The sequence below is a fragment of the Ranitomeya variabilis genome, chromosome 6 (genome assembly GCF_051348905.1).
Source record: "Ranitomeya variabilis isolate aRanVar5 chromosome 6, aRanVar5.hap1, whole genome shotgun sequence".
NCBI lineage: Eukaryota > Metazoa > Chordata > Amphibia > Anura > Dendrobatidae > Ranitomeya > Ranitomeya variabilis.
In genome coordinates, this window is record NC_135237.1 from 22,888,343 (window position 1) to 22,960,431 (window position 72,089).

The window sequence follows — 72,089 nt, forward strand, 5'->3', positions numbered from 1 at the left end:
CCCACCATCTCCTCCTCCCTCGGCGCCCCAGCCAACCATCACCTCCTCCCTCGGCCCCACCACTTCCTCCCCTCTGCGCGCCGCCCCACCAGCACCTCGTCAATCTAAGCACCGCCCCACCAGCACCTTCTCACTCTGCGCGACACCCCACCAGCACCTTCTTATTCTGAGCGCCGCCCCGCCAGCACCTTTTCCCTCTGCGCACCACTCGCGCCTCTTTCCTATCCGCATCTTCTCAGGTTCTTAGTTTTCCGCTGGCGACCATGGACGGCACAGAGCAGTGAGCATTGTACACGGTTTAATGACAGACTGGGAATGCGGTGCCGGTCAGGGCGCGCCCCGGAAGCAGCGGACGTCGCCCGTTCCCTTAAGTGTCAATTAGATAAAAGGCAGAATATTAACAGTGTAAAGCGGCTGCGCCCGTCACTCTTCGGTCGTCTCCTTCTTTCCGGTCTCCTGTCCTTCGAACACGGGATATTTATTCTCCACCTCCGTCCAAGTGAGGAAGCCGTTGGCCAAGTCTCGGACGATCACCGGGAGCTCAGAGATCTGGAATAAGATGGAGAACAATGATAAAATCACCAAGATCCCAATAATTAGTCACCCCTCTGCCCCCGCAGCGCGTTATCGTGCAGGTGGGGGCTTTGGATGCCCCTTCGTCTTAATTACAACCCTTTACCTCGGCCCTGATCTGCCGCATGGTGTCGCGGTCTCGGAGCGTGGCCGTGTGTGGGGTGCGGTTCACTGTGTCAAAGTCTATTGTGATACCGAAGGCAACACCGATTTCATCCGTCCGGGCGTAGCGCCTCCCGATGGATCCAGACGAGTCGTCCACTTTGTGCGACACCCCGTTTCTGGTTAAAGCTTCGGCTGCAGAAAAAGAAAATATCATTGCGCATCTGGAATCCAGAGATGCATTTGCAATTCTTCTTGTTTACAGATCAGAGGCCAATCAGGACGGCACGTCTGCTGAAAAACATTTTCGCATTACAGCAGGGACCTCATGAAGATATTAAAAAAAAAAGTGCAGAAAAGCATCATTACATCTGACATGTAAAGCAATGCAGTGCTGCAATCCTGTCACATGTCCATCACTAATCCGGCTGGTCAACGTATAATTTTTTATACAAGACTGATCTTCCCCTTTAACCCCTTAATCCCATATGGCGTACTATCCTGTCAAGGTGACCTGGGACTTAATTCCCAGTGACGGGATAGTACGTCATACGCGATCAGCCGCGCTCACGCCGATCGCGGCCGGGTGTCAGCTGCCTATCGCAGCTGACATCCGGCACTATGTACCAGGAGGGGTCACGGACCGCCCCCGGCACATTATCCCCCGGCACAGCGCGATCAAACATGATCGCGGTGTACCGACGGTATAGGGAAGCATCGCGCAGGGAGGAGGCTCCCTGCGGGCTTCCCTGAGACCCCCGGAGCAACGCGATGTGATGCGAGGGTCTCCTACCTCCTTCCTCGCCGCAGGTCCCGGATCCAAGATGGCCGCGGCATCCGGGTCCTGCAGGGAGAAAGGTGGCTTACCGAGCGCCTGCTCAGAGCAGACGCTTGGTAATCCTGCAACCCTGCACAGCAGATCGCCGATCTGTCAGAGTGCTGTGCACACTGTCAGATCATCGATCTGTGATGTCCCCCCCGGGACAAAGTAAAAAAAAAAAATTTCCACATGTGTAAAAAAAAAATAAAAAAATTATTCCTAAATAAATAATAAAAAAAATATATATATTATTCCCATAAATTTCTTTATCTAAATTAAAAAAACAAAACAATAAAAGTACACATATTTAGTATCACCGCGTCCGTAACGACCCAACCTATAAAACTGCCCCACTAGTTTACCCCTTCAGTAAACACCGTAAGAAAAAAAAAAAAAAAAAAAAACGAGGCAAAAAACAACGCTTTATTACCATACCGCCGAACAAAAAGTGGAATAACACGCGATCAAAAAGACTGATATAAATATCCATGGTACCGCTGAAAACGTCATCTTGTCCCGCAAAAAACGAGCCGCCATACAGCATCATCAGCAAAAAAAAAAAAAAGTTATAGTCCTGAGAATAAAGCTATGCAAAAATAATTATTTTTTCTATAAAATAGTTTTTATCGTATAAAAGCGCCAAAACATTAAAAAATGATATAAATGAGATATCGCTGTAATCGTACTGACCCGACGAATAAAACTGCTTTATCAATTTTACCAAACGCGGAACGGTATAAACGCCTCCCCCAAAAGAAATTCATGAATAGCAGGTTTTTGGTCATTCTGCCTCACAAAAATCGGAATAAAAAGTGATCAGAAACGGTCACGTGTCCGAAAATGTTACCAATAAAAACGTCAACTCGTCCCGCAAAAAACAAGACCTCACATGACTCTGTGGAGCAAAATGTGGAACAATTATAGGTCTAAAAATGTGGAGACGCAAAAACTTTTTTGCTATAAAAAGCGTCGCTGGTTTCACACTTGCGTTTTTGTCTGCAGCGTTTTTTGCACAAAAAAACACATGCGTTTTTTCCCTATATTTAACATTGAAAACGCATGGGTTTTTTGTACGCGTTTGGTGGCGTTTTGAAACGCATGCGTTTTTTTTCTGCATGCGTTCATTTTCAGAAATACAACCTGCAGTATTTTCTTGCGTTTTTAAGCACATGCGTTTGTTTGCGTTAAAAACGCATGCGTTTTTATAGAAAAAAAACAGAAAACACACTGAAAAGCCACCCACCACCATCAAGGTGATAAAGGGATCCAAACCCTAACCCTAACTCAACCCCTAACCTCACCCCTAACCGTTTAATGAACATTTTCTGACAGTCATAGTGCCACGTATTTAAGTGCCACGTATTTAAGTGCCACGTGTTTCAGTGCCACGTATTTCAGTGCCACGTATTTCAGTCACGTTTAGGGTTAGGGTTAGGGGTAGGGTTGGGGCTAAAGTTAGGGTTAGGATTACATTTACGGTTTGGATTAGGGTTGGGATTAGAAATAGAGGTGTGTCAGGGTTAGGGGTGTGGTTAGGGTTACCGTTGGGATTAGGGTTAGGGGTGAGGTTAGGGGTAGGGTTTCAGGTAGAATTGGAGGTTTCCACTGTTCAGGCACATCAGGGGCTCTGCAAACGCGACATGGCGTCCGATCTCAATTCCAGCCAATTCTGCGTTGAAAAAGTAAAACAGTGCTCCTTCCCTTCCGAGCTCTCCCGTGCGCCCAAAAAGGGGTTTACCCCAACATATGTGTTATCAGCGTACTCGGGACAAATTGTACAACAACTTCTGGGGTCCAAGTTCTCTTGTTATCCTAGGGAAAATAAAAATTTGGGGGGCTAAAAATCATTTTTGTGGGAAAAAAAAGATGTTTTATTTTCACGGCTCTGCGTTATAAACTGTAGTGAAACACTTGGGGGTTCAAAGTTCTCACAACACATCTAGATAAGTTCCTTGGGGGGTCTAGTTTCCAATATGGGGTCACTTGTGGGGGGTTTCTACTGTTTGGGTACATCAGGTGCTCTGCAAATGCAATGTGACGCCTGCAGACCAATCCATCTAAGTCTGCATTCCAAATGGCGCTCCTTCCCTTCCGAGCTCTGTCATGCGCCCAAACGGTGGTTCCCCCCACATATGGGGTATCAGCGTACTCAGGACCAATTGGAAAACAAATTTTGGGGTCCAATTTATTCTGTTACCCTTGTAAAAATACAAAGCTGGGGGCTAAAAAATCATTTTTGAGAAAAAAAAATATATATTTTCACGGCTCTGCGTTATAATCTGTAGTGAAACACTTGGGGGTTCAAAGCTCTCAAAACACATCTAGATAAGTTCCTTAGGGGGTCTACTTTCCAAAATGGTGTCACTTGTACAGGGTTTCAATGTTTAGGCACATCAGGGGCTCTCCAAACGCAACATGGCGTCCCATCTCAATTCCAGTCAATTTTGCATTGAAAAGTCAAATGGCGCTCCTTCCCTTCCGAGCTCTGCCCTGCGCCCAAACAATGGTTTACACCCACATATGGGGTATCAGCGTACTCAGGACAAATTGCACAACATTTTTTGGGATCCAATTTCTTCTCTTACCCTTGGGAAAATAAAAAATTGGGGGCGAAAAGATCATTTTTGTGAAAAAATATGATTTTTTTATTTTTACGGCTCTGCATTATAAACTTCTGTGAAGCACTTGGTGGGTCAAAGTGCTCACCACACATCTAGATAAGTTCCTTAGGGGGTCTACTTTCCAAAATGGTGTCACTTGTAGGGGGTTTCAGTGTTTAGGCACATCAGGAGCTCTCCAAACGCAACATGGCGTCCCATCTCAATTCCAGTCAATTTTGCATTGAAAAGTCAAACGGCGCTCCTTCGCTTCCGAGCTCTGCCATGCGCCCAAACAGTGGTTTACCCCCACATTTGGGGTATCAGCGTACTCAGGACAAATTGTACAACAACTTTTGGGGTCCATTTTCTCCTGTTACCCTTGGTAAAATAAAACAAATTGGAGCTGAAATAAATTTTGTGTGAAAAAAAGTTAAATGTTCATTTTTATTTAAACATTCCAAAAATTCCTGTGAAACACCTGAAGGGTTAATAAACTTCTTGAATGTGGTTTTGAGCACCTTGAGGGGTGCAGTTTTTAGAATGGTGTCACACTTGGGTATTTTCTATCATATAGACCCCTCAAAATGACTTCAAATGAGATGTGGTCCCTAAAAAAAAATGGTGTAAAAATGAGAAATTTCTGGTCAAATTTTAACCCTTATAACTCCCTAACAAAAAAAATTTTGGTTCCAAAATTGTGCTGATGTAAAGTAGACACGTGGGAAATGTTACCTATTAAGTATTTTGTGTGACATATCTCTGTGATTTAAGGGCATAAAAATTCAAAGTTGGAAAATTGCGAAATTTTCTAAATTTTCGCCAATTTTCCGTTTTTTTCACAAATAAACGCAAGTTATATAGAATAAATTTTACCACTAACATGAAGTACAATATGTCACGAGAAAACATTGTCAGAATCGCCAAGATCTGTCAAAGCGTTCCAGAGTTATAGCCTCATAAAGGGACAGTGGTCAGAATTATAAAAATTGGCCCGGTCATTAACGTGCAAACCACCCTCGGGGCCTAAGGGGTTAAGCAGTTTCCAGTGATCCCTATCCTAAGCCATGCAGTGATCGGGGTATGCCGAGAGTCACTACAGGTTGAAGACCACTATCTTGCTCTACAATAGGAAATTCAAGTGCATAAATGTTGCTTAACAAAAACACTTTAATTACAAGTTACTCTTCAAAAAAACAAAAAAATCAAACTTCGGAAAAATCTAAATGTTCCCCATTTCCCCCACAAGAGAGCGATAAGTGTCTGCAGCTTCCATTCATATCGCCCAATAGTGGTGACAACTGTCTGCAACTCACATGCAGGCGAATGGGAGAAACGCGCACTGATCGCCCCCCGGTGGCGACTTTAATGACAGATACTTACATAATTCCTTGACGAAAGGTATAAACTCCTGATTTTGGCTTAGTGGCAGCACCGAACACTTGTACGGGGCTACAATGGGTGGAAAACTAAAATACTAAAAAAAAAAAAGAAGAGAAAATAAGATTTGGTTACTGACTGTACTGATAGTTCAAAAGCTGCCATTATAATTGCCTGGATCTCCATAAGGTTATCATAAAAAACATGGGAACAAGAAAAAGTTAGAGAAAGAGAAAAAAAAAGTTAGCAAAAGACAAAGCTAGCAACAGAGAAAGCTAGCAACAGAGAAAGCTAGCAACAGAGAAAGCTAGCAACAGAGAAAGCTAGCAACAGAGAAAGCTAGCAACAGAGAAAGCTAGCAACAGAGAAAGCTAGCAACAGAGAAAGCTAGCAAAACAGAAAGCTAGCAAAAGAGAAAGCTAGCAACAGAGAAAGCTAGCAACAGAGAAAGCTAGCAACAGAGAAAGCTAGCAACAGAGAAAGCTAGCAACAGAGAAAGCTAGCAACAGAGAAAGCTAGCAACAGAGAAAGCTAGCAACAGAGAAAGCTAGCAACAGAGAAAGCTAGCAACAGAGAAAGCTAGCAACAGAGAAAGCTAGCAACAGAGAAAGTTAGCAAAACAGAAAGCTAGCAAAAGAGAAAGCTAGCAAAAGAGAAAGCTAGCAAAAGAGAAAGTTAGCAAAAGAGAAAGTTAGCAAAAGAGAAAGTTAGCAAAAGAGAAAGTTAGCAAAAGAGAAAGTTAGCAAAAGAGAAAGTTAGCAAAAGAGAAAGTTAGCAAAAGAGAAAGTTAGCAAAAGAGAAAGTTAGCAAAAGAGAAAGTTAGCAAAAGAGAAAGTTAGCAAAAGAGAAAGCTAGCAAAAGAGAAAGCTAGCAACAGAGAAAGCTAGCAACAGAGAAAGCTAGCAAAAGAGAAAGCTAGCAACAGAGAAAGCTAGCAAAAGAGAAAGCTAGCAAAAGAGAAAGTTAGCAAAAGAGAAAGTTAGCAAAAGAGAAAGTTAGCAAAAGAGAAAGCTAGCAACAGAGAAAGCTAGCAAAAGAGAAAGCTAGCAAAAGAGAAAGTTAGCAAAAGAGAAAGCTAGCAAAAGAGAAAGCTAGCAACAGAGAAAGCTAGCAAAAGAGAAAGCTAGCAAAAGAGAAAGCTAGCAAAAGAGAAAGTTAGCAAAAGAGAAAGTTAGCAAAAGAGAAAGTTAGCAAAAGAGAAAGTTAGCAAAAGAGAAAGTTAGCAAAAGAGAAAGTTAGCAAAAGAGAAAGTTAGCAAAAGAGAAAGTTAGCAAAAGAGAAAGTTAGCAAAAGAGAAAGTTAGCAAAAGAGAAAGCTAGCAACAGAGAAAGCTAGCAACAGAGAAAGCTAGCAACAGAGAAAGCTAGCAACAGAGAAAGCTAGCAACAGAGAAAGCTAGCAACAGAGAAAGCTAGCAACAGAGAAAGCTAGCAACAGAGAAAGCTAGCAACAGAGAAAGCTAGCAACAGAGAAAGCTAGCAACAGAGAAAGTTAGCAAAAGAGAAAGTTAGCAAAAGAGAAAGTTAGCAAAAGAGAAAGTTAGCAAAAGAGAAAGTTAGCAAAAGAGAAAGTTAGCAAAAGAGAAAGTTAGCAAAAGAGAAAGCTAGCAACAGAGAAAGCTAGCAACAGAGAAAGCTAGCAACAGAGAAAGCTAGCAACAGAGAAAGCTAGCAACAGAGAAAGCTAGCAACAGAGAAAGCTAGCAACAGAGAAAGCTAGCAACAGAGAAAGCTAGCAACAGAGAAAGCTAGCAACAGAGAAAGCTAGCAACAGAGAAAGCTAGCAACAGAGAAAGCTAGCAACAGAGAAAGCTAGCAACAGAGAAAGTTAGCAAAACAGAAAGCTAGCAAAAGAGAAAGCTAGCAAAAGAGAAAGCTAGCAAAAGAGAAAGTTAGCAAAAGAGAAAGTTAGCAAAAGAGAAAGTTAGCAAAAGAGAAAGTTAGCAAAAGAGAAAGTTAGCAAAAGAGAAAGTTAGCAAAAGAGAAAGTTAGCAAAAGAGAAAGTTAGCAAAAGAGAAAGTTAGCAAAAGAGAAAGTTAGCAAAAGAGAAAGTTAGCAAAAGAGAAAGCTAGCAAAAGAGAAAGCTAGCAACAGAGAAAGCTAGCAAAAGAGAAAGCTAGCAAAAGAGAAAGTTAGCAAAAGAGAAAGTTAGCAAAAGAGAAAGTTAGCAAAAGAGAAAGTTAGCAAAAGAGAAAGCTAGCAACAGAGAAAGCTAGCAAAAGAGAAAGCTAGCAAAAGAGAAAGTTAGCAAAAGAGAAAGCTAGCAAAAGAGAAAGCTAGCAACAGAGAAAGCTAGCAAAAGAGAAAGCTAGCAAAAGAGAAAGTTAGCAAAAGAGAAAGTTAGCAAAAGAGAAAGTTAGCAAAAGAGAAAGCTAGCAACAGAGAAAGCTAGCAACAGAGAAAGCTAGCAACAGAGAAAGCTAGCAACAGAGAAAGCTAGCAACAGAGAAAGCTAGCAACAGAGAAAGCTAGCAACAGAGAAAGCTAGCAACAGAGAAAGCTAGCAACAGAGAAAGTTAGCAAAACAGAAAGCTAGCAAAAGAGAAAGCTAGCAAAAGAGAAAGCTAGCAAAAGAGAAAGCTAGCAAAAGAGAAAGTTAGCAAAAGAGAAAGTTAGCAAAAGAGAAAGTTAGCAAAAGAGAAAGTTAGCAAAAGAGAAAGTTAGCAAAAGAGAAAGTTAGCAAAAGAGAAAGTTAGCAAAAGAGAAAGTTAGCAAAAGAGAAAGTTAGCAAAAGAGAAAGCTAGCAACAGAGAAAGCTAGCAACAGAGAAAGCTAGCAACAGAGAAAGCTAGCAACAGAGAAAGCTAGCAACAGAGAAAGCTAGCAAAAGAGAAAGCTAGCAAATAAGAAAGTTAGCCAAACACCCCAGGGTTAAGCAGGAATGGCTACAAGGCTACAGTCCCGTGTGTTGAGTCCTTACCGTCCTCTGCTCGTCCCCTTGTCGAATCTGGAATGTGTGCTCGAAAACGGTGTACATGATCCTCCCCAGACCAAATGAGGGCTCAATTACATTTGGTACAATTTCCTCCACTGAAAACAAAAATCTAAATATTAATTATCATTGAGAGTTAACGAAGCTGCACAAGACGCTATCGCACACGTGAGACGCTAGTAAGAGAGGGGTCAGAGGCAATCGCAGGCCTCTTCTTCTCGCCATCAGGCACTCAATGCCAGGAGCCCTGGGACCCCGGGGGGACACGAGGACGGCCAGGGCCCGCCTGTGTGAGGAGAGCGGGGGTTAACCACTTGGTGACAACTGTAGACTCAGGAAGGGATCGTCTTGTGTTTTCCCTACTGAATACAGGAGAAATGCTAAAACGAGGGGTCCGAATGCTGGGACCCCCAGTGACATGGACCGATGGACCGCAGTGTTTTCATCGTTGCACATTCTTGATACCTACGTCCTTTACTGTACAGGTTTGGTAAAACTTTTTCCTTATTATTAAAGCTCATGTATTTTAGGCTCTACTTTTTTGTAATGTGGTTTCCATTAAACATTTTCGCTTTTACAGCCTTTTCTTTCTAGGACTGCAAACGCAAAACAGAGTTAACTGGGAATCCATCAGTGAGCTCGGAGCCGTTCTTATTGCTTGTATCAAAAGTGATCAGCACCTGAGGAGCAGTAACCACAAACCGCTGATCTGCAGGAAGGTCACGGGCAGAGTTACAAGTAGGGAAAATGATGGCGGCCCAGCAGCACAGAGTATTTCAGCACAGTGGGGGGTCCATTACTCTACCATGTATCGTCTTCTGAAACTTCTTCACGCTGACCATGTCCTTCGTCAGCTGAAACGTCTTCCCTTCTGTTTCAATAGTGAATTCCCTGAAAAAAAAAAAAAAAAAAGATTAAAGTCACGGCACGAAGAAAGCGACAACCTGACTCACAGTCCCCTAATCCAGCAAAAGACCCCTTTATCCAGCATCTGATGGTCTGGAAGCAGAATCGCCTCTCACCAGAATACCGGGGTCCTACGTGTCGCCCCCTCCCCCGCCGGACACACTCACCCTTTTTCTTCCAGAAGCTTCTCCATTTCGGAGACGTAGCAGGCGTCACAGATGGCGAGGTATTCCATGGCCAGCTTGGCGTCCTTCTTGTACGTCTTACCGATCGCTCCCTTATTGGCCTCAAACTGGACGACGTTTATGGTTTTGTGCAACGGAGTTAAGAAAACAGAAAAAAGGCAGCAAAAAGGATCAAAGACAAATCATAGGAGCAGAAGGGACGCCAGGAAGGCAAAGATAATGGTGGTAGAGCGCCACCAGCAGGAAAAACATGGCATTAATACCGTGCAGTGACCAATGCAGTCACTGAACATACACTACTGACCCTGAGTTACATCCTGTATTATACTCCAGAGCTGCACTCACTATTCTGCTGGTGCAGTCACTGTGTACATACATTACATTACTGATCCTGAGTTACATCCTGTATTATACCCCAGAGCTGCACTCACTATTCTGCTGGTGCAGTCACTGTGTACATGCATTACATTACTGATCCTGAGTTACATCCTGTATTATACCCCAGAGCTGCACTCACTATTCTGCTGGTGCAGTCACTGTGTGCATACATTACATTACTGACCCTGAGTTACCTCCTGTATTATACCCCAGAGCTGCACTCACTATTCTGCTGGTGCAGTCACTGTGTACATACATTACATTACTGACCCTGAGTTACCTCCTGTATTATACCCCAGAGCTGCACTCACTATTCTGCTGGTGCAGTCACTGTGTACATACATTACACTACTGATCCTGAGTTACATCCTGTATTATACCCCAGAGCTGCACTCACTATTCTGCTGGTGCAGTCACTGTGTACATACATTACATTACTGACCCTGAGTTACCTCCTGTATTATACCCCAGAGCTGCACTCACTATTCTGCTGGTGCAGTCACTGTGTACATACATTACATTACTGATCCTGAGTTACATCCTGTATTATACCCCAGAGCTGCACTCACTATTCTGCTGGTGCAGTCACTGTGTGCATACATTACATTACTGACCCTGAGTTACCTCCTGTATTATACCCCAGAGCTGCACTCACTATTCTGCTGGTGCAGTCACTGTGTACATACATTACATTACTGATCCTGAGTTACATCCTGTATTATACCCCAGAGCTGCACTCACTATTCTGCTGATGCAGTCACTGTGTACATACATTACTGATCCTGAGTTACATCCTGTATTATACCGCAGAGCTGCACTCACTATTCTGCTGGTCCAGTCACTGTGTACATACATTACTGATCCTGAGTTACCTCCTGTATTATACTCCAGAGCTGCACTCACTATTCTGCTGGTGCAGTCACTGTGTACATACATTACATTACTGATCCTGAGTTACCTCCTGTATTATACCCCAGAGCTGCACTCACTATTCTGCTGGTGCAGTCACTGTGTACATACATTACATTACTGATCCTGAGTTACCTCCTGTATTATACCCCAGAGCTGCACTCACTATTCTGCTGGTGCAGTCACTGTGTACATACATTACATTACTGATCCTGAGTTACATCCTGTATTATACCGCAGAGCTGCACTCACTATTCTGCTGGTCCAGTCACTGTGTACATACATTACATTACTGATCCCGAGTTACATCCTGTATTATACCCCAGAGCTGCACTCACTATTCTGCTGGTGCAGTCACTGTGTACATACATTACATTACTGATCCTGAGTTACCTCCTGTATTATACTCCAGAGCTGCACTCACTATTCTGCTGGTCCAGTCACTGTGTACATACATTACATTACTGATCCTGAGTTACATTCTGTATTATACTCCAGAGCTGCACTCACTATTCTGCTGGTGCAGTCACTGTGTACATACATTACATTACTGATCCTGAGTTACCTCCGGTATTATACCCCAGAGCTACACTCACTATTCTGCTGGTGCAGTCACTGTGTACATACATTACATTACTGATCCTGAGTTACATCCTGTATTATACCCCAGAGCTGCACTCACTATTCTGCTGGTGCAGTCACTGTGTACATACATTACATTACTGATCCTGAGTTACCTCCTGTATTATACTCCAGAGCTGCACTCACTATTCTGCTGGTGCAGTCACTGTGTACATACATTACATTACTGATCCTGAGTTACCTCCTGTATTATACTCCAGAGCTGCACTCACTATTCTGCTGGTGCAGTCACTGTGTACATACATTACATTACTGATCCTGAGTTACCTCCTGTATTATACTCCAGAGCTGCACTCACTATTCTACTGTTTACAGACATTATATTCACCAAAACTAACGCCCATAACGCTGGTCTCTTCCTGTACTTGATTCTTTTTTATTCGTTTGTGTTTTTATTATACTGTCATATATTTGATAATAAAATTTATATTATCTAAACCAGCGTTATGGGCGTTAGTTGTGGTGAATATTTGTAGATTTTTGCCTTATGTTGAAATTTATTATTAAGTTCACTTATTGGTGTTGATGTTTACAGACATTGTTTAAAAAATTGTATACAGCTTAATAAGGATATTGGTTCCTTAAGAGGTTTCTCAGCCACAAGTGGCACTTTTGTAGCTCTGGCGTGGCAAGAAAGATCATAACATGAACGATCGGCACAGCCAACGATTTCTATCCATCCCTAAGATAACAAAAAAAGGAGACAGTCAGTAAGATGGCACAGTGGAAAAAAAAAAAAAGAAAAAAAAAGTAAATTAAATGTACAGTGCAGTTCAAAGCTCTGGCCACTAGATGGCGCCAATGCCAAAGAAAACTGTAAAGATTACTACTGGGACAACTCAGGAGGCCAGGGGACGGGAGGACGGGGACAGTGGGGACGGGGTTGTGGGGACGGGGACAGTGGGGACGGGGACAGTGGGGACGGGAGGACGGGGTTGTGGGGATGGGGTTGTGGGACTGGGACAGTGGGGACGGGAGGACGGGGACGGGAGGACGGGTACAGTGGGGACGGGAGGACGGGTACAGTGGGGACGGGAGGACGGGTACAGTGGGGACGGGAGGACGGGTACAGTGGGGACGGGAGGACGGGTACAGTGGGGACGGGAGGACGGGTACAGTGGGGACGGGAGGACGGGTACAGTGGGGACGGGAGGACGGGTACAGTGGGGACGGGAGGACGGGTACAGTGGGGACGGGAGGACGGGTACAGTGGGGACGGGAGGACGGGTACAGTGGGGACGGGAGGACGGGTACAGTGGGGACGGGAGGACGGGTACAGTGGGGACGGGAGGACGGGTACAGTGGGGACGGGAGGACGGGTACAGTGGGGACGGGAGGACGGGTACAGTGGGGACGGGAGGACGGGTACAGTGGGGATGGGGTTGTGGGACGGGGACAGTGGGGACGGGAGGCCGGGTACAGTGGGGATGGGGTTGTGGAACGGGGACAGTGGGGACGGGGACAGGGCCAGGCGCTCACTTTCCTAGTCCTCTGTGGGTCCAGTTGGTTTTTCGGCTACTCACATAGGAGGTTTTGGACTCGGCGTCCCAGCAGTCGCAGGCGTAGTGCGCCATCTCGTTCTCCATGTGCTGCCGGAATCGCAGCTTCTCCGGAGAGATCCCGACTTTAGTGAGGTACAGATAGATCCTTCCGATGAAGTATCCCAGGACCGAGTTATTGATGACGCCCTGCGGTCACAGCACAGTCCGCATTACAGGGGGCAGCGCACAGAAGACGGCGGTAATAAAGGGGGGCCGACCACTCACCTGCTCCACGGCGTCCCCCAGCCTCATCTTCTTCGCCGACTCCCCGCTGAGTTGGGCTTTGGATGAATACAGCAGAATATTCAGGTCGGCCACGTTCTCGAATCTGGGGTGAACCTTCTCGCTGGGGTCCACGAAGTGCTCGATTTCTGCCATTGTGAATTCCCTGCGGAAAAAAAAAAAGACAGAAAAATGAGAAACTATCGCTATTCAGAAATGGGATGCAGCTTTGGATGTGACCATAGAGGGGTGCTCCTCGTAGCCGGAGCGAGCAGAGCTTGGGGTCACATCTCAAAACGGGGGGGGGGGGAAGAAGTCGCTTAGTGTCACGTGAAGCCGAAATCTACCCTCTGCAGGGTGAAGAACAGGAAGGGTTAACCGCAGATCAACCTGATCATAAAACACTGATTATAATCACATACACCCCAGAGAGTCGGCCAGATGTAATCACATACACCCCGGAGAGTCGGCCAGATGTAATCACATACACCCCGGAGAGTGGCCCAGATATAATCACATACACCCCGGAGAGTGGCCCAGATGTAATCACATACACCCCAGAGAGTCGGCCAGATGTAATCACATACACCCTGGAGAGTGGCCCAGGTGTAATCACATACACCCCGGAGAGTGGCCCAGATGTAATCACATACACCCCGGAGAGTGGCCCAGATGTAATCACATACACCCCGGAGTGGCCCAGATGTAATCACATACACCCCGGAGAGTGGCCCAGATGTATATCACATACACCCCGGAGAGTCGCCCAGATGTATATCACATACACCCCGGAGAGTCGGCCAGATGTAATCACATACACCCCGGAGAGTCGGCCAGATGTAATCACATACACCCCGGAGAGTGGCCCAGATATAATCACATACACCCCGGAGAGTGGCCCAGATATAATCACATACACCCCGGAGAGTCGCCCAGATGTAATCACATACACCCCGAAGAATGGCCCAGATATAATCACATACACCCCGGAGAGTGGCCCAGATATAATCACATACACCCCAGAGAGTCGGCCAGATGTAATCACATACACCCCGGAGAGTCGGCCAGATGTAATCACATACACCCCGGAGAGTGGCCCAGATATAATCACATACACCCCGGAGAGTGGCCCAGATGTAATCACATACACCCCAGAGAGTCGGCCAGATGTAATCACATACACCCTGGAGAGTGGCCCAGGTGTAATCACATACACCCCGGAGAGTGGCCCAGATGTAATCACATACACCCCGGAGAGTGGCCCAGATGTAATCACATACACCCCGGAGTGGCCCAGATGTAATCACATACACCCCGGAGAGTGGCCCAGATGTATATCACATACACCCCGGAGAGTCGCCCAGATGTATATCACATACACCCCGGAGAGTCGGCCAGATGTAATCACATACACCCCGGAGAGTCGGCCAGATGTAATCACATACACCCCGGAGAGTGGCCCAGATATAATCACATACACCCCGGAGAGTGGCCCAGATATAATCACATACACCCCGGAGAGTCGCCCAGATGTAATCACATACACCCCGAAGAATGGCCCAGATATAATCACATACACCCCGGAGAGTGGCCCAGATATAATCACATACACCCCAGAGAGTCGGCCAGATGTAATCACATACACCCCGGAGAGTCGGCCAGATGTAATCACATACACCCCGGAGAGTCGGCCAGATGTAATCACATACACCCCAGAGAGTCGGCCAGATGTAATCACATACACCCCGGAGGAACGCCCAGATGTAATCACATACACCCCGGAGGAACGCCCAGATGTAATCACATACACCCCGGAGAGTGCCCAGATATAATCACATACACCCCGGAGAGTCGCCCAGATATAAATCACATACACCCCGGAGAGTCAACCAGATATAAATCACACACACCCCGGAGGAACGCCCAGATATTATCACATACACCCCAGATGGTCGGCCAGATAGCTTTCCAGTCTAACCAGTCAGACCAATTGAAAGTGCAATTCTACATACAGACACCAGAGGGTGCAGCATTTCTTATGTCCAATGTCACCTTTGCTTTGTATAGTTTTATTTTACATTACTGAATGCGTTTTTGGCTTAAGAATTTTTGCAATAGTTTCATGTAAAATGTTGCACCCTTTAGCTCCTACAGCCTCTATGTACCACCACACATATCAAGCTGCAGAATAAGTTACTGGTGAGTCCCTAAGTGATGCTTGCCCGATAGCTGAAGGTGTCCACATCCTTCACTCCAGATGAAACCTACGTTTTACACCAATTTCTGTAATATTGTTTAGTTCTTACTAACACAGAGCTCCAGATCTTCTGCTTAGATGAGCTAAAAAATTGTCTTCCTGCAGCCGCCACTAGGGGGAGCTTTCTGTACTATGGAGTGCAATGTATGCAGAGCAGAGCTCCCTCTAGTGGTGGCTGCAGGTAGTGAGAATTCTGGCATTTAACCAGTTATGTTCATGCAGGGAATCTGATATTAGTAGACGGCCCCCCACGTGGACGTACCGCACTCGAATGAGACCGGAGCGGGGGGAGATCTCGTTTCTGAACGAGTTCCCTATCTGAGCAGCAGCAAATGGCAGCTTTCCCTGATTAAATTCCAGGAGGCGCTTGAAGTTGAGGAAGATTCCTTGTGCAGTTTCCGGTCTCAGGTACCTGTAATGGGAGAAGGAAAAAAATTAATTTTGATATTAAACATTCCCTGACGCGTCTCAGATCATAGGTACAATCATTTCTATAGGAGACGTCGTCTCGTTCCTCCATAGTCACAACCTTGTTATCCTCTAGATACTAATACTCCATGGCGCACGCATCTATACAGGCGATTGGCTGCCAGGAAGAGCTAAGGGAGGGACGGGAGCAGGCACACGAGACGCAGTGAGGATGACGAGGGTAGGCGGCTGCTTCCACGTACCCCGTCATGTTGCCCCCAGGACCGATGGACGTCTGGAACATCAGATTGAATGACACCGGAGGGGAGAGGTCATTTTGGGTGATGGGAGATTTCACGTTGTACTTGATGAAGAGCTCCGCCAGTTCTTGCTGACCGTAATTGTCCATCTGTGCAACCAGAAAAATGCTGATTATCCAGAAACCTGGACATGTATACATACGCCGGCGAGCAGGGGGTCCGAGAACGAGTATCTGCCCCACCTGTGTCAGCACACTCTCCATCTCCGCCTTCTTCTCCGCCGTACACTTCTTGTCCGACATCAGCTTCTGAAGATGAGCTGCAGGGACAAGAAAATGCCGCCATATAGTGAGATCCTCAAGGGCCGCCACATCTGCAGAATGCACCGCCGTATCCCGGCACTAGGTGGCGCTAGGTGCAGACGCGTGGACCGACGGACGGGGAAGGATCACTTGCCTTTTAGAAGATGGTCGGCTCGGAAGCATTCTCCGTTCTTAACGTCTTTAACCATGAAATCTGCAAACTTGTCCACGTGTCCGGACGTCCTGAGGAAGATGAGAGTGTGAGGACTTATTCAACAAACATGGAAGGAATCGGAAACCCGCCCGAATCTTATGAAAAAGATGAAGGTAGGGCTGAAAATCAGAACACGGCGAGAATAAAAAAGGCTTCACAGACACTGGGAGTCGTGCACGGGTTCTTACTTGAGGACGGGCTCGGGGGTGAGCATGGTGCAGTCGATCTCCAGGATCTGCTCCTCTTGGATGAAGTGCTGTCTCCACGTCTGGATGATGTTGTTCTTTAAAGCGCAGCCGACGGGTCCGAAGTCGTAGAGTCCGCTGACGCCTGCAGCCAGAGCGGAGGACACGGGGCGATTACAGGCTGCAGCCGACCCAAGAACGGGGTCCTGGTGGTAATACACAACGTGGACTCCGCGTGGCGCTATCCTACATCCTGACCGTCTTGTATTTCCTCCCACTTCCCCCTGTACTGTATATCTGGCCTACAGCCTCCGACTACACTGGGCTTCATTTGTAGTCTGTTCCCACGGTGACACATTCCATACCGGAGCTGTATACACCAAACGATACGAATTTAAAGGCGCTTCATTCTATTTTAATATTCCGCAGCTTGATGGCGGCCCCGGCCTGGGTGCAAACATTGTTTTTTTACGACCCTTTGGATGCAGACTCGTACATTGTAAAGCTTCCATCCCCGAGGAGTATTCGAACTGGATGCAATTGCAGCAAATCCTCAGCTATGAGGAATAACTACAATTACCAGCATGCCTTGGCAGCTAGGAGACATATTCAGCCGTCTCCAGGGCGGACACATTTTTCCGGCACAGTCCATTTATCTTTTTTTAATTAAACTTTACAACTAGAAAACTAATTAAAGAAAATAAAAGTCTGGGCGTCGGGAAGAAGAATGTGGCGTAATCGGGGTTTATGGATGTAAATGAAGCTGCGGCAGAGGCCAAGAAACTGCATAAAAAGCTAATTATAGAGGGATCACACCCAGGGAGGGCCCGGCCTCCACAGCCTGATCATAAGCTGCAGTTACTGCTGGCGGACACTAGAGGGCGAGAGGTGCAATTAAAGGGACGTCGCTACTGATCATAAGCTGCAGTTACGGATGGCAGACACTAGAGGGCGAGAGGTGCAATTAAAGGAACCTTGCTAATCTACACCATCTGCGGGGGTCCGACCCATCTGGAGACCAAAGAGGCTGCAGTGCTATTTCTAACGCTGCGTCCCCCTTTACTATTTTTTCCCTGCAAGTAAACGGAGCTGTGCTGCAAATCCTCTGTGCTGCAGATGGGCAGGGAATATTCAGAGGCGGACGCAATGTCAGAAGTTTACAGTTACAAACCTAAAGCTTCGCACAGCTGAGGGTTTGTTACACTTGAATCCAGTCCAGACGAGCCTTCAGGCTGAAGGATTCAGATTCTCCTGTGCTGATACATTGTAACAAACGCACAGCTTGATAGAAGATCTGTGCTTCTTCGCTCACAGAGGACTATCTAGACTAGACGCAAAAGTAACAAACCCTCAGCTGTAAGAAGTTATTAGGCAAGTACAGGGAGTTTCATCCCCTATTCAGTGACAGCAAGCAGAGCTAGGCCTCCCTGGCAGCACGCACCTCCGTATATAGCGAAGGCCTGGTCGTAAAAGAAGCGTCTTTTCAGGGTGTCCTCCATCTTGGTCCGGTCCACGATGTCGTCCTTGGGCTGCAGAGACAGTTCCTACAGACACGACACAAGGTTACAGTCTGCACTTACAGCCTCAGGAGCTGCACTCACAATTCTGCTGGGTTTAAGTAGAAACAGTCAGCAAGCTTGTCAGACAGACAGACAATAGAACACCAGATATGGACACTGAACAAGCAGGGAATGCTGGGAGATTTCAGCTCCTAGCAGAATTATCATCTAGTGATGATCCATCCAGAGCAGCGTTCATAATTCTGCCAGGTGAATAGTGACTCAAATCTGTGAACGCGACTCACTGCCCCGACCTGCTGCTGAGCTGTGAAGGATCCTTCTCCGGGGAAGCAGTGCTGCAGTGTAAAGCATGCTTGCGAGGAGCCAGACATGTCCTGGAAGGGTGACTCTTACCCGGGCTTCCAGGGTTCTTTTTCGGGCCTTCAGTTCTGCCACCGCCCGGTCCACATCCACCTGAGGAGCCTTCTCCTCCTTCAGCTTCCGGACGACATCCCCCTGCGGAGCGAGAAGAGAAGGTCTGAGGCTCGCTCCCTCATTGAAATGATTCTTAAAGGCAATGTCTGCAGTTATATGAATGCAGCCTGCAGTGTAAAGCATGGAGGATTGTGCCTTCTTTATAAACATGCACATAGCACATGTCTGGGGCTCAGAGGTTTTATATCACAGCTCTCTACACACAGTCCTGAACTTCGCCAGGACGAGCAGAATTATAACCGCCATGCTTTGCACTGCAGGCTGCACTCACAAAATTATGCAAAATAGGAAACGTTTTGTTACAAAGTGTCAGTCCGACAGCTCAACCTTGTTGTTTAGTTTCCTAATCCACCCGTGACGACCCCCCCGCTGGGTGACCTGTCCCGGGATCGGGGCCCCTGGTAACGTACAGCGGCCCCAGATCTATAAATCCAGAGATTTTACATCCTAATCCGATGGTATTACACAAACAAAGCAATGCAGCCCTGCTGGCCACAGCTGAAGGTTTGTTACAATGTATCCGTGGAAGGAAGAGAAACAAGTCTCCTGCCCAATACCATAAGGATGTGTAATTCTGCACTGATACATTGCAACAAACGCTCAGCTGTGTGAGCAGAACCGGGAACCTCCAGGCTTTCATCTTGTGGGTGTGAAAAAGAAAACTGAAACTTACTGACAGCAACAAAGATCTCTAAAATGGCGACAAGCAACGTAGATCAGAAAATAAAAGGGGTTTTATGTTCCTTTAAATCGGCATTAATGGGGCAAAGAAACGTCGGATCATCAGATATTCTGGATTAATGGATGTTTGTAGAAATGCATAAAAAAACAAAAATACAAATACAAATTGTGCGGCTGCTGACACTAAACTTCTCATTATTATGTTATGAAACGGGTGTCGGATTGCCAGACTTTCTGGATTAGCAGATTCCAGATTGAAAATATTTTCACGGAAAAGTAATTAAACTTTTATTTTTCATAAAAATGAGAAATGCCTCTTAAAAGAAAAACTTTTAGAAAAACATGGCTGCTTTCTTCCCAAAATAGCGCCACACCTGAACGCAGGCGGCATGTGGTATTGCACCTCAGACCCGTTCACGCTAATGGAACCGAGCTGCAATGCCGGTCACGACCACGTGCACAGGTGAGGAGCTGCTGAGCTGCAATGCCGGTCACGACCACGTGCACAGGTGAGGAGCTGCTATACCGGTCACGACCACGTGCACAGGTGAGGAGCTGCTGAGCTGCGATACCGGTCACGACCACGTGCACAGGTGAGGAGCTGCTGAGCTGCAATGCCGGTCACGACCACGTGCACAGGTGAGGAGCTGCGATACCGGTCACAACCACGTGCACAGGTGAGGAGCTGCTATACCGGTCACGACCACGTGCACAGGTGAGGAGCTGCTGAGCTGCAATGCCGGTCACGACCACGTGCACAGGTGAGGAGCTGCTATACCGGTCACGACCACGTGCACAGGTGAGGAGCTGCTGAGCTGCGATACCGGTCACGGCCACGTGCACAGGTGAGGAGCTGCGATACCGGTCACAACCAGGTGCACAGGTGAGGAGCTGCTATACCGGTCACGACCACGTGCACAGGTGAGGAGCTGCTATACCGGTCACGACCACGTGCACAGGTGAGGAGCTGCTATACCGGTCACGACCACGTGCACAGGTGAGGAGCTGCTGAGCTGCGATACCGGTCACGACCACGTGCACAGGTGAGGAGCTGCTGAGCTGCAATGCCGGTCACGACCACGTGCACAGGTGAGGAGCTGCGATACCGGTCACAACCACGTGCACAGGTGAGGAGCTGCTATACTGGTCACGACCACGTGCACAGGTGAGGAGCTGCTGAGCTGCAATGCCGGTCACGACCACGTGCACAGGTGAGGAGCTGCGATACCGGTCACGACCACGTGCACAGGTGAGGAGCTGCTGAGCTGCGATACCGGTCACGACCACGTGCACAGGTGAGGAGCTGCGATACCGGTCACAACCACGTGCACAGGTGAGGAGCTGCTGAGCTGCGATGCCGGTCACGACCACGTGCACAGGTGAGGAGCTGCTGAGCTGCAATGCCGGTCACGACCACGTGCACAGGTGAGGTGCTGCTGAGCTGCAATACCAGTAACGACCACGCAGCCATGTTATTCCAATGCTGGACAATCCCTTTAAAATGGATATTTCTAAAATGTAAAGTTATGCAGAGAATAGCTCACTAATCGCTGGGCTGGGGGTCCAATTGCTGGGAACCCCTCTGCAGAGGCATGCTCGACCTCCGTCCCCTTCATTTTCTCCAGGGGTCCCATAGGTCTGATCATCGGTGAGGGGGTCCTGCCCCAGTGGCGGTCACAAATGTGCGCTGACACTCCATTAAAGCCTATGCGAGTGCCGACAATAGCTGAGCGCTGGACTTATTAGTGGGGGGTCCCAGCAGTCAGACCCTCGCTGATCTAGCCTTGTCAAAGGCGAGAAAAAAAAAAAAAAAAAAGATTTGTAGGAGCCTGGATTTGTGGCCCTGTCGGTAGTCAGGGGCCACCAGACCTGAGACCAGTGAACCTCCTCCTACCTGCCGGGTGATGAGAGGAGATGGCAGCAGGTGGGAGGAGGGGGGCCGCTGGTCTCAGGTCTGGGGGCCACAAATCCAGGGTGCTGTGAACCTTCGGGGCCATCTCTAGTGGTAACGTGAGGGTTAATGGTCCTCTATGAGCGCATCCCCCTCTATTTGATAAAGACCACTTGGAGTAGCTCCAGGATCCAAAAATGGCCCCCTTAAAAAAATAAAATAAAAGGAAGAAGAAACAGCTAAAAAAACACAACTAAAGAAAATAAGAGATAAAAAAAAAGAAAAAGAAAAACAAAGATTAAATAATGAAAAATGAAAAAACCTAAGGAAAATAAAAAAAAACCTTTAGAAACTAAAATAAAGGAGCAAAAAAAAACAATAACTTTCATTCCCAGACTCGTCATCCAAGATGTGGGAATGTCAGGCGACGGCTTTAAAGGGCTCAAAGACAGGTAAAAAATAAGGATCAGTCAAAAATAATGTAAACAAAAAAAATAAAAATACACAGGAGAGGACAACGTGGGGGATTATTTTGACTGGGATCTTCCATTTAAAGGGCCAGTGTCCTATAAATGTAATTTCCCTCATCTCCCAGCACAGACACTTTGGATTCTCTTCTTTCTTTGCTTTTTTCTTGGAGAAACGTGGCAGGAGGAGGCGCCTGGGGGAAACCCTCATCCTCCGCGCTCTGCAGCAACATATGGAAATCCTAGAAGTGGACACGTCTTCAGTCTGCACCAAATTCTCTGCAAATCATGACCCCCATCGTGTTCTGTACGATATCCAGCCAAGAATGGGGGTGCTCTGCCGGGGGCGCAGAAATCAGCCCGAATATAGTGCTTGTATGTGCCGTCTACTCGGGCAGAGCCGCTGCGCTCTGTAATTGGCTGCAGCGCTGGAGACCTGAGGTCACCGCTGCAGACAATAACAGACATCAGGAGAGGTGGGGAAAAAATCTCAGCGCTGGACCTGGGGAGGGTGAGTAAAGCACTATTTGTGCCTGTTGGCTTAGAATAAACTGCAGCCGGGAACAAGAGATTTCCAAAACCAGAAAACCCCCTTTTCTTATGATCCATTCAGAAGTCGGACCCCGGCGAGTGACGATCAATAGTTGTTATTATTAGTTCTCCCCGCCGACCCCACAGGTCAGTAAGTTCTGGAATATCCCAGAAATCAAAATCATTAAAAGTTATCCTCCATCTGGACCACAGAGACCCCCTCTGACCGCCAGAATGGGGCCCCATAACTGCCCCGTAAGAATGCAGCAGAGCGCGGGCTCGACCACCGCTGCATTCATTCCCTAAGGGGGGCGAGTCCGGGCCCCTCCTGTCCGGAGGTGGTCTGATCTCCAGATCTCAACCATCACTGTAGATGTAGAGGAAGGATTGCCCCTTTAAACGGGACATCCCAGCTGTGGGACCCCAGAGGTCAGTAAGTTACAGCATGTTCCCCCATAAACCCCGTTCAGGTGCATCTGCGGGCGACTGTATTCAGCCACTGAGGACACCACAATGGCCCCGGGTGTCTGTCTGACCTCCGGGCTCACCAGTCTGTGCGGAGCTGCAGGACTGGAAGGGTTAATGCCACTCACACTGCAAAGGTCAACAGGTCAGGTCAAGAGGTCAGGCGAGGTTACCTAACAGTAAAGAGCCAACATGAGGCATCCTGCACCTGGACGGCAGGTAGATGGGGCTCCGCCCACTGAGGATACATTGTAGCTGCTTTGTCTCCGCCCCCTGGACCCAAACTGCAGTCACTCAGCAAAAGTCCAAGGGCTTCCACATCGCGAAATATTGCTTTCTGTTATCAGCCACCGAGGGGTGAAGTGGAGATCCATGTTACAGCACAGGAGTCACAATATGTAAAGTGCACCCCCAGATTATACAGGACCGGATCCCACTATACAGTGCACCCCCAGATTATACAGGACCGGATCCCACTATACAGTGCACCCCCAGATTATACAGGACCGGATCCCACTATACAGTGCACCCCCAGATTATACAGGACCGGATCCCACTATACAGTGCACCCCCAGATTATACAGGACCAGATCCCAGTATACAGTGCACCCCCAGATTATCCAGGATCGGCTCCCAGTATACAGCACACCCCCAGATTATACAGGATCGGCTCCCACTATACAGTGCACCCCCAGATTATACAGGACTGGATCCCAGTATACAGTGCACCCCCAGATTATACAGGACCGGATCCCAGTATACAGTGCACCCCCAGATTATACAGGACTGGATCCCAGTATACAGCGCACCCCCAGATTACACAGGACCGGATCCCACTATACAGCGCACCCCCAGATTATACAGGACCGGATCCCACTATACAGGACCGGATCCCATTATACAGCACACCCCCAGATTATACAGGACCGGATCCCATTATACAGTGCATCCCCAGATTATACAGGACCGGATCCCATTATACAGCGCACCCCCAGATTATACAGGACTGGATCCTTTATATACAGCGCACCCCCAGATTATACAGGACCGGATCCCATTATACAGTGCATCCCCAGGTTATACAGGAATGGATCCCATTATACAGTGCATCCCCAGATTATACAGGACTGGATCCCTTATATACAGCGCACCCCCAGATTAGGCTACGTTCACATTTGCGTTGTGTGCCGCAGCGTCGGCGACGCAACGCACAACGCAAACAAAAACGCAGCAAAACGCATGCACAACGCTGCGTTTTGCGCCGCATGCGTCCTTTTTTTGGTTGATTTTGGACGCAGCAAAAATGCAACTTGCTGCGTTCTCTGCGCCTGGACGCGTGCCCCGCAGTGACGCATGCGGCGCAAAACGCAAGTGCAACGCATGTCCATGCGCCCCCATGTTAAATATAGGGGCGCATGACGCATGCGGCGACGCTGCGGCGCAGACCGCAAATGTGAACGTAGACTTATACAGGACCGGATCCCATTATACAGTGCATCCCCAGATTATACAGGACCGGATCCCATTATACAGCGCACCCCCAGATTATACAGGACTGGATCCCTTATATACAGCGCACCCCCAGATTATACAGGACCGGACCCCATTATACAGCGCACCCCCAGATTATACAGGACCGGATCCCATTATACAGGACCGGATCCCATTATACAGTGCACCCCCAGATTATAGAGGACCGGATCCCATTATACAGCGCACCCCCAGATTATACAGGACCGGATCCCATTATACAGCGCACCCCCAGATTATACAGGACCGGATCCCATTATACAGCGCACCCCCAGATTATACAGGACCGGATCCCATTATACAGGACCGGATCCCATTATACAGTGCACCCCCAGATTATACAGGACCGGATCCCATTATACAGCGCACCCCCAGATTATACAGGACCGGATCCCATTATACAGCGCACCCCCAGATTATACAGGACCGGATCCCATTATACAGCGCACCCCCAGATTATACAGGACCGGATCCCATTATACAGCGCACCCCCAGATTATACAGGACCGGATCCCATTATACAGGACCGGATCCCATTATACAGCGCACCCCCAGATTATACAGGACCGGATCCCATTATACAGCGCACCCCCAGATTATACAGGACCGGATCCCATTATACAGCGCACCCCCAGATTATACAGGACCGGATCCCATTATACAGCGCACCCCCAGATTATACAGGACCGGATCCCATTATACAGCGCACCCCCAGATTATACAGGACCGGATCCCATTATACAGCGCACCCCCAGATTATACAGGACCGGATCCCATTATACAGCGCACCCCCAGATTATACAGGACCGGATCCCATTATACAGCGCACCCCCAGATTATACAGGACCGGATCCCATTATACAGCGCACCCCCAGATTATACAGGACCGGATCCCATTATACAGCGCACCCCCAGATTATACAGGACCGGATCCCATTATACAGCGCACCCCCAGATTATACAGGACCGGATCCCATTATACAGCGCACCCCCAGATTATACAGGACCGGATCCCACTATACAGCGCACCCCCAGATTATACAGGACCGGATCCCATTATACAGCGCACCCCCAGATTATACAGGACCGGATCCCATTATACAGCGCACCCCCAGATTATACAGGACCGGATCCCATTATACAGCGCACCCCCAGATTATACAGGACCGGATCCCATTATACAGCGCACCCCCAGATTATACAGGACCGGATCCCATTATACAGCGCACCCCCAGATTATACAGGACCGGATCCCATTATACAGCGCACCCCCAGATTATACAGGACCGGATCCCATTATACAGCGCACCCCCAGATTATACAGGACCGGATCCCATTATACAGCGCACCCCCAGATTACACAGGACTGGATCCCACTATACAGCACACCCCCAGATTATACAGGACTGGATCCCTTATATACAGCGCACCCCCACATTACTGCTCTCTTCCCTGCTCACCTGCTCTCTCACCGCCAGCCTCAGCGGCGCCAGCAGCTCCTCCACATTCACCTCCTCCACATTCACCTCCATGGCTGGGGGCACTTTGGGGGGCGCCGGGGGTCGGTACTTGGAGACTGGAGCTCGGGCGTGCCGGGTGTGCGGGGACAGGGAGCCGGGCAGACGGCGCAGCAGCAGCAGCAGAGCGGGGAGGGACCTCAGCACGAGCATCACCCCCTCACTGCATGATGAAATCTCTGCCGCAACCACCGCCGGAAAGCGACACCGCCGGCCACCCGCCGCGCTCTACGGCCCGGAAGTGCGCAGTCAGCCATCTTGGCTGTGGGCATAATACCCTGACCTTCTGCAGCCTAGTGGGGGTATGCTGGGGGTTGTAGTGCTCATTGACCATGAGGAAGCGTGGGCTCATTGTAATGTTAGCTTTCAGGAAACTATATCTTCACATAATCTCTCATTATAAAGTACCTCCGAACTTTTGAAGAGCAGAAAGAGGAACTAAGTATACATGTGCTGCTAAGCAGACCACCCCAAATTCTGGCCACTCCCATAGCCACACCCATTTGCCACTTGTTTCTCCCCTGGCAGCAGGAGTTGTCAGAGGAGCAGTGGTAGTGAGGGACAGCAGACACCGGCGACTACAGTGCGTAGACCCAAATCCGGGTACTGTCCGCTGTATCCGGGTACTGTCCGCTGTATCCGATGGCTATCTGCTGTATGCGGGGACTGTCCGCCATATCCGGGAGCTGTCTGCTGTATCCGATGGCTATCTGCTGTATCCAGGGGCTGTCTGCCGTATCCAGGGGCTGTCTGCTGTATCCAGGGGCTGTCTGCCGTATCCGGGGGCTGTTTGCTGTATCCGATGGCTATCTGCTGTATCTGGGGACTGTCCGCTGTATCCGGGGGCAGTCCGCTGTATCCGATGGCTATCCGCTGTACCCGGGGACTGTCCGTTGTACCCGGGGACTGTCCGCTGTACCTGGGGGCTGTCTGCTGTATCCGGAGGCTGTCCGCTGTACTCTATGACTGTCCACTGTACCCGGGGCTGTCCGTTGTATCCGGGGGCTGTCCGCTGTACTCGGGGACTGTGCGCTGTATCCGGGGACTGTCCACTGTATCCGAGGGCTGTCCGCTGTACTCAAGGACTGTCCGCTGTACTCAAGGACTGTCCGCTGTATCTGGGGGTTGTTCGCTATATCTGGGGGCTGTCCGCTGTATCCGAGGGCTGTCCGCTGTATCCAGGGAGCTGTCAGCTGTATCCAGGGAGCTGTCAGCTGTATCCAGGGAGCTGTCAGCTGTATCCGGAGGCTGTCCGCTGTATCCAGGGGCTCTCCGCTGTATTCGTGACTGTCCGCAGTATCCGGGAGCTGTCTGCTGTATCCATTGGCTGTCCGCTGTATCCGGGGGCTGTCCGCTGTATCCGGGGGCTGTTTGCTGTATCCGGGGGCTGTTTGCTGTACCGGGAGGCTGTTTGCTGTACCCGGGGGCTGTTTGCTGTACCCGGGGGCTGTTCGCTGTATCCCGAGGCTGTCCGCTGTACCCGGGGACTGTCCGTTGTACCCGGGGACTGTCCGCTGTACCTGGGGGCTGTCTGCTGTATCCGGAGGCTGTCCGCTGTACTCTGTGACTGTCCACTGTACCCGGGGCTGTCCGTTGTATCCGGGGGCTGTCCGCTGTACTTGGGGACTGTCCGCTGTATCCGGGGACTGTCCGCTGTATCCGAGGGCTGTCCGCTGTACTCAAGGACTGTCCGTTGTATCCGGGGGCTGTCCGCTGTATCTGGGGGCTGTCTGCTGTATCCTGGACTGTCCGCTGTATCCAGGGTCTGTCCGCTGTATCCTGGACTCTCCGCTGTATCTGGGGGCTTAAACATACTGATCAGCAATTCAGTTATTAAACTGTGCTTAATCAAAGAAGTGCTATTTCTTTTAATTAAAAAGTTATAACTTTATTAACACAAACACAATATATATAATTAAAATAGTGCCTCAAAACCGAAAAAAATACATTTTTTGGGGGGGCCCCCCAAGAGGAAGCTGTCGCGAAACGCGCGTCGGGGTCTAGCAAGGTGTAGCGTGCCACGAGGCCATATACAGATAGCACCACGCATTAAAGGTAATATGTATTTACAAAGTTTCCACAATTTCTAGTGTATGCATGTCGGCAGTTTTGTTCATTATTAGCAATACGGGTACAGCTGATGCCATTGACTGGGCTGTACGGCTGGGGTCTGTTGGCTTATTTGGTTGAAGTACCTACAGTATATGGTGTGAGCCTTTGTAGAGTCTGTTTGTGGCTACTAAAATATGCATGTTTCAATGCCGGTTCAAGTGTATATGCATTCATTTCTATTTAACACACAAAAAGTGGTCAGCATCAATTGGTGGTGATTGGAGTGAGAAAGCACCATTGCTAAAACTTACATATTTGGTGTGGTTTTTTATAAAGCTAGCAAAGGTGCTGCCGTTTTGACACTGCGCTGGATAAATATATTCTCTGATAGTAATTTAAAAAATAATTTTTTTGAATGAAACCTTAAAATTAATAATATGACATTTGTGTTCCATAGTTTATCCACATAGTGTTTAAGAATTGCCTTGCATAGGGACATTTATATTTAATAATTAGCATAATTATTAAGGTTTTTCTTAGCATATTTTATGAACCAGTAGTGTAACAGTGTCCTTTATTCATTTTTTTCAACAGTACAATAGTATTTTTTCATCTTGAGTACCCCAACCAATGAACTAAAATTATTTGCTGCTATATGAAAATTGACAAAATTGAATTTGTTCTAGATTTGCGTACTTGCTAGCGCTCACCTGCTATAAATGTTTTTTTTTTTGGTTTTGAGGCACTATTTTAATTATATATATTGTGTTTGTGTTAATAAAGTTATAACTTTTTAATTAAAAGAAATAGCACTTCTTTGATTAAGCACAGTTTAATAACTGAATTGCTGATCAGTATGTTTAAGTATTTAATAGAGTGTTACCCATCCCCGATGTGAGGAAATGGGTTTGGGTTATATGTTTACATTTATGTATCTGGGGGCTGTCTGCTGTACCCGGGGTCTGTTCGCTGTATCCTGGACTGTCCACTGTATCCTGGACTGTCCGCTGTATTTGGGACAGCTGGGGCTAGAGATGAGTGGATGTATTCCCGAGTCTCTGGTTCAGATCACTGCTACCTGGCGGCTGGACGGGAAGCCGTGAATCTCTAACCTTCCGCCACAGGGGGCGCAGTTTTCATGGATTCACATCCACTTTGCTTGGACAGTTACACATAACAATTTCTGGTGCAGAGAATACGCAGCATTTCTGCTACATGTGAACACGGCCTAAATGTCCAAGCAAAGTGGATGTGATTCCATAAAATCTCTGCCCTCGGTGATTCTAAAGACGCTGCTGGACTCTGCGGTTTTGGTGTTTTTTTCTCTCAGATTCAACAGGGTAGAAGTGCTAAAATATAACTTTGAATATATTAGGATAATATAGCTACAGGTGAATTTACAAACAATACATAAAGAAACAACCGACCTCATAAATAATTATCACCTAACCAAAATAGATTGCACTAATCAGTCCTCATGTGCAGTGAGTGACCTATCGAGGTGATATATAAAAACTGCAAATTGTAAAAAGTGGAGATGGGTGAAGCCGAACAGCAAAGTTCAGGGTCCATACCGAACACCTAGTGTCCATGCACGGACCCCGAAGACGGACTTCTCCAGGAAGTCCGTGTTACTGTTCGGGTTCGGCACCCCGAACCACCGGGTGTTTCCCATGCTGTCATCTATATGACAGCACGAGAAACATTGGCGGCTTTGATTGGCGGTAAAATCATTACCACTGGTCAGACAGCTGCGATTCCCATGCGATTCCATAGGTGTGGAGCCGCATATTCATCACGGTAATGAGCGGTACCACGTGACTGCTCACACAGGATAGGCTGCCGGCGCTTAGAGGAGGCATCGCGGGAGCTGGGTGAGTATTTCTCTGCAAGTGGGCGGGTGCGCGGGAAGCGGGAGGTGACCCCAAACTTTATTTTAAACAAAAAAAAATAAAAAAACCTTAATTTTTCATTCCTTCTCTCCAGCGAATGCTGCTGGGGAGAAGGAATGAATGCCGGCTTCAGCACCAAAAGCAGGGGACAGCGCTTAACTGTAGCGCTGTCTCCTGCATGGTCCGTGTGGTCCTCAGTCGGCACACGGGCGGCACATGGCTGCCGCACGTGTGCCACACTGATGTACCACGTGAGCACACGGACACGGATAACTCTGGTACCGATTTCTCCGGTACCGGAATTATCTGGACGTGTGAGACTGGCCTTAGGCTGTGCTCACACGCTGCGTTTTCACCTTTTTTTTTCCCAGGCAAAACCTGCACTCTTGACAGTAAAGAAGCTGCTTACAAAAGTAGGTTTTGCTGCATTTTTGTTATCTCTTATGCATGCTGATAAAGTTTAGTGCCCCCCAAAACCAAATTGCAACTTCCTTAAGGATTTTACACCAAAAACGCAGCAAAACCTGATACCTGTGTTTTTGGATTTTCTTTTTGTGGGTGAAACAATGCTGCAAAAAAGCTGAAAGAAGTGACATGCTGAAGTTTAAAAAAATGCAGCAGTTTTCCAAATCAGTTAGGAAAAAAAAACGTTTGTGGAGGAGATTTCTGAAATCTAGACTTTGCTGGTGCTGTAAAACGCAGCTTAAAATTTGCATAAAAAAAACTCCAGCAAAAACGCAAGAACCTGTGAACATAGCCTTCCATTCGCACATTGCAGAAACACTATATTTTTTGTTTTGTGCAGGTGTGCGCACCAAACTACGCAGTGACAATCTTCTCTGGTTGTTGCATTTACTGCTGCATTTTTTTAGGCTTTTTCCCCCTTATTTGATGCCTTTTTGGTACAGATGTGAAGTCATGATTCTAATGTGCATTTTTTAGGACAGGAAAGCTTTGATTCTGCACTTAAAAAAACGCAACTGCAGTATTTAACATGCGGTTTTTTTTCAGGCTCCACATAGAAGCCTCCAGAGGGACTAAAAAAAACACCAAAACCGCACAGTGCAATTTTCAGGAAATCACATCCACTTTGCTTGGTCAGTCACACACAGCAGGATTTCTATTAAAAAACAGCAGGAAATACGCAGCATTTACGCTACATGTGAACACGGCCTCAGCGTTATTTTTATTACATTTTTGTTGTTTGGAATGCAGTGATTGACAGCTCAGTCATCCAGTCTGGTGCAGGGGCGTGCTGAGCTTTCTGGGTTTCGTTTATTGACATATCAAAATGTGGTAACATGAATGGCATCCTTCCAAATTCCAACTCATACCACAAAAAAATAAGCCCTTGTAAGGCTATGGTGATGGAAAAATAGAAAAAGTTATGGCTTTTGGAAAAAGAGGAAGGAAAAAGACAAAACTTGGCCGCATCAAGAAAGGAATACAATCAGTATACGAGCAATACAATACACAATTCTCTCATGTGTAACAAGACTTAATTTATCTGTAAAACATTTCTCACTTTCTGAACAGGAATATGATTTTCTCCTGTGTGAATTCTCTCATGTGTAATAAGATTAAATCTCCGAGCAAAACATTTTTCACATTCTGAACAGGAATATGGCTTCCCTCCTGTGTGAATTCTCTCGTGTGTAATAAGATCTAGTTCTGAAGAAAACATTTCACACAATTGAACAGGAATATGGCTATTCTCCTGTGTCAGATCTGGCATGTCTAACAAGGTTAACAAGGTGTGCTTTCCCAGTAAAACATTACCCACATTCTGAACATAAATATGGCTTCTCCCCTGTGTGAATTCTTTTGTGTCTAATAAGACGTGATTTCTCAGCAAAATATTTCCCACACTCTGAACAGGAAAATGGCTTCTCTCTTGTGTGAATTCTGTCATGTTTGATAAGATGAAATTTATCTATAAAACATTTTTTACATTCTGAACATGAATATAGCGTCTCTCCTGTGTGAATTCTCTCATGTTTAATAACATGAATATGGCTCCTCTCTTGTGTGATTTCTTTTGTGTGTAATAACATGAATATAGTGTCGCTCCGTGTGAATTCTCTCGTGTGTAATAACATGAATATGGCTTCTCTCTTGTGTGAATTCTTTTGTGTGTAAAAAGATGTGATTTCCGAGCAAAACATTTCCCACATTGTGAACATGAATATGGCTTCTCTTGTGTGAATTCTGTCATATTTGATAAGATGTAAAACATTTCTCACTTTCTGAATGTGAAAACGGTTTCTCTCTTCCGGGGATGTCTTTGTTCTTCCACCCTTCTTTTGTAACTTTAATTTTGCTTAACATTTTGTGTTGAAACAAGAGATGTACTTTTTTTTTTTTGAAGAATCATTTGATTTAAAATTGGAAGATCTCATATTTCCTTCTGAGCTGCTGGTAATCTGCCATAAATAAAACTGATGCTACGAGTTTTGAATAATATTTACTGTCAACAATATATTTATATAAATATTAAAAAAAATATAGAAGAATTCCATACAGGTTACCAGCAAATGAAAAAAAAGGTTCTAAGTCCAATAAAACATACATTTTATTGAAAATCTTAAAACAATAATGAAAAATTAATAATACAGTAAATGCAGAGTGCTCAAAATTGGACCACACACATACATGGACATATAAGAAAAAAATGGATCCAAATGAATCCGTGATTATTCCAATGAGAATAGTATTCAAAAATAGTTACAAATAAAATACATCAAGTGATGCACCAAATAGGGATATGTATCGTGTGGTTACCAAGCCCCTACGCGCGTTTCATCCAAGATTTGTCAGGGGGCAAGGCATGTAGCCAAGTTCTATTATCAACAGAGTAAAGTGTCATTTACATGTGGAAATGGTTGGAAAACAATAAATTGTATTAATGTTCATTCTCCATCATTTCACAGTATAAACATCCAATGACAGACAATAAAACATTTGTAATTTGTCATTGATGGCATGATTTATACAAGCAGCACTCCCCATGTGGAATAAGAGGATGTTTTAATAATAAAACAAATGCATAAAAAGAAGGAAACAAAGCATCATTGTTACAATCACAATTAATCTAAATAAGCCCAAATCAACTTCCAATAATCAATTACGGACAATATCTGCAATTGTTAAACGGCCCTTATAGGTGCCGTCCGCTACTGTGATAATGATGCCCTATACTTAGGATAAGTTGTCAATAATAGTAGAAGACAACATGGCGATTTTCAGTTTTTCTTAATTCCTCTCTTTCTTCAAAGAACCATAACTTTTTTATTTTGTTCCATCCCCTTAGTCATAAGAGGGCTTGTTTTTTGCAAGACAAGTGGCAGTTTTGAATGGCTCCATGTGATGGTGTGATATGCTATGTGGGTATAATTTTTGAGTATATTTCTATTTTACTTTATTTTCATGGTGTTCTCTTGTAGAAGGAGTTATTTGCTAATTGATGAATGGCTGTTGCTGCCATCTGATATCAGCCCCCACAGTACTGTACTGTTTGCTAACATGCTAATGACATGTTGACCTAGCTTGTTGAAACAATCAGCCCCTGAGACCTTTCCCCTCCTGACCTGTGAATGAGGAGGGGAGCTTAAAATATCAGGGAGGGGAGACACAGATCAGTCCTGTGTGGAATGATGATATGTTCACAGCATCTCAGAGAGAAAGAAGAGTTTATGGACTATGCTATCCTCTGCTGGATTGATGGACTTTTATCCTGTTACTGAACTGCATTCATGTTCTGTATAGATAGATAATAGATAGATGATAGATAATAGACAGATAATAGATAGATAGAAAATAGATAGATAATAGATATAGTAACATAGTAACATAGTTAGCAAGGCCGAAAAAAGCCATTTGTCCATCCAGTTCAGCCTATATTCTGTCAGAATAAATCCCCAGATCTACGTCCTTCTAAAGAACCTAATAACTGTAAGATACAATATTGTTACGCTCCAGGAAGACATCCAGGTCTCTCTTGAACCCCTCGACTGAGTTCGCCATCACCACCTCCTCAGGCAAGGAATTCCAGATTCTCACTGCCCTAACAGTAAAGAATCCTCTTCTATGTTGGTGGAAAAACCTTCTCTCCTCCAGACGCAGAGAATGCCCCCTTGTGCCCGTCACCTTCCTTGGTATAAACAGATCCTCAGCGAGATATTTGTATTGTCCCCTTATATACTTATACATGGTTATTAGATCGCCCCTCAGTCGTCTTTTTTCTAGACTAAATAATCCTAATTTCGCTAATCTCTCTGGGTATTGTAGTTCTCCCATCCCCTTTATTAATTTTGTTGCCCTCCTTTGTACTCACTCTAGTTCCATTATATCCTTCCTGAGCACCTGTGCCCAAAACTATACACAGTACTCCATGTGCGGTCTAACTAGGGATTTGTTCAGAGGCAGTATAATGCTCTCATTATGTGAATCCAGACCTCTTAATGCACCCCATGATCCTGTTTGCCTTGGCAGCAGCTACCTGGCACTGGCTGCTCCAGGTAAGTTTATCATTAGCTAGGATCCCCAAGTCCTTCTCCCTGTCAGATTTACCCAGTGGTTTCCCGTTCAGTGTGTAATGGTGATATTGATTTCTTCTTCCCATGTCTATAACCTAAAGATAAAGATATAGATAATAGATAAATATAGATAGATAGATAATAGATAATATCGCCGATCCATACCCTATAATGTGCAGTCAGCTCTAGAGCTGCATTCAGAATTCTGCCAGCTTCAGCTTTGTTCTGCATGGAGACTTCTATGATCAGCATGTGACCGGTGCTGACAATCCTGACTGCAGCTCTGGTGGTGACTGGAGCAGGAGACCCGGCATACCTTGCAGATGGAGCAAAAGTTCCTTAAAATATTGAAGTCTTTTAGCAACTTTGTCTGTGGACAATGAATCTTTTGCCCCAGGAGAAGTTGCAGCCTTCAAATATCCTGAAAAGTTGCCGGACACAAGAGCTGACGCTCCAGAGATCCCTCTCCATCTTTTCTAGGTAGCGGTAGTAGTGGGTGGAACGGTCGCGAGTCGCCTCTGGGTATTTGTGGCCATAACGAGCGGAAATGTAACCGATCAATCGACGCCCGATGTATGGAGACGATAGAAGATAGGTCTAATCCTCTCCTGTGTGATACTGACTGCTGAGCCATGTATCTAATCCTATCCTGTGTGATTACCTGCTGAGCTGTGTATCTAATCCGCTCCTGTGTGATACTGACTGCTGAGCTGTGTATCTAATCCGCTCCTGTGTGATACTGACTGCTGAGCCGTGTATCTAATCATATCCTGTGTGATACTGACTGCTGAGCCGTGTATCTAATCCTATCCTGTGTGATGCTGTCTGCTGAGCCGTGTATCTAATCCTATCCTGTGTGATACTGACTGCTGAGCCGTGTATCTAATCCTATCCTGTGTGATACTGTCTGCTGAGCCGTGTATCTAATCCTATCCTGTGTGATACTGACTGCTGAGCCGTGTATCTAATCCTATCCTGTGTGATACTGACTGCTGAGCCGTGTATCTAATCCTCTCCTGTGTGATACTGACTGCTGAGCCATGTATCTAATCCTATCCTGTGTGATACTGTCTGCTGAGCTGTGTATCTAATCCTATCCTGTGTGATACTGTCTGCTGAGCCGTGTATCTAATCCTATCCTGTGTGATACTGACTGCTGAGCCATGTATCTAATCCTATCCTGTGTGATACTGACTGCTGAGCCGTGTATCTAATCCTATCCTGTGTGATACTGTCTGCTGAGCCGTGTATCTAATCCTCTCCTGTGTGATACTGACTGCTGAGCCGTGTATCTAATCCTCTCCTGTGTGATACTGACTGCTGAGCCATGTATCTAATCCTATCCTGTGTGATACTGTCTGCTGAGCCGTGTATCTAATCCTATCCTGTGTGATACTGTCTGCTGAGCCGTGTATCTAATCCTCTCCTGTGTGATACTGACTGCTGAGCCATGTATCTAATCCTATCCTGTGTGATACTGACTGCTGAGCCGTGTATCTAATCCTATCCTGTGTGATACTGTCTGCTGAGCCGTGTATCTAATCCTATCCTGTGTGATACTGTCTGCTGAGCTGTGTATCTAATCCTATCCTGTTTGATACTGACTGCTGAGCCGTGTATCTAATCCTATCCTGTGTGATACTGACTGCTGAGCTGTGTATCTAATCCTCTCCTGTGTGATACTCTCTGCTGAGCCGTGTATCTAATCCTATCCTGTGTGATACTGTCTGCTGAACTGTGTATCTAATCCTCTCCTGTGTGACTCTCTGCTGAGCTGTGTATCTAATCCTGTCCTGTGTGATACTGTCTGCTGAGCTGTGTATCTAATCCTATCCTGTGTGTTGTCTGCTGAGCCGTGTATCTAATCCTCTCCTGTGTGATACTGCCTGCTGAGCTGTGTATCTAATCCTATTCTGTGTGATACTGCCTGCTGAGCCGTGTATCTAATCCTATCCTGTGTGATACTGACTGCTGAAACATGTATCTAATCCTATCCTGTGTGATACTGACTGCTGAGCCATGTATCTAATCCTCTCCTGTGTAATACTGACTGCTGAGCCGTGTATCTAATCCTATCATGTGTGATACTGACTGCTGAGCCGTGTATCTAATCCTATCCTGTGTGTTATTGTCTGCTGAGCCGTGTATCTAATCCTATCCTGTGTGATACTGTCTGCTGAGCCGTGTATCTAATCCTATCCTGTGTGATACTGTCTGCTGAGCTGTGTATCTAATCCTCTCCTGTGTGATACCGACTGCTGAGCCGTGTATCTAATCCTATCCTGTGTGATACTGACTGCTGAGCCATGTATCTAATCCTCTCCTGTGTAATACTGACTGCTGAGCCGTGTATCTAATCCTATCATGTGTGATACTGACTGCTGAGCAGTGTATCTAATCCTATCCTGTGTGTTATTGTCTGCTGAGCCGTGTATCTAATCCTATCCTGTGTGATACTGTCTGCTGAGCCGTGTATCTAATCCTAGCCTGTGTGATACTGTCTGCTGAGCTGTGTATCTAATCCTCTCCTGTGTGATACCGACTGCTGAGCCGTGTATCTAATCCTATCCTGTGTGATACTGTCTGCTGAGCTGTGTATCTAATCCTATCCTGTGTGATACTGTCTGCTGAGCTGTGTATCTAATCCTCTCCTGTGTGATATTGTCTGCTGAGCTGTGTATCTAATCCTATCCAGTGTGATACCTACTGAGCTGTGTATCTAATCCTATCCTGTGTGATACTGACTGCTGAGCCGTGTATCTAATCCTCTCCTGTGTGATACCTACTGAGCTGTGTATCTAATCCTATCCTGTGTGATACCTACTGAGCTGTGTATCTAATCCTATCCTGTGTGATACTGACTGCTGAGCCGTGTATCTAATCCTCTCCTGTGTGATACTGTCTGCTGAGCCATGTATCTAATCCTATCCTGTGTGATACTGACTGCTGAGCTGTGTATCTAATCCTCTCCTGTGTGATACTGTCTGCTGAGCCGTGTATCTAATCCTATCCTGTGTGATACTGTCTGCTGAGCCGTGTATCTAATCCTCTCCTGTGTGATATTGTCTGCTGAGCTGTGTATCTAATCCTATCCTGTGTGATACCTACTGAGCCATGTATCTAATCCTCTCCTGTGTGATACTGACTGCTGAGCTGTGTATCTAATCCTATCCTGTGTGATACTGACTGCTGAGCCGTGTATCTAATCCTATCCTGTGTGATACTGTCTGCTGAGCCGTGTATCTAATCCTCTCCTGTGTGATATTGTCTGCTGAGCTGTGTATCTAATCCTATCCTATGTGATACTGCTGAGCCGTGTATCTAATCCTCTCCTGTGTGATACTGACTGCTGAGCCGTGTATCTAATCCTATCCTGTGTGATACTGACTGCTGAGCCGTGTATCTAATCCTATCCTGTGTGATACTGTCTGCTGAGCCGTGTATCTAATCCTCTCCTGTGTGATATTGTCTGCTGAGCTGTGTATCTAATCCTATCCTATGTGATACTGCTGAGCCGTGTATCTAATCCTCTCCTGTGTGATACTGACTGCTGAGCCGTGTATCTAATCCTATCCTGTGTGATACTGACTGCTGAGCCATGTATCTAATCCTATCCTGTGTGATACTGACTGCTGAGCCGTGTATCTAATCCTCTCCTGTGTGATACTGTCTCTTAGGTGCACAGCTCTACATTTCTTTCCATCCTTGCTGTAGCAGGAGCTCCCTCTAGAGGCCGCTCAGGTGTTTTTGTCCCTCTGCAGCTTCCATACTTCCCCTGGTTCCAGGGCCGCAGTGCATTGTGGGAGGGGGCAGCCTCATTTTGCAGATTTCTTTGGGCGGGAGACGTCTCCTCTAAGTTTTCCCAGCGCAGGTGAGAAAGAGCGAGTGTGACCCGGCACCATGTTATATAGTACCGGGAGGAGGATGGGGGTTGTAGTGCGGAATCACTCTGGGGCAGGATGATGTGATGGGATTAGATACATGGCTCAGCAGGCAGTATCACACAGGAGAGGATTAGATACAGAGCTGAGCAGTCAGTATCACACAGGATAGGATTAGATACACGGCTCAGCAGACAGTATCACACAGGATAGGATTAGATACATGGCTCAGCAGACAGTATCACACAGGTAGGATTAGATACACGGCTCAGCAGTCAGTATCACACAGGAGAGGATTAGATACACAGCTCAGCAGACAGTATCACACAGGAGAGGATTAGATACACAGCTCAGCAGTCAGTATCACACAGGAGAGGATTAGATACACAGCTCAGCAGTCAGTATCACACAGGAGAGGATTAGATACACGACTCAGCAGACAGTATCACACAGTATGGGATTAGATACACGGCTCAACAGACAGTATCACACAGGTAGGATTAGATACAGGCTCAGCAGTCAGTATCACACAGGATAGGATTAGATACACAGCTCAACAGACAGTATCACACAGGTAGGATTAGATACACGGCTCAGCAGTCGGTATCACACAGGAGAGGATTAGATACATGGCTCAGCAGTTGGTATCACACAGGAGAGGATTAGATACACGGCTCAGCAGTCGGTATCACACAGGAGAGGATTAGATACACGGCTCAGCAGTCGGTATCACACAGGAGAGGATTAGATACACGGCTCAGCAGTCGGTATCACACAGGAGAGGATTAGATACACGGCTCAGCAGTCGGTATCACACGAGGATTAGATACACGGCTCAGCAGTCGGTATCACACAGGAGAGGATTAGATACACGGCTCAGCAGTTGGTATCACACAGGAGAGGATTAGATACACGGCTCAGCAGTTGGTATCACACGAGAGGATTAGATACACGGCTCAGCAGTCGGTATCACACGAGAGGATTAGATACACGGCTCAGCAGTCGGTATCACACAGGAGAGGATTAGATACACGGCTCAGCAGTCGGTATCACACAGGAGAGGATTAGATACACGGCTCAGCAGTCGGTATCACACGAGAGGATTAGATACACGGCTCAGCAGTCGGTATCACACGAGAGGATTAGATACACGGCTCAGCAGTTGGTATCACACAGGAGAGGATTAGATACACGGCTCAGCAGTTGGTATCACACAGGAGAGGATTAGATACACAGCTACTCTGCTCTGTCTCGCTGATCTGATGACCCCCACTCCCGGGGGTCTCGCTGCTGCTGGGTCTGTCTCTTTTGGTTATTGATCGTGTGATGGTCGTACTTTCCTGCATGCTTTGCTGGGCGCTGCCCACGGTTCCTCGCTCATCACACAGTATTGGGGGGATAAGAGCAGATGGAGCCGTGTCCCTTCAGGAGGCAGACGAGATCCCCCCACCCCACTCACACACCCCTATATATGAGATCTCTGAGTGTTTGTGAAGTTCCCCTTCAAGTACCGTAATTATGGATTTGATCGGATAAAAGTGCCCTCCGTGATGTGTTGGGGATGGATACGGGGCTGCTGTGTCACCCGAGGGTCCCTGCCATCATTGTAATGTGCAGTCGGCTCCAGAGCTGCATTCAGAATTCTGCCAGCTTCCGCTTTGTTCTGCATGGAGACTTCTGTGATCAGCATGTGACCGGTGCTGACAATCCAGACTGCAGCTCTGGTGGTGACTGGAGCAGGAGGCCCGGTGTACCTTGTAGATGGAGCAGTAATTCCTTAATATTCTGATGTCTTCTATCAATTTTGTCTGTGGACAATGAATCTTTTGCCTGACGAGAAGTCGCAGCCTCTAAACAGCCTGAAAAGTTGCCGGACACAAGAGCTGACGCTCCAGAGATCCCTCACCGTCCTTTTCTAGGTAGCAGTGGGTGGAATGGTTATTTGTGGCCATAACGAGTGAAAATGTAACCGATCGACCGACGCCCGATGTAAGGAGCCGATCAGTCATTAGTGTGGGCGTCCGGCCGCCTCTTTCCCCGGCGATGTGCACACAAGAACCGTCCAACCCCCGGATGAGGGGGCGTTTTAGGGTCCCAGCAGGGCGCCTCTTTGTTTGTTTCAATTCCTTCCCAATTTTGTAATTTTTTGATCTGTAGAGTTGTATCTGGGATAGAGTTTTTTTTCCTGTTACTGTCTGTATTTTTTACCATTTTTAACGTGGCCAAAAAACAACAATTCTGCCATTTGAATTTTTATTTTTGTTTCAATTTTTTTTTATTTTTGCGACGTTCATCGTATGAGATAAATATTCTAGTATTTTATTAGTGTGGACGCTCCGGCACACGGTGATGGCAAATATTTACAATTCTAGTTATTTTTTTTTATTCTTTGTTCTCCGTTGGCGTGATATGAGCTTTCATTTCCAGCCTCTGAGAAGCGGCAACTAAGAAGTTAAAGCTGCTGGGATCAGAGATTGGTCTTATCGCAGCAGTGACTCGCCTGCCGGCTGCGCTGCTGAGCCGTATACCCACTGCGCTGGGGGCTGTCGTGCCGCGCTGGGGGCTGTCGTGCCGCGCTGGGGGCTGTCGTGCCGCGCTGGGGGCTGTCGTGCCGCGCTGGGGGCTGTCGTGCCGCGCTGGGGGCTGTCGTGCCGCGCTGGGGGCTGTCGTGCCGCGCTGGGGGCTGTCGTGCCGCGCTGGGGGCTGTCGCCGACCGTCTACATTTTGCTTGTTTCTTGGCTGATCATTGCCACGTTTCCACAGACCAGGGACAGATGTTGCGGTGGGCGACAGAAGTTGCGGTGGGCCACCTGCTGCCTAGAAATAAAATGATGGGAGGTCTAATGAGCGGCAACTTTTGCGGGGGCGGCTGCCATGACTCGAGGCAAAAGCACAAATCTCACTTTGTTAATTGCATTCCTTCTTGCTTACTGTTTCCTAGCCTGCGGACCCCGTCTCCCAGTAAGGAGGGTCTCTGCCTCCGAGGCTGCGCACAGGGCACTGAGGAATAAACCCTGATGAAGTCCCGCCACGTTCTTTGGAGTCTACAGGAAATATGAGAATGTCGGCGGACTCCCAAGCTCCTCACCCTGGTTCCCCGGTGCCCTCGAGGCCGGCCTGTCTAGCCCTGGGCATCGCCTCCTTCCTCTGCTTCGTGGCCGGCTTTGGCACTGGGGCCGAGTTTGTGCGTTTTCTCTCCTTTGGCGCCATATTTAAGAACATCAGTGGAGGGCTGGAGGACGAGCGGCCCCTGTTGTGGCGAGATGCCGTTGGCGACGCCTCGTTCCTGCGCTCTCTTGGGTTGAACGTTGCGCTGCTGATCATATTCGTCATCCAGCACAGTCTCATGGCCTGGCCGGCTGTAAAGGAGGCGGTGGTGAAAGTTTTCGGGGTGCTGCAGAGATCTGTGTACATCCTGTGCACCGCTGCGTCGCTCCAGATCTTGATGCGCTACTGGCAGCCCTTCCTGCGAGGACCCTACCTGTGGAACGTCACCACGGCCCCTTGGAGCGCCTGGCTGCCCCTGCTCTGCGCCCTCCTCCATACCGTATCATGGCTCCTGATATTCAGCGTCCTCCTGATCTTCGATTACGCGGAACTGATGGGGGTCAAGCAGGTGTATTACCACTGCCTGGGAATGGGGGACCCCCTGTCTCATAAGTCACCCCGGGCTGCCCGGCTCTATGCCCACCTCCGGCACCCCGTCTACCTGGAGTTACTGGTCATCCTCTGGGCTGTGCCCTCCCTGCCCCCCGATCGCCTGCTCCTCTCCTCCGCTCTCACCCTGTACCTGTCCTTGGTGCACCGCCTGGATGTGCAGGATTACAGCTACCTCCGCTCCCAGCTGGAAAAGAAGTTTACGCTGTTCTCCCGAGAGGAAGCGAGCGCCCAGCATGGCGGATTGTGGAAAAAAGACTGAACTAGGTGAGCGGCGTGGAGGGCGAGGGACCTGGACCGCTTTACTGGGGGCTAAATTAAGACCGAGATATTTGGGATTGATGACTTTTTCCTTGCTCAGTCGCGATGATCGCCTAGATTAAAGATCTCCAGTCCGATCCAGAGCAGCATTCATAATTCTGCCAGCTGCCTCCTTCTGAACTCGCCTATCCCGGCGGCTCCTGCTGGTTCAGTGTCTGCAGAGGTAAATATAGAGTAATATTTTGAAGGGATCTTCACTTGGGAGCTTTCCGGACTCCAGGCCAAAAGTAAGCGATCAACTTACCAATGGGAAGAGTACAGGAACGGAGACCAAGTGCATTGTGGGAAGAACTGCGGACACTTGCAGGCTGTAGTGCAGCTGGGACGGCGCCCTCCATCCACTTCTATGGACTTTTAGATAAAACTAGAGACATATTTTTATATTTTTCGATTTGGTAATTTCTGGCTTTCTGCAGCAGCCTGACGCTGGGGAGGGAAAATTTGTATTTTTGAGCCGTTTTTTTTTTTTTTGCTTTTGCTTTTTTCGAGTTTTCTTTTAAACCAAATATTGCTGAACCCCCCCTCCCCCCAGCTCTTGTATCTGCTTTGATCTTTTAGTAAATTTTTTAAAAAACTTTTAACGTGTACTTTGGTTTATTTTTTGGAAACGCGGCGGCTGCAGAGGAGCGTGATAAAGAACCGTATTAGTTATCCGACATGGCGGATGGGTGGCAGCTTTTCATTTATGGTACAACGCCAGCACTCGCTGCTTTGGTGATTTCCTCGGGTCTGTGTGAACAGTCCTGAAGATCTGATTTGGAGCAAGTGACCGCTGCAGCCAATTGCCGGCCTGGTTATATAAGCATTGTCAAGATATCACTGCTGAGGCCGGTGATTGGCTGCAGCGGTCACGTATGTGTGGTCTATAACGGCAGGACATGTCTATAGTACCACTTTAACCCCTTCAGGATTCGCCCAACATTTGTTATTGAGCTTTCGCTTTTTCTTCTTCCAACAGCCAAGTCCTCCAGGTGAGCAACAATAAAAAAAAAAAAAGTTTCAACTCCCTTACACCCTCCCCAATCATCCCAATACAAAAATAAAAGAAACTTTCAGTATTGCCAAAGTCCGGCCTATCAAAAATTATTCCACCTGTAGAGAAAATGTCACCAAGAGAAAAAGAAAAAGAAGTTGGTCTCGTTTGTCTCCGCATGCCGCACCAAAAAATACATAAGTGATCAAACTGTCATGTGTATCCCAAAATAACACCCAAAAAAATCACAACAAAAAAGCCCTCGCACATCCCGCTTGACGGAAAAATTTAAATGGAGATACAAGTCAAACTTTTTTGTAACAAATTTGTAAGGTGTGTTGTTGTTTTTTTTTTTTTGTTTTTTGTTTTTTTTTAATCCTGTGCTATAGAGATAGCTCTATAAGGAATATCGCCACTGACGCGCTCACCTGGAGAAACATGGCCGCCTCGTTATCATCGTGTGGTGACAACCATAAGACGCGCTTGTTTTTTGTTTTTTATGTTTTTGTTTTTTTTTTATAAACCTTTTTCACTGCAGCTGGAATTTAAAAAAAAAATAACAAAGTTGTGAAAAAGGGCTGAAAAAAAAAAATGGAAGGCACAAAAAAAAAAAACGAGAGCAGAAAAGAGTTAATGGAGGCCGTGCACAATAATGGGACCTACCTGCAATTTGTAGAGTCCGCGACCTTCTCATAGTGGAATTCCCCTTTAATTTTAGCTTTGTCGCGCAGCCGCCAACCAAGCGAGCAGCAGATTATATAAGACTCCGATCACTGGCGGCCAGTCTCCCATCCTCCTTCTTTCTGACCCTCAGAATTTCTGCAGTCTGGACGCCGCTTTCCACCATAATTTCTGCTTCATTTCTACACACACCGTTTTCTGTATACAGCTCTCATGTCGCTATATTTTTCCATCACTTGATTACTTGTGACTTGCTGCACATACAGATACATAGCGATGGCGGCCTCAAATCAGACCTGTGACAATCTCATTATATTCTTCCCTCACAATGATCTTAGAGGCAAAGACGGAGCAGACTGAACAAATGGGGACGACGAAAGGGCGAGGACCCTCCTTATATACAGAGTGACTGCACCAGCAGAAGAGTGAGCGCAGCTCTGGAGTATATTACAGGATGTAACTCAGGATCAGTAATATGTATATACACAGTGACTGCACCAGCAGAATAGTGAGTGCAGCTCTGGAGTATAATACAGGAGGTAACTCAGGATCAGTAATGTAATGTATGTACACAGTGACTGCACCAGCAGAATAGTGAGTGCAGCTCTGGGGTATAATACAGGAGGTAACTCAGGATCAGTAATGTAATGCATGTACACAGTGACTGCACTAGCAGAATAGTGAGTGCAGCTCTGGAGTATAATACAGGATGTAACTCAGGATCAGTAATGTAATGTATGTACACAGTGACTGCACCAGCAGAATAGTGAGTGCAGCTCTGGGGTATAATACAGGAGGTAACTCGGGATCAGTAATGTAATGTATGTACACAGTGACTGCACCAGCAGAATAGTGAGTGCAGCTCTGGGGTATAATACAGGAGGTAACTCAGGATCAGTAATGTAATGTATGTACACAGTGACTCCACCAGCAGAATAGTGAGTGCAGCTCTGGGGTATAATACAGGAGGTAACTCAGGATCAGTAATGTAATGTATGTACACAGTGACTGCACCAGCAGAATAGTGAGTGCAGCTCTGGAGTATAATACAGGATGTAACTCAGGATCGGTAATGTAATGTATGTACACAGTGACTGCACCAGCAGAATAGTGAGTGCAGCTCTGGGGTATAATACAGGAGGTAACTCAGGATCAGTAATGTATGTACACAGTGACTGCACCAGCAGAATAGTGAGTGCAGCTCTGGGGTATAATAACAGGAGGTAACTCAGGATCAGTAATGTATGTACACAGTGACTGCACCAGCAGAATAGTGAGTGCAGCTCTGGAGTATAATACAGGAGGTAACTCAGGATCAGTAATGTATGTACACAGTGACTGCACCAGCAGAATAGTGAGTGCAGCTCTGGGGTATAATACAGGATGTAACTCAGGATCAGTAATGTAATGTATGTACACAGTGACTGCACCAGCAGAATAGTGAGTGCAGCTCTGGAGTATAATACAGGATGTAACTCAGGATCAGTAATGTAATGTATGTACACAGTGACTGCACCAGCAGAATAGTGAGTGCAGCTCTGGGGTATAATACAGGAGGTAACTCGGGATCAGTAATGTAATGTATGTACACAGTGACTGCACCAGCAGAATAGTGAGTTCAGCTCTGGGGTATAATACAGGAGGTAACTCAGGATCAGTAATGTAATGTATGTACACAGTGACTGCACCAGCAGAATAGTGAGTGCAGCTCTGGAGTATAATACAGGAGGTAACTCAGGATCAGTAATGTAATGTATGTACACAGTGACTGCACCAGCAGAATAGTGAGTGCAGCTCTGGGGTATAATACAGGAGGTAACTCAGGATCAGTAATGTATGTACACAGTGACTGCACCAGCAGAATAGTGAGTGCAGCTCTGTAGTATAATACAGGAGGTAACTCAGGATCAGTAATGTACATGTACACAGTGACTGCACCAGCAGAATAGTGAGTGCAGCTCTGGAGTATAATACAGGATGTAACTCAGGATCAGTAATGTAATGTATGTACACAGTGACTGCACCAGCAGAATAGTGAGTGCAGCTCTGGAGTATAATACAGGATGTAACTCAGGATCAGTAATGTAATGTATGTACACAGTGACTGCACCAGCAGAATAGTGAATGCAGCTCTGGGGTATAATACAGGATGTAACTCAGGATCAGTAATGTAATGTATGTACACAGTGACTGCACCAGCAGAATAGTGAGTGCAGCTCTGGAGTATAATACAGGATGTAACTCAGGATCAGTAATGTAATGTATGTACACAGTGACTGCACCAGCAGAATAGTGAATGCAGCTCTGGAGTATAGATGTAACTCAGGATCAGTAATGTAATGTATGTACACAGTGACTGCACCAGCAGAACAATGAGTGCAGCTCTGGGGTATAATACAGGATGTAACTCAGGATCAGTAATGAATGTACACAGTGACTGCAGCAGCAGAATAGTGAGTGTAGCTCTGGGGTATAGTACAGGAGGTAACTCAGAATCAGTAATGTAATGTAAGTACACAGTGACTGCACCAGCAGAATAATGAGTACAGCTCTGGAGTATAATACAGGATGTAACTCAGGATCGGTAATGTAATGTATGTACACAGTGACTGCACCAGCAGAATAGTGAGTGCAGCTCTGGATGATTATTATTATTATTATTTATTTATATAGTATCATTGATTCCATGGTGCTGTACATGAGAAGGGGTTACATACAAGTTACAGATATCACTTACAGTAAACAAACTAACAATGACAGACTGATACAGAGGGGCGAGGACCCTGCCCTTGGGGGCTTACATTCTACAGGATGGTGGGGAAGGAGACAGTAGGTTGAGGGTTGCAGGAGCTCCGGTGATGGTAAGGCGTTAGCTCCGGTAGTGGTGAGGAGGCAGCGGGGTCAGTGCAGGCTGTAGGCTTCCCTGAAGAGATGAGTTTTCAGGTTCCGTCTGAAGGATCTGAATGTGATTGATAGTCGGACGTGTTGGGGCAGAGAATTCCAGAGGATGGGGGATATTCGGGAGAAGTCTTGGAGGCGATTGGGTGAGGAGCGGATAAGTGTGGAGGAGAGAAGGAGGTCTTGGGAGGACCGGAGATTCCGTGAGGGAAGATATCGGGAGATTAGTTCAGAGATACATGGAGGAGACAGGTTGTGGATGCTGGGGAAGGAGACGGATGATGTCCTAGTGCTGGGTTTCTACAGAATAATCTTTATTGCTGGTTCTTTATAGAAAAAGCATCAGTGCTGACTTTCTACGGAATAGAGGCTCTCCTTTTATGGGAAAGAATTTAGTTCTCGTACATTGGAGGATAAGCTTTACTGTTATATATCTAAAGAAAAAAAAAAGTTAAATTCCTAAATTTATTTGTAGAAAATAACCCTGGAAAGGTAAAAGTGCTGGTTCCTCGCAGTAAAAGCTTTAGATTTGCACTGCTACACAAAAGAAGCTTTACTTTTAGTTCTCCACAAAAAAGGTTTTAGTGTAGGTTTTACACAGAAAACATTGTTGGAAACATTGAGAGTATTCTTTCTGATTCTCTGCAGAAAAAGCAGTGCTGGTCCTCTACTGAGTGAGCTTCCGTGTTGGATCTCTATAGAAAAGGCTTGCGTGATGTTTACCCACAAAATCGTGTTCTGGTTCTTTACAGGAAAAGTGTTATCATATAGAAGGACGCTGGTCTTGGTTCTCTGCAGTAAATGTGTTATTACTGGATGTCTACATAAGGAAAGCAAAAAGCGGTATTAACATAGGAAAAGCGTCAGTGCTGTTTGTGTATGAAGTATTATTGCTGGTTCTCTGCAGAAAAAGATTTATCTCTAAATAAAAACGTGTGCATGCTGATTTTACTATAGAAGACAATAGATGTTTCCGTACAGAGAAGATGCTTTATTGTTCTCTAAGGGTCTAGTGAAAATGAGAAATGTTCCTACATAATAAGGTTTAGAGCTCCTTCTCTGCAGTATTACAAAAAGGCTTTTATTCTGGTTCTTTACTGTAACAGCTTAAATCAGATTTATAAAAATTATGTCCAGGTGTCGCAAGAATTCATTCATTCTAATGTAATCTGTGGTGTGTGATGATTGTCGACCCCTCTAAAATGTCTCGGTTAATGAACACAATAGGTTGTGATGTTCTAAAAACAGAGATTTACCTATGTTAAAGCGAACCTGTCAGCTGGTTTGGCCGCTATAAGATGCGGCCTCTCGGGGCTTATCTGCCGGATTCTATAATGCTGAATATCTGCCCTCAATCCGACCTGAAAGGTAAGAATGATACGTTTTATTATACTCACTGACGTCCTTCACAAAGAACAATCTGCCCAACTCCTGGCTTGCTGAAGCCTCCTCAGATCATCACCGATGCTCCAGCACATCTCACAGTGGGGGCAGACACTGCGGCTTCTCCAGGTCTCCATCTGACCATTAGACGACCAGGTGATGATCTGAGGAGGCTTCAGCAAGGCTGGAATTGGGCAGGTTGTTCTTTGTGAAGGACGTAGGAATCAGGCCGCATGCAAGGTTATCCTGGAACAACAGCTGCTTCCTTCTGCTCAGGCCATGTTCCCCAACTCTGAGGACTGGTTGTTCCGGCAGGACAGTGCGCCATGCCACACAGCTAGGGCAATCAAGGTGTGGATGAAGGACCACCACATCACAACCCTGTCTTGGCCGCCCAATCTCCAGACCTGAACCCCACTGTAAACCTCTGGAATGTAATCAGGAGGATGATGGATAGTCACAATCCATCACACAAATAAGAACTGCTGACATTATTGTACCAGAAGTGTGACAGACTGGTGGAAAGCTGCCAAGACGCAGGAAAGCTGGGATTAACAATCATGGTTATTCCACACAATATTGATGTCTGAACTCTTCCTGAGTTATAACATTAGTATTGTTGTTTCTAAATGATTATGAACTTGTTTCCTTTGCGTTATTTGAGGTCTACAAGCAATGTGTTGTTTTATTATTTTCACCATTTCTCATTTTCAGAAAATAAATACAAAATGTATTGCTTGGAACTTCGGAGACATGTTGTCAGAAGTTTATAGAATAAAAGAACAATTTACTCAAAAATATACCTATAAAGAGAAAAACCAGACAAACTGAACATTTTGTAGCGGCCTCTTAATTTTTGCCAGAGCTGTATAATATTATTATTATTAATATATATTTTTATAGCGCCATTTATTCCATGGCGCTTTACATGTGGATAAGGGGCAAATATAGACAAATACATTAAACATGGGCAAAAAACAAGGCACACGGGTACATAAGGAGGGAGGACCCTGCCCGCGAGGGCTCACAGTCTGCAGGGGATGGGTGATGATACACTAGGAGAGGGTAGAGCTGGTCGTGCAGCGGTTCAGTAGGTTGAGGATCACTGCAGGCTGTAGGCTTGTCGGAAGAGATGAGTCTTCAGGTTCTTTTTGAAGGTTTCTATGGTAGGCGAGAGTCTGATGTGTTGGGGTAGAGAGTTCCAGAGTATGGGGGAAGCACGGGAGAAGTCTTGGATGCGGTTGTGGGAAGAAGAGATAAGAGGGGAGTAGAGAAGGAAATCTTGAGATGATCGGAGGTTGCGTGTAGGTAGGCAACGGGAATCCATGTCACAGATGTATGGAGGAGACTGGTTGTGGATGGCTTTGTACGTCATTGTAAGGGTTTTGAACTGGAGTCTCTGGACGATAGGAAGCCAGTGAAGGGATTGGCATAGGGGAGAGGCCAGGGAATAGCGGGGGGGACAGGTGGATTAGTCGGGCAGCAGAGTGTAGGATGGATTGGAGTGGTGCCAGAGTGCTAGAGGGGAGGCCAGAGAGTAGGAGGTTGCAGTACTCGAGGTGGGAGATGATGAGGGCATGCACTAGTGTTTTTGTAGTTTCGTGGTCAAGGAATGTGCGGCTCCGGGAAATATTTTTGAGTTGGAGACGGCAGGAGGAGGCAAGGGCTTGGGTATGTGGCTTGAAAGAGAGGGCAGAGTCGAGGATTACCCCGAGGCACCGGGCGTGTGGGACTGGGGAGAGTGAGCAGCCATTGACATTGATGGATAGGTCTGGTGGAGGGCTAGAGCGAGATTGGTGAAAGATGATGAATTCTGTTTTGTCCATGTTCAGTTTTAGAAAGCGAGCAGAAAGGAAGGCTGAGATAGCAGATAGACAGTGTGGGATTTTGGTAAGTAAGGAGGTGAGGTCCGGTCCGGATAGGTAGATCTGCGTGTCATTGGCGTAGAGATGGTACTGCAGACCGTGGGATTCTATGAGCTGTCCCAGGCCGAAGGTGTAGATGGAGAAGAGTAGGGGTCCTAGAACAGAGCCTTGGGGAACACCGACTGACAAGGGGCGAGGTGAGGAGGTGGTGTGGGGGATAGAGACACTGAATGTCCGGTCTGTTAGATATGATGAGATCCAGGATAGGGCCAAGTCTGTGATGCCGAGAGATGAGAGGGTCTGTAATAATAGGGAATGGTCCACAGTGTCAAAGGCAGAAGACAGGTCCAGGAGAAGGAGGACAGAGTAGGGAAGTTTCAGTCGAGTGATATACAGCTGGTATAACCTGGGCATCTCCTGTATATAATTATATATGTACAGCTGGTATAGCCTGGGCATCTCCTGTATATAATTATACATGTACAGCCGGTATAACCTGGGTATCTCCTGTATATAATTATACATGTACAGCTGGTATAACCTGGGTATCTCCTGTATATAATTATACATGTACAGCCGATATAACCTGGGCATCTCCTGTATATAATTATATATGTACAGCTGGTATAACCTGGGCATCTCTTGTATATAATTACATACATACAGCTGGTATAACCTGGGCATGTCCTGTATATAATTACATATGTACAGCTGGTATAACCTGGGCATCTCCTATATATAATTATATATGTACAGCTGGTTTAACCTGGACATCTCCTATATATAATTATACATGTACAGCTGGTATAACCTGGGCATCTCCTGTATATAATTATATATGTACAGCTGGTATAACATGGGCATCTCCTGTATATAATTATACATGTACAGCTGGTATAACCTGGGCATCTCCTGTATATAATTACATATGTACAGCCGGTATAAGCTGGGAATCTCCTGTATATAATTGTATGTGTACAGCCGGTATAACCTGGGCATCTCCTGTATATAGTTATATATGCACAGCTGGTATAACCTGGGCATCTTCTGGTATGATCCTCACGTGTTTTTTTTTTTGATGATTTGGGCTTAGAAGGGTTAAGCTTGCAGTTGCGGATCGCAGCAGTGCTGCCATAAAGCGTTCCTCCGTCCCGCTGAGCTCGCAGTGCTATAACCTATAATCAGCCTCTTCTCTCGCCGCCGGTTCCATTCGGAATCCTCGGCTTTTCTTCTCCAGCCTTTGTCGGTGCCGCACGTTCTGTGTAATGTTTCCTCGGTGGATTTTCGGCTTTGTGCCCACGATCAGGATCACAGCGTTCTGTATTCTGGATCTTCGCTGCATTGTACCAGCACACGGATGGGAGTGATAGAATCACCGGCGGTGCGAGCGTTGGGGCCGCAGCGTGCCAGTCTCTCCTGCGGAACACTCCGTCTTCTGAGCAGGATTTTCCCATAGACTTTCATTAGACGCAGTAAACGTGCTGTTAAAAAAAACACATGCGTTGTCAGTGCACTTACATGGGTGTTTTTAGCCTGGTGTAACCAAATAAATATAAAAAAATGGCACTCCTATATTTGGTAACCAGCCAAAGTAAAGCAGACAGCTGCAGGCTTATATTGTCAGACTGGGAAGGTCGCTGGTTATTGCTCCCTTTACAGCCTAAAACACTCATCCTGGGAAATGTTTTGCCACTAAACAGTTGACAGTTGCACATTTTGGATCTTGGCCTTAAGTAAATAAAAATTTTCATTTTTTTTTTTTGTTTGTTTGGTTTTTTGTGGCCAGAGTTAAATGGTGGTCTGGGACCACTCGGCACGACGGATTCATTATAAGTTATGCCTGCACCTCTGAATAGATTAGGTTTTAAAATTTGCTTATGCTTTTATAGTGCGAAAAAATTATCCATAGATCAGAAAAGATCCAGAATTACCACTAAGCGGGATTTGTTTTTGTTTTTTCTGAGGCATCTAAGTATATTCACAGGTAACTTCTTGCAATTGATGTCATTTTGTGCTCCTGCAGACACCACTAGGGGGAGCTCCGGAGTTTACTGTTATTTTTTTTTTCTATCATTATATGCAGGAGACGCTTGAGCTCCCTCTAGTGGTCACTACAGGAATAAAGAATTTTACCATATTAATCTATTTGTTTTCTGCAGAGAATTTGGAGTTGTGTGTCAGAAAAAGCGATCCGCTTGAACCTATAAAAATTAGAAAATGAATCCGTGCATAATGTTGGATTTATAACAGAGTATTGTTCCAGAGCGGACATTCCCTTTAAATTATCCATTCTGTTCCCACTTCTCATTTCATACAAGGACTGTTTTTTGTTTCGATGTTCCGGTGATTTACATATTTCATCCAGGTAACTCCGGCTGCTCATCTCCTGTACAATATATAATTTACTCTTGGCCCTGAGCGCAGATATTCTGTGTGCGGGGAGGAACGCGCGGCTTCCTGCAGCGACTCCATCAGAATAATAACCTTTTGTCTTGTGGAATCTTTCCTCCTGATCCCGGGGATACATTATAACCATTAGTCATAATAATTACACCGCTGTGCGAGGCCGAGGAGCGGCGTCCCGGCGATGGAGGCGACGATACGACAAGAGCATTTATTTCTTTATTTATTCCTGCAAAGTAAACAAGTCGTGTTGGAGAATATTGTGCTGCAGAATTCTGTGTTCATTGGATGATTTCTTCACCTCCAGGGGGTTGATGAAGGCCGAATGAGACCCTCCGGATCGAGCCCACTCTTCTCAACCAAAATATCTGGCCAGATTATCGGCCCCCCACCGATCGGATATTGATGCCCTATATAAAGAATTGGCCATTAATATAATAGTTGTGGCCGACCTGTTTAATACTGACTCGCTGACATACTCTGTCTGCTCCTTCCATACCATGATACACCGGAATTCTAGAAGCCAGTTTGTTTTGCATAAGTTCTGCCGTTGATGGCTTTTTTTATTCCTCATCATTGTCAGCTGATTTATGACCACAACATTCGGTTAAATTCCTAAATGAACAGTAATAAATTGTGCATAATCCAGCATTCTATACTAAACGACGACGTATGAAATACAAGTTTGGAGAAATTCCTTCTCTAAACTCTAATAAAATTATTCTTCTGACCTGCAGCCACCACTAGGGGGAGCTCACTGTATACGGATATTCCTGTGCGCTCCCTCTAGTGGTGACTGTAGGTATTGGATCATGTAACTGCGCTGATGCAGTAGATTGGAAGCTGTGACTGCTATAATGTTACAATAAGTAATAAATGTGTGAACCAAAAAAAATAAATAGTATCCAAAGGCAAACAATAACTTTTTTTTTTTTTTTTAAAAGGACTTTGCCTCTAAATAAATAATTGCAGGAGGGAGTGGTGATAAAGGTGCTGAGTCTTCTCTCTGACGACCTCTCGCTGATCCCCGGAACTCACTAAAATATTAACACGATGGAACATCTGTTAATATTAAACCGCGCGCGGCGGAGAAATCAGGTCCTGTTCCTGCAGCCTCGACAGCGGCTCCACGCCGGCCGCAGAACAAAGCGCAGCATGTATAATTCACACTCGGAGTGAAGGGCGGACATTTCTCCAATTTCATGGCCGCATTCTGATTATGTGGCCACTTACATGGCAGAGTCTCAGGGGACCCAGACGAGACCTCTACAAGTCCCAGGACCCCCACCTGCCGTGTGCTGTTTCTAATACTGGGGTCTTCTTAAGTGCCAGAGGGAGAAGGTGCCAACTTGGTGACTGTAGAGAATCTGTCAGCAGGTTTTTACTATGTAATCTGACATCAGCATGATGTAGGGGCAGAGAGCCTGATTCCAGAGATGTATCACTTAGTTTACTGGGTGCAGCAGTTGTGATACAATCACAGTATTCTCTGCTGAATATGTAGCAGAGCTCGGAATGCTGAGCTGTGTATAACCCCGCCCACATCACTGATTGGCTGCTTTCTGTGTAGACTATACATTGACAGAAAGCTGCTAATCAGAGGTTGGACCAGGAGGCACGAGACACCCAGTCCTGCAGTGATAATCTCCTGCTGATAAAACGCTAATTGTATTGAAACAGCAAAACACAGCCTAGTAAATGACACATCACTGGAATCGGGGTCTCTGCCCCTGTACCATACTGCTCTTGGATTACATAGCAAAAACCTGCCGACAGATTTTACTTGAAGAGTTGAAGAAGTGTCCCTGGAGCTTTTGGAGAGGAAAGGTGGACGGCAAAGAACAGACAGATTGGGGAGAACCAACATGGCCTATGGAGAAGAGACTTGTCCAGTAAAGAACAGCGGGGAGACTTGGGTAGGTAATGAGACTTGCGGGGGCCGTCATGGAAGGTGTAGGAGATGAAGACGGGTTTAAGTAGGAGGACGCCCCGCCACCAGATTTATCTGCTGCAGTAATATTTACCCCCATAGTATGGCGCCACCTGGTGTTCACAGGCCATAGCCATGTGCACGTCCACTGCTGAGCCGCCGGTCACACACGCTCCGTCACTTCCCTACATATCTCTGATCCACACCAAGCAGACACACAACTTTCCGTCTGCTTTTCAGGAAAGATGCAAAGTGTCTGCTCTTGTGATATTGTAGCGGAAAAATCTGCTTCTGCAAGTAAGAAGGGGACATAAGGAGAGCTGCCAGAGGGAGATGGAGACTGATTCTGGCTAGAGGCTGCCCCTGGTGACACCAAAGCTTCTATACATAGCCTAAGCCTGTCACACAGGAAACATTGTCACAATCCGCTCTGATCGCAGCAGATCTTGGTGTCAAGATGTTCTGTTACAAGAAAACAGAAGTTAGGAATGTAAATGAGGGAGCGCAGCGTCTGTTACCGCCCGCCGCATGTTCACAGGAAGCCGCGAATAATGGGAGCAGGAATTCTAACGATCAGAATCTGCGATATTAGAACTGAGGACACAGCACAAAGGATTCACCCCCTGACAATGAGGAATAGATACATTGTATCAAGAGTATTTCCTGCACCGCCCGCCATCGCACAGTCCCATAATGTCCTCCTGCCACGGATGGAGATTGGACGATCTGTGTCTTCAGCTGAGACAAATATTCATAGATCAAACTGCATTAATAATTCTGTAGCTTCATAGCTGAAATCCCCCAGGATTCCCTTCTGATTTGGTGTCTAATAATAATCTGCATTCTAGGAATTATCTTTACTCCTGGAATATATCAGAAGCTAAATGCTCTGTGCATTATGGAAGCCCAGCGAGGCCATCTGCCTACACTCTACATTCAGTAACAATCAGCAGAATAGTGAGCGCAGCTCTGGTGTATAATACAGGATGTAACTCAGGATCAGTAATGTATGTACACAGTGACTGCACCAGCAGAATAGTGAGTGCAGCTCTGGGGTATAATACAGGATGTAACTCAGGATCAGTAATGTAATGTATGTACACAGTGACTGCACCAGCAGAATAGTGAGTGCAGCTCTGGAGTATAATACAGGATGTAACTCAGGATCAGTAATGTAATGTATGTACACAGTGACTGCACCAGCAGAATAGTGAGTGCAGCTCTGGAGTATAATACAGGATGTAGCTCAGGATCAGTAATGTAATGTATGTACACAGTGACTGCACCAGCAGAATAGTGAGTGCAGCTCTGGGGTATAATACAGGATGTAACTCAGGATCAGTAATGTAATGTATGTACACAGTGACTGCACCAGCAGAATAGTGAGTGCAGCTCTGGAGTATAATACAGGATGTAACTCAGGATCAGTAATGTAATGTATGTACACAGTGACTGCACCAGCAGAATAGTGAGTGCAGCTCTGGAGTATAATACAGGATGTAGCTCAGGATCAGTAATGTAATGTATGTACAGTACACAGTGACTGCACCAGCAGAATAGTGAGTGCAGCTCTGGGGTATAATACAGGATGTAACTCAGGGTCAGTAATGTAATGTATGTACACAGTGACTGCACCAGCAGAATAGTGAGTGCAGCTCTGGGGTATAATGCATGATGTAACTCAGGATCAGTAATGTAATGTATGTACACAGTGACTGCACCAGCAGAATAGTGAGTGCAGCTCTGGAGTATAATACAGGATGTAACTCAGGATCAGTAATGTAATGTATGTACACAGTGACTGCACCAGCAGAATAGTGAGTGCAGCTCTGGAGTATAATACAGGATGTAACTCAGGATCAGTAATGTAATGTATGTACACAGTGACTGCACCAGCAGAATAGTGAGTGCAGCTCTGGGGTTAGTGCACTTACAAAATACTAAACTTTGACATAGATTCAGGGATTTATTTAGCGGTAAGGCAGCAGCTGTTGTCGCTCCTATACAGGTAGTGATTGCAGCCTTAGTGGTTGTCCACTTTCCTAGGTATGACCAATATTGATGGATATATCCCATATACCTGTCTAGTGAAATATAAATGTCTTTTTATCCGGGATTTTGCTTTTAGGTGGAATTTTAGGTGTTAAACCCTCCGTGCCCGTGTCAGAATTGATGGCTGGTGTTATGGGTCCGATAACCCGGGAATGTGTCTTTGTGCATTTTACATGGAGGAGAATAATGCTGCGGGTCTCAGAGGTTCTGCCGCCTCCATGTGAATGTTGAGTGTTTTCCTCCTTGTTGTTCTGCCCCAGTATTGTCTATGGGAGAAATAAATGGCTGCACATCAGAACATGCGCCGGCGTCAGCGGATCCATCCCTCTGCATCACACGGACTCTCCTACATCATCTCACATTCTTCTCTTATCTTAACCTTATTTTTCATCTATAGGAATTACATACTGGAAATGTCTGATGTAGCAGAGCTGAACGTGTCTTCTGTCTCATGCAGCATACCAATTCAGAGTTCTGTAAGGGGAACCTGCAGTCCTATGTAAAGCATTAGAAAATGGGACTCAAAACGAGCTCAGCTCTGCTACATCTTTCATTCAAAGATAGTTTTGCAGCTTTTTATGGCTTTCAATAGTGATTTTTGCAGACCTGAATGTCATTTGGCTCTTTTTGTGCACAATGATGATAACTTAATGAGTTAATATAACTTTCTGTCTAATGGCAAACTCATTTTTCGCCTTTGATATAGCAGAGGTAAATTTGTAATTTTTCCTTTGTGCATGTAATGGAGCGTGTTTTCCTGCAGTCTTGCAAAAAAAAATAGATGATACCGCAGTCTGCTCTGTTCCAGGTTCGGCTCTCACACATCCGCTGATCTTCCATCTGTTGGTTGCATGACATGAAAGAAAGTAGCAGAGATGAATTTGTCATGTAATGGTGTATTGGTCCGCTATAAGATATTAATGTTTGATGCAGCAGAGTTGAGTTTGTTACTTAGGCTTCATTTTCATCTAATCTTAATTATGCCAGATATATTTTTATTTGTCCATGAGACCTAGAAGATAGTTCATATGAGTCTGAAAGTTGACTCTTGAATTGATGTGTTTTTGTTCGGTGGGGTAGTCGGCCCTGGAAGCCCCCAAGTAGCAGATACTCTAATCTCGGCGAGTCATCGGGAGGGTGAGACTGTTCTACAGTGCCTTGCGAAAGTATTCGGCCCCCTGGAACTTTTCAACCTTTTCCCACATATCAGGCTTCAAACATAAAGATACCAAATGTAAATTTTTGGTGAAGAATCAACAACAAGTGGAATACAATTGTGAAGTTGAACGAAATTTATTGGTTAGTTCAGATTTTTGTGGAAATTCCAAAACTGAAAATTGGGGCGTGCAATATTATTCGGCCCCTGTAACTTAATACTTTGTTGCGCCACCTTTTGATGCGATTACAAGTCGCTTGGGGTTTGTCTCTATCAGTTTTGTACATCGAGAGACTGAAATTCTTGCCCATTCTTCCTTGGCAAACAGCTCGAGCTCAGTGAGGTTTGATGGAGATCGTTTGTGAACAGCAGTTTTCAGCTCTTTCCACAGATTCTCCATTGGATTGAGGTCTGGACTCTGACTTGGCCATTCTAACACCTTGATACTTTTATTTGTGAACCATTCCATTGTAGATTTTGCTTTATGTTTGGGATCATTGTCTTGTTGGAAGACAAATCTCCGTCTGTCACGGGGAACTAGGTGAGCGAGAGCTAATAACCCGGGCCCCTGCAATTTCCCTCAGACTAGGGAAACCCTGACTGACCCTCTACCTGGAGTTTACACTGATGGTGTGCATGTCCAGGCCTCGACCCTCGCCCTGTCTCCTGTTTCAACCCTAGGCTGAAACCTCCACCCACCACCCAGTGAAGAGGTAATACTCCAATACCTACAGTTAGAACAGACAAGGATAACGGAAAATATACACCACGCCGCAGTCACTCAGGAATACACTATAAATGTGCAGGGCAAAATAAATACAAATATAGGAAGGAGTAAATAAGACAAAGGGAAATACACCACCAGCAACGATACTCCAACTACTAGCTCACCACTCCAGACCGAGATAACAACGCACAAGACAGAAGCTATAATCGGCGACGCCCAATGATCAGGAGAACTATTTAAAGGCAGTGGGCGCGTGACCCAGCCTCCAATCCGAGGATCAGGTAAATTAACCCCGGAACAGCTAGATAAAATCTAGCCGACGCCAATGAGCACATAGTGGTCAAAAGCGGAATTACCGCTGTCTGTCGCACGACCTGGTCTGAACAGTGTCCGACATGACAGTACCCCGCCTTCTATGAGGGACCCCAGGGCCCTCACGGCTTATAGGACCCGGCTTGTCCAGATGACGGCGGTGAAACAACCTGACCAGCCGGTCAGCATGAACGTCCGAGGCTGGTACCCAGGACCTCTCCTCAGGCCCATAACCACGCCAGTGTACCAAGTACTGTAAGGTGCGGCGCACTACACGAGAGTCAACCACCTTGGAGACTTCAAACTCCAAATTACCATCCACCAAGACTGGAGGTGGCATAGGCGCCGCGTCCACAGAACCCACCACCTTCTTTAGAAGAGACCTGTGGAACACATTATGTATCTTATACACCGTAGGGAGCTCCAATCGGTACGCTACTGGGTTAATGATGGTGGTGACCCTAAATGGACCAATAAACCGTGGACCCAATTTAAGGGATGGTATTTTGAGTCTTATGTTTTTTGTGGATAACCACACCCAGTCATCCACACTCAGGTCCGGACCTAGCACACGCCTACTGTCAGCCACAAGTTTGTACCTGGCACCCACACTCAACAGGCGCTGTTTAACTCTCCTCCAGACTGATGACAATTGTGTTCCTAACTGGTCCTCCTCCGGAATGCCGGAAGAGCCCCTCTGACTCAAAGTACAAAATTGAGGATGTAGCCCGTAAACACAAAAAAACAGAGACTCCCCAGACGACTCCTGGCGGTGATTATTGAGGGCAAACTCAGCCAAAGGAAGAAAGGTAGACCACTCCTCCTGGTTATCAGAGACAAAGCAGCGTAAGTACTGCTCCAAATTTTCATACGCTCAGTCTGACCATTTGACTGAGGATGGAACGCCGAAGAATGAGACAACTTGATCCCCAGCCGTGAGCAAAATGCTCTCCAAAACTTTGCCACAAACTGAGACCCCCTATCAGACATGATGTCAGACGGAACCCCATGAAGTCTGACCACCTCCTGCACAAATACCTGAGCCAGACTCTTAGCGTTAGGCAACGAAGGCAAAGACACAAAGTGCGACATTTTTGAGAACCGATCAACAATCACCAAGATGACCGTGTTTCCAGCTGATCAGCGCAAATCAGTGATGAAATCCATGGAGATTTCCGTCCATGGCTTACTAGGTACCTCAAGAGGAAGTAGTGTGCCAACAGGACGGAAGCGGGGCGTCTTAGCCCTAGCGCACGTGGTGCAAGCTGACACATATGAGACCACGTCCTGTCGGAATCTTGGGCCACCAAAACCGACGTGACACCAACTCCAAGGTACCCCTAACCCCTGGGTGGCCAGCCAGGACAGCATCATGAAGCGGTACAAAAGATTTGTTGATGGGAAGCTCAGATGGTACCTCCTCCTGGGCCTCGGCAATCTCAGCCTCAACCTCGGTAGTGAGAGCCGAAACCACAACACCCTTTTGGAGGATGGGTACTGGATCCTCCCGAGGTTCTCCCCCCGGAAAACACCTGGACAGAGCATCTGCCTTAGTGTTTTTAGACCCCGGTCTGTAAGTGACCACAAAATTGAACCGCGTGAAAAACAATGCCCAGCGAGCCTGCCTGGGGGACAGACGCTTGGCTGACTCCAAATACAGCAGATTCTTATGATCGGTAATAACAGTAACCTGATGAACCGACCCCTCCAGGAAGTGTCGCCATTCCTCAAAGGCCAACTTGATTGCCAACAACTCCCTGTTGCCGATATCGTAGTTACGTTCGGCGGACGACAGTTTCTTGGAGAAATAGGCGCATGGACGCAAATCACTCAAGGATGAGCCTTGTGATAGTACCGCCCCCACACCAACCTCAGACGCATCGACTTCCACAACAAAGGGTTTAGATACGTCTGGCTGCACAAGAATGGGGGCTGAAACAAAACTGTTCTTAAACTCAAATGCACGCAGAGCAGCCTCTGGCCAAACGGAGAAATTGGTACCTTTTTAGTCATGTCAGTTAGCGGTTTAGCAATGATAGAAAAATCCTTGATAAATTTCCTATAGTAGTTAGAAAACCCAAGGAACCGCTGAAGTGCTTTCAGGTTATCAGGACGTTCCCAATGCAGCACCGCCTGCACCTTAGCGGCGTCCATTTTAAAACCAGAAGCAGACACAATATAACCCAAGAACGGCAACTCTTGAACAGAAAATACACATTTCTCAAGTTTAGCATACAGCTTATTCTCTCTGAGAAGCTGTAACACCTGCCTGACATGATCTAAATGAGCATCACGGTCGCAAGAATATATGAGGATGTCATCTAGGTACACAATAACGAACTTCCCCAAAACATGCGAGAACACATCATTGATGAAATGTTGGAACAGTGCGGGTGCGTTAGTCAACCCAAACGGCATCACCAAATTTTCAAAATGACCCTCAGGGGTATTAAAAGCCGTCTTCCACTCATCACCTTGACGGACTCTTATGAGGTTGTACGCCCCCCTGAGGTCAAGCTTGATAAACCACTTAGCACCTGCCACCTGGTTGAACAAATCTGGGATTAGTGGCATAGGGTATGGATCACGAACCGTAATCTGGTTCAACTCCCTGAAATCCAAACACGGGCGTAATCCGCCATCTTTCTTCTTCACGAAGAAGAACCCCGCTGCCACCGGCGAGGATGACGGCCTGATGTGCCCTTTGCTCAAACTTTCAGCAATGTAATCTTTTAACGCTTGTCTCTCCGGACCGGAGGTGTTAAACATCCTTGCTTTAGGCAATTTGGCCCCTGGTTTAAACCTGATAGAACAGTCATAGGGACGATGTGGCGGCAATTCTGAACAACCCTTCTCAGAGAACACATCTGCATAATCCTGAAGTGACTCAGGAACGCTTGAAGTCACCGCAGCCACACATGTAGCCAGGCAATTCTCTTGGCAGAAATCACTCCACTGAATTACAGTGGTGTTCAAAAGTCCTGCATAGGCGTGAAGAAAACTATATGTTTCATACTTCTGCATCTCTACAGTGAAACTGGTGGAACATATGTTTTTGTAATCCCTCATTGTATGCCATACTCATTTTTGAATGTCCCAAGTGTATAAATTGTTATGGTAAGCGCATTTTTGATAATTTTTTTTACAGCATAACCATACCTACACCAGTACAGTGTGTAGAATGGTGAACAGGTTTCTAAGTTCATTAACTTCCAATGCAAGTTCACACAGACTTAAATTTAACTTTTTAAGATTTATTATTTTTTATTTAATTCAGAGTCCTGAAAAGGGCCTTTTGAGTGCATCTTAAGCTTCTAATACTTTATTGGCCAGCCTTTGCTCTTGAGCACCAGCTTGCATCTCTGTGGCATTGTGAATAAGCCTCTGCAGATGTTCACGAGTGATGATGTGGTTCCAGGCCTGTATCAGAGCCTCAATCAACTAACTCTTGGTCCTTGGCTGTTTTCTAGATATCTCTAATGATACCTTGTGCCACAAATTTTCAATTGGATTGAGGTCCGGGGACTGAGCTGGCCAGTCAATAGTAGCCACCTTGTTCTTCCAACACCATTGGCTGCCATACAGCCCCAGACCTTTACTTTCATCGGATGTTTCACAGAGAAGCTCAAACACTCTGGCTTGTACTCTTCATGTGGGAACCTTCTCACATAAGACTTGCCATCATTTCCTAAAATGCAAAAAGTGCTGTCATCACTAATTAGCACTTTTTTCCCACTCCTCCTTCCTCCATCTTAAATATTTCAATGCCCACAGTTTTCGCCTTTGTCTTTGTATGGCTGTCATCAATGGCTTCTTTCGGGCCTTGCACCCTCTCAATCCTGCTTCCAAACATCTCTTGCTAACAGTTGATGTTGCTCCCTCAATATTGCACTTTTCTTGCCATTCTCGCAGAAGCTGAGGAGAGGTGAGCTTTCGATTGGCAAGGGATGTTCTTATCAGTACTCTATCCTCCCTTTTAGTTGACTTTCTGGGCCGACCAGATCTGGGCCTGTCCTGGGTAATTCCAAGCTGCTTATGTTTCTGCAAAATTCTTACGACTGTACTCTCATTACAGCCGACCTTCCTTGCGATCTGGGGGCCAGTAGAACCCTCTTCATGTAGCACCACAACTCGCACACGATCCTCCTCTGACAAAAATCTGAAGTCTCCCATCATAAAACTCTACAGTATGATTCACTAGATAGACCAACAGATAAAACAAACAAACAAAGCAGCAGATGTGATGCAATATAATGCAATGTGATTGGCTGCCATATCCAGGTTATGATTGGTCACAAGAACCTCATCTGTGATTGGCTAATTTTGGATCTGAAGCTGTACAATATATAGTTGTGCTTTCAATTCCCATATTGTTGCAATAATTTCAGGCAAAACTGCTTCAAAAGCTAAAAATATTACAGGGAGAGAATGCAAAATTGTATTCTGAACAAAACCATATATAATATGTCATATTAGCATCGAAGATATTCGACAGAAAACGTTTAAAACTTGAAAAATCAATTTATCCTATGCAGGACTTTTGAACACCACTGTATGTCCTGAGTTTTCCAGTCAATTACCGGTTTGTGCATAGACAACCAAGGAAAACCCAAAACCACCTGAGCAGGAAGATTCCTGAGCACCTTACATGTGACCTGCTCGGAATGTAGAACCCCAATGTGGAGTTTCACCTCAGCCACAAATTCAGTAATCTCCCCCTGAGAGAGAGGGAGCAGCATTGATGGTGACCACGCGGATAGGATGAGACAGTTTTTCAATCCTAAAACCTGCTGTGCGCGCAAACCCCTCATCAATGAGATTTGTGGCTGGACCACTATCCACAAACACAGTAATTGGCAGCTCACTGCCAGCGATAAAAACCTTAGCAGGGAGCATGCATTGAGAAACCACCATGGAGGATATACATAAGCTCAGATTGGTCTCCTCCACACCCTCTGAGCTTAGAAGTTTTCCGCCGTTGCGTTTTTCTTAGACAGCAGAGGACAGATGTTAACAAAATGACCAGTTTTACCACAGTAAATACAGGCTCCCTGCTTCCAGAGCTCAGGGGCTCGACGCTTCACATGTGACACCCCTGCGATTTGCATAGGCTCCGTGGGCTCACCTGCAGCAACCACATGTGAACCTAAACCCTCTCCCATAGGCGGTGTCTCATGCTCCCCCTGACGCAAACGGCGATCAATGCGGACAACCAGACTCATAGCGGAATCTAGAGAAGTAGGAGTCTCGTACATCAGAAGGGCTTTTTTAACCCTTCCAGAAACCCCATGAATAAGCTGACTCCGCAGTGCTGGATCATTCCATTGTGTATCGATCGCCCAGCGACGAAATTCAGAACAGTAATCCTCTGCAACTCGCTCCCCCTGGCGAATAGTGCGTATCTTAGATTCTGCTAGAGCCATTCTGTCAGGTTCATCGTAGATTCTTCCAAGAGAGGAAAAAAAACTCTCCACAGAGTCAAATGCAGCAGAATCAGATGGCAAAGAAAACGCCCATGCTTGGGGATCCCCGCTTAACAATGATAACACCAGGCCCACACGCTGAGCCTCATTACCTGAGGAGATCGGGCGCATACGGAAATATAGTTTGCAAGCTTCACGAAAAGAAACAAATTTACTGCGTTCCCCAGCTAATTTTTCAGGCAAAGGAAACTTAGGCTCAGCAACTCTACCTGTCGCTCTAGCTGCTTGCACATTAGATACTGCTAGTCCCTGTTGCTGCACTGCCCCCCTCAACTCAGTGACCTGTAGGGACAGCGCCTCCAACTGGCGGGTAGAGGAAGTCATTGGATCCATGACAAAATAAAAAAAGGAAACCCCTTTTTTTTTTTTTTTTTTCTTCGTTTTAAAGGCCGATTATAATGTCACGGGGAGACTAGGTGGGCAAGAGCTAATAACCCGGGCCCCTGCAATTTCCCTCAGACTAGGGAAATCCTGACTGACCCTCTACCTAGAGTTTACACTGATGGTGTGCATGTCTAGGCCTCGACCCTCGCCCTGTCTCCTGTTTCAACCCTAGGCTGAAACCACCGCCCACCACCCAGTGAAGAGGTAATACACCAATACCCACAGTAATAACAAACAAGGATAAAGGAAAATATACACCACGCTGCAGTCACTCAGGAATACACTATAAATGCGCAGGGCAAAATAAATACAAATATAGGAAGGAGTAAATAAGACAAAGGGAAATACACCACCAGCAACGATACTCCAACTACTAGCTCACCACTCCAGACCGAGATAACAACGCACAAGACAGAAGCTATAATCGGCGACGCCCAATGATCAGGAGAACTATTTAAAGGCAATGGGCATGGCCCAGCTTCCAATCCGAGGATCTGGTAAATTAACCCCGGACCAGCTAGATAAAATCTAGCCGACGCCAATGAGCACATAGTGGTCAAAAGCGGAATTACCGCTGTCTGTCGGACGACCTGGTCTGACCAGCGTCCGACATGACACCCTCCCAGTCTCAGGTCTTTTGCAGACTCCAACAGGTTTTCTTCAAGAATGGTCCTGTATTTGGCTCCATCCATCTTCCCATCAATTTTAACCATCTTTACTTGTCCCTGCTGAAGAAAAGCAGGCCCAAACCATGATGCTGCCGCCACCATGTTTGACAGTGGGGATGGTGGGTTCAGGGTGATGAGCTGTGTTGCCTTTACGCCAAACATATCATTTGGCATTGTTGCCAAAATGTTCGATTTTTGGTTTCATCTCACCAGAGCACCTACTTCCACATGTTTGGTGTGTCTCCTGTTGTGAATTCTGCTCTTGGGTTCCCTCCGGTGGTTGTTGATAGTAATGCAGTTGTCCCTGGGTTGCAATCCTGGGCAGGTGTCCCTGCTGATTGCAGCTCTGACTGGGATATTTAGGTGTGCAGGATTCATTAGCCCTTGCCAGTTGTCCATTGTTCTTGGAGGTTTTGCATCTCTGTCTGGTTCCTCCTGCCCTGCTGCCAAATCAGCAAAGATAAGTGTCTGGTTTTTGTTTCTACAGCACACATGCCATGTGCTTTACAATTCAGTGCTATTCATGGTTTTTTCTTGTCCAGCTTAGACTGTGTTTGGATATTTTCAGTCAAGTTGGATTCTCAGGAGAAGCAGATATACGTTCCATGTCTTTAGTTAGATGGTGGAATTTTTGTATTATCTGCTGTGGATATTTTTAGGGTTTTAATACTGACCGCTTAGTATTCTGTCCTATCCTTTCCTATTTAGCTAGCGTGGCCTCTTTTGCTAAATCCTGATTTCTGCCTGCGTGTGTCTTTCCTCTAATACTCACAGTCAATATTTGTGGGGGGCTGCCTATCCTTTGGGGTTCTGCTCTGAGGCAAGATAGAATTCCCATTTCCATCTATAGGGGTATTTAGTCCTCCGGCTGTGTCGAGGTGTCTAGGACGTGTTAGGTACACCCCACGGCTACTTCTAGTTTTGGTGTCAGTTTAGGGTTTGCGGTCAGTACAGGTTCCACCTACTCCTGAGAAAGTCCCATGCGGCTCCAAGGTCACCGGATCAGAACAGTCTCCCAGGTGGCTTCTTGCAAACTTTAAACAACACTTTTTATGGATATCTTTGAGAAATGGCTTTCTTCTTGCCACTCTTCAATAAAGGCCAGATTTGTGCAGTGTACGACTGATTGTTGTCCTATGGACAGACTGTCCCACCTCAGCTGTAGATCTCTGCAGTTCATCCAGAGTGATCATGGGCCTCTTGGCTGCATCTCTGATCAGTCTTCTCCTTGTTTGAGATGAAAGTTTAGAGGGACGGCCGGGTCTTGGTAGATTTGCAGTGGTATGATGCTCCTTCCATTTCAATATGATCGCTTGCACAGTGCTCCTTGGGATGTTTAAAGTTTTGGAAATCATTTTGTATTCAAATCCGGCTTTAAACTGCTCCACAACAGTATCACGGACCTGCCTGTTGTGTTCCTTGGTCTTCATGATGCTCTCTGTGCTTCAAACAGAACCCTGAGACTATCACAGAGCAGGTGCATTTATACGGAGACTTGATTACACACAGGTGGATTATATTTATCATCATTAGGCATTTAGGACAACATTGGATCATTCTGAGATCCACAATGAACTTCCGCACTGAAAGTAAAGGGGCCGAATAATATTGCACGCCCCACTTTTCAGTTTTGAATTTCCACAAAAATGTAAAATAACCAATAAATTTCGTTCAACTTCACAATTGTGTTCCACTTGTTGATTCTTCACCAAAAGTTTACATTTGGTATATTTATGTTTGAAGCATGATATGTGGGAAAAGGTTGAAAAGTTCCTGGGAGCTGAATACATTCCCCAGGCACTGTACAGTTAGGTCCATATATATTTGGACAGAGACACCATTTTTTCTAATTTTGGTTATAGACATTACCACAATGAATTTTAAACAAAACATGTTAAGGAGCTGAAACTCCTAAACCCTTCATCCAATTTTAATGTGGATACCCTCAAATGAAAGCTGAAAGTCTGAACTTCAACTGCATCCGAATTGTTTTGTTTAAACTTCATTGTGGTAATGTCTATAACCAAAGTTAGAAAAATGTCGTCTCTGTCCAAATATATATGGACCTAACTGTATATGTTATTGCCTGTTCTTGGTGCAAAGAGTCCATATATTATTCTTGCACTGAGACCCTGTTCTGCATTTGTCAGCTCCGAATGTCAGGCATATATGAATAATAAGCACGACTTCATGGAAAAGCTGTGACCCATCTACAATTGCTCTTGTAGTGCCCCAAGATAACTGAGAGCAGATAATTGAGCAGATTTAGTTACAATCTCATGTAAAGAGTTAAATAATAAAGTCACATAACAAAGTCAGCTCTGCTACATACACCTCTCATCTGAAGAATGTATAGCCGAATACAGGCCACGTGTAGTGACTCGGAGAGGATGGGATCCAAAGTACAGACTTTCACTGGCTAATGGGAAAGTATCAAGTCAGAACATTGTACTTGTGTCCCTTCATTCTCAGAATTGGGGGGTCCCAGGTGTCGGACCCTGTGGTAAGAGTTTCCTGGACAGATTGATGGACTTCTACCTTGTAATGTATGAATAATGCTTGTTTTGATGCACATATTTATTTTACTTTATTGTTTAATCTTATCATTTATTAAGTAAATTCAATTTAGTTTTACTCAATTCTCGTGTGAGCATTTCTTATTCATCACAATCCTTTGTATCCGTTACAAAACAGATCCCCACCCATCACAATGTTATTTTACACCTTGCAATGACTTTATTATAGGGGATATCTCTACAATATTGCCTGTGCTTCTGTACTTTGTGTCTCACAGATTGGAGCTTGTGATCGGGGTCTCTTGGTATCTAATGAATGATGTTACTCTGTAATATCTCATATTGTCTGCACACCTCCCCTCTGTAATGGAACATACTTTGGAATATGTTGGCGCTGGAGAAATAAAATTATTATTATTACATCCTCTCAGAATTCTCCTTGCCCTGCTGCTCACTTTTTCCCCCTCTATATTCTTCTCGCACCGATGCTCACTTTTGCCCTTTTCTCCATGTTTTCTTGAACCACTGCTCACTTTTGCCTTTTCTCCATGTTTTCTTGCACCACTGCTCACTTTTGCCTTTTCTCCATGTTTTCTTGAACCACTGCTCACTTTTGCCTTTTCTCCATGTTTTCTTGCACCACTGCTCACTTTTGCCCTTTTCTCCATGTTTTCCTGCACCGCTGCTCACTTTTGCCCTTTTCTCCTTGTTTTCTTGAACCGCTGCTCACTTTTGCCCTTTTCTCATTGCTTTCCTGCACCACTGCTCTCTTTTGCCTTTTCTCCATGTTTTCCTGCACCGCTGCTCACTTTTGCCTTTTCTCCATGTTTTCTTGCACCACTGCTCACTTTTGCCCTTTTCTCCTTGTTTTCTTGCACCACTGCTCTCTTTTGCCTTTTCTCCATGTTTTCCTGCACCGCTGCTCACTTTTGCCTTTTCTCCATGTTTTCCTTCACCGCTGCTCACTTTTGCTTTCTCTCCATGTTTTCCTGCACCACTGCTCACTTTTGCTTTCTCTCCATGTTTTCCTGCACCGCTGCTCACTTTTGCCTTTTCTCCATGTTTTCCTTCACCACTGCTCACTTTTGCTTTCTCTCCATGTTTTCCTGCACCGCTGCTCAGTTTTGCCCTTTTCTCCATGTTTTCCTGCACCTCTGCTCACTTTTGCCTTCTCTCCATAAATTCCTGCACCACTGCTCATTTTTGCCTTCTCTCCATGTTTTCCTGCACCGCTGCTCACTTTTGCTTTCTCTCCATGTTTTCCTGCACCACTGCTCACTTTTGCTTTCTCTCCATGTTTTCCTGCACCGCTGCTCACTTTTGCCTTTTCTCCATGTTTTCCTTCACCACTGCTCACTTTTGCTTTCTCTCCATGTTTTCCTGCACCGCTGCTCAGTTTTGCCCTTTTCTCCATGTTTTCCTGCACCACTGCTCACTTTTGCCTTCTCTCCATAAATTCCTGCACCACTGCTCACTTTTGCTTTCTCTCCATGGTTTCCTGCACCGCTGCTCACTTTTGCCCTTTTTTCCATGTTTTCCTGCGCCACTGCTCACTTTTGCTTTCTCTCCATGTTTTCCTGCACCGCTGCTCACTTTCGTCTGCTCTGTCCTGTGTTGACCTTGCACTCACAAGATGTCTTGCAAATGTTAAAATAGATTTTGCAATGTGAGAACAGCACATTAGTGAAGATGAGTGTCACCGTTCATTAAAATAAAAACATGGCCACTGCGGGATTAGCATGTAATGTCACGTGATAGACGCCCCCTGGCACCGTGGGGTAAATATAGCCCCGTCAGTCATATACAGTGGGTACGGAAAGTATTCAGACCCCTTTAAATTTTTCACTTTGTTTTATTGCAGCCATTTGGTAAATTCTAAAAGTTCATTTTTGTTCTCATCACACTCTACACCCCATCTTGACTGAAACCCCCCCCCCCAGAAATGTAGAAATTTTTGTAAATTTACTAAAAAAGAAAACCTGAACTATTACATGGTCATAAGTCTTCAGACCCTTTGCTCAGTATTGAGTAGAAGCCCCTTTTGAGCTAGTAAAGACATGAGTCTTCTTGGGAATGATGGAACAAGTTTTTCACCCCTGGATTTGGGATCCTCGGCCATTCTTCCTTGCAGATCCTCTCCAGTTCCGTCAGGTTGGATGGTGAACGTTGGTGGACGCCATTTTCAGGTCTCTCCAGAGATGCTCAGTTGGGTTTAGGTCAGGGCTCTGGCTGGGCCGGTCAGGAATGGTCACAGAGTTGTTCTGAAGCCGCTCCTTTGTTATTTTAGCTGTGTGCTTAGGGTCATTGTCTTGTTGGAAGGTGAACCTTCGGCCAAGTCTAAGGTCCAGAGCACTGGAAGAGGTTTTCATCCAGGATATCTCTGTTCATGTTTCTTTCAATGACAACCAGTCATCCTGTCCCTGCAGCTGATGAGCACCCCCATAGCATAATGCTGCCACCACCATGTTTCACTGTAGGGATTGAATTGGGCAGGTGATGAGCAGTGCCTGGTTTTCTCCACACATACCGCTTAGAATTATCACCAAAAATGTCTATCTTCATCTCATCAGACCAGAGAATCTTATTCTGGGAGTCCTTCATGTTTTTTAGCAAACTCTATGCGGCTTTCATATGTCTTGCACGGAGGAGAGGCCTCCGTCGGGTCACTCTGCCATAAAGGCCTGACTGGTGGAGGGCTGCAGTGATAGGTGACTTTGTGGAACGTTCTCCCATCTCCCTACTGCATCTCTGGAGCTCAGCCACAGTGATCTTGAGGTTCTTCTTTACCTCTCTCACCAATGCTCTTCTCCCACGATTGCTCAGTTTGGCTGGACGGCCAGGTCTAGGAAGACTTCTGGTGGTCCCAAACTTCTTCCATGTAAGGATTATAGAGGCCACTGTGCTCTTAGGAACCTTGAGTCCTGCAGAAATTCTGTTGTACCCTTGGCCAGATCTGTGCCTTGCCACAATTCTGTCTCTGAGCTCCTTGGCCAGTTCCTTTGACCTCATGATTCTCATTTGGTCTGACATGCACTGTGAGCTGTGAGGTCTTATATAGACAGGTGTGCGCCTTTCCAAATCAAGTCCTATCAGTGTAATTACACACAGCTGGACTCCAATGAAGGAGTAGAACCATCTCAAGGAGGATCACAAGGAAATGGACAGCATGGGACTTACATATGAGTGTCTGAGCAAAGGGTCTGAATACTTATGACCATGTGATATTTCAGTTTTCCTTTTTTATTAAATTTGCAAAAATTTCTACATTTCTGTTTTTTGTCAGTCTAGATGGGGTGCAGAGTGCACATTAATGAGAAAAAAATGAACTTTTTTGAATTTACCAAATGGCTGCAATTAAATAAAGAGTGAAAAATGTAAAGGGGTCTGAATACTTTCTGTATCCACTGTACATACGTGGTGTCCTGCAGTACTAGTGTGTGTGCGTGCTGATGATTATAGGGGCAGTGGATGCACAGGACTGGTTATGTGTGGACTGGTTATGTGTGGACTGGTTATGTGTGGACTGGTTATGTGTGGACTGGTTATGTGTGGACTGGTTATGTGTGGACTGGTTATGTGTGGACTGGTTATGTGTGGACTGGTTATGTGTGGACTGGTTATGTGTGGACTGGTTATGTGTGGACTGGTTATGTGTGGACTGGTTATGTGTGGACTGGTTATGTGTGGACTGGTTATGTGTGGACTGGTTATGTGTGGACTGGTTATGTGTGGACTGGTTATGTGTGGACTGGTTATGTGTGGACTGGTTATGTGTGGACTGGTTATGTGTGGACTGGTTATGTGTGGACTGGTTATGTGTGGACTGGTTATGTGTGGACTGGTTATGTGTGGACTGGTTATGTGTGGACTGGTTATGTGTGGACTGGTTATGTGTGGACTGGTTATGTGTGGACTGGTTATGTGTGGACTGGTTATGCGTGGACTGGTTATGCGTGGACTGGTTATGCGTGGTGCGCTGTGATGTCGCACTGACTGAATAGAGACCCTGCTGGATGGGTGGTAAGGTGGGGCTCCATCGGAGCCAAGTGGAAAGGGCCCTTGAAGGAAAAGCCGGGGTGGAAACAATCCTAAATTTGTAGGATACGATCCGGCAGAGAAAAACAAGGCTGTTGGACCTTGTCGGGAAAGACCAGGCACCGAAAAATAGTGTCTGGGTTAGGAGGGATAACTAACTAGAATTAGATGGGCAGTGGTCTGTATAAAGTCCCTTCACTATGCAGCTGCTGCAGAACAGCTTATATCGTCACTAATACACTGCAGAGTGAATCTTACATCATCTTTCACAGATGACAACATATAAATTGCATCATCGCCAAAATAAATACAAAGCGAATATGGTCCCTGTAATATCCAACATGACGAATGCAGAGACGTGAGACACATTCCTGGGCGTCCATTGTACTTCACACGT

At 46.1% G+C, this 72,089-nt stretch overlaps 2 protein-coding genes and 1 long non-coding RNA gene across 3 annotated transcripts; 1 reads left to right on the top strand and 2 right to left on the bottom strand.

Moving 5' to 3' along the window:
- Nucleotides 1-281: 281 nt before the first annotated feature.
- GARS1 (glycyl-tRNA synthetase 1) lies at nucleotides 282-26,146 on the bottom strand. The gene is made up of 17 exons (XM_077268036.1): nucleotides 25,832-26,146; nucleotides 18,726-18,827; nucleotides 18,254-18,356; nucleotides 16,816-16,957; nucleotides 16,568-16,656; nucleotides 16,354-16,430; nucleotides 16,115-16,260; nucleotides 15,706-15,855; nucleotides 13,190-13,352; nucleotides 12,947-13,111; nucleotides 11,998-12,105; nucleotides 9,477-9,622; nucleotides 9,209-9,294; nucleotides 8,392-8,501; nucleotides 5,476-5,569; nucleotides 680-870; nucleotides 282-549 (listed from the first exon to the last, which is right to left on the bottom strand). Exons 1-17 carry the CDS (start codon nucleotides 26,039-26,041, stop codon nucleotides 424-426), a joined length of 2,208 nt encoding a protein of 735 aa, XP_077124151.1. The 5' UTR covers nucleotides 26,042-26,146; the 3' UTR covers nucleotides 282-423.
- A 12,008-nt stretch (nucleotides 26,147-38,154) lies between these two features.
- On the top strand, nucleotides 38,155-42,803 carry NRM (nurim). The gene is made up of 2 exons (XM_077268037.1): nucleotides 38,155-38,238; nucleotides 41,190-42,803. The coding sequence occupies exon 2, from the start codon at nucleotides 41,304-41,306 to the stop codon at nucleotides 42,165-42,167; it is 864 nt and encodes a 287-aa protein (XP_077124152.1). The 5' UTR covers nucleotides 38,155-38,238; nucleotides 41,190-41,303; the 3' UTR covers nucleotides 42,168-42,803.
- A 4,456-nt stretch (nucleotides 42,804-47,259) lies between these two features.
- Nucleotides 47,260-51,493, bottom strand: LOC143783376 (uncharacterized). The gene is made up of 3 exons (XR_013217137.1): nucleotides 51,063-51,493; nucleotides 48,035-48,139; nucleotides 47,260-47,598 (listed from the first exon to the last, which is right to left on the bottom strand). It is a non-coding gene; the product is annotated as an uncharacterized LOC143783376 (long non-coding RNA).
- Nucleotides 51,494-72,089: the final 20,596 nt, after the last annotated feature.

Excerpts from the sequence above, each read along its gene's own strand:
- GARS1 (XM_077268036.1), bottom strand. The coding sequence starts at position 26,041 with ATGCTCGTGCTGAGGTCCCTCCCCGCTCTGCTGCTGCTGCTGCGCCGT. Across the intron at positions 16,261-16,353 it reads TGGAGAGTGTGCTGACACAG|ATGGACAATTACGGTCAGCA; the intron begins GTGGGGCAGATA and ends CTGGTTGCACAG. Across the intron at positions 5,570-8,391 it reads AAGGGGACGAGCAGAGGACG|TATTTTAGTTTTCCACCCAT; the intron begins GTAAGGACTCAA and ends TTTTTTTTTTAG.
- NRM (XM_077268037.1), top strand. The coding sequence starts at position 41,304 with ATGAGAATGTCGGCGGACTCCCAAGCTCCTCACCCTGGTTCCCCGGTG.